Source organism: Haliotis rufescens, unplaced genomic scaffold (genome assembly GCF_023055435.1).
Source record: "Haliotis rufescens isolate VD_foot unplaced genomic scaffold, xgHalRufe1.0.p SCAF_3, whole genome shotgun sequence".
Classification (NCBI taxonomy): domain Eukaryota; kingdom Metazoa; phylum Mollusca; class Gastropoda; order Lepetellida; family Haliotidae; genus Haliotis; species Haliotis rufescens.
In genome coordinates this window covers 42,351,376-42,423,464 of record NW_025964001.1, presented here as the reverse complement: position 1 = coordinate 42,423,464, position 72,089 = coordinate 42,351,376, and the positions used below count along the sequence as shown (strand labels likewise).

At 42.6% G+C, this 72,089-nt stretch overlaps 2 protein-coding genes across 2 annotated transcripts; both read right to left on the bottom strand.

The window, feature by feature from the left end:
- Nucleotides 1-24,196: 24,196 nt before the first annotated feature.
- Nucleotides 24,197-46,644, bottom strand: LOC124123298 (peroxidase-like). The gene is made up of 13 exons (XM_046486592.2): nt 46,587-46,644; nt 44,284-44,412; nt 41,626-41,776; nt 36,707-36,849; nt 35,393-35,572; nt 34,748-34,829; nt 32,414-32,520; nt 30,374-30,475; nt 28,566-28,664; nt 27,094-27,808; nt 26,366-26,535; nt 25,268-25,370; nt 24,197-24,620 (listed from the first exon to the last, which is right to left on the bottom strand). The coding sequence occupies exons 1-13, from the start codon at nt 46,627-46,629 to the stop codon at nt 24,215-24,217; spliced, it is 2,430 nt and encodes an 809-aa protein (XP_046342548.2). The 5' UTR covers nt 46,630-46,644; the 3' UTR covers nt 24,197-24,214.
- Nucleotides 46,645-60,376: 13,732 nt separating this feature from the next.
- Nucleotides 60,377-70,928, bottom strand: LOC124124874 (peroxidase-like). Its single transcript, XM_048403428.1, has 13 exons — nt 70,802-70,928; nt 69,603-69,750; nt 68,651-68,793; nt 68,053-68,232; nt 67,616-67,697; nt 67,327-67,433; nt 65,969-66,070; nt 65,299-65,397; nt 63,006-63,720; nt 62,504-62,673; nt 62,295-62,397; nt 61,203-61,549; nt 60,377-60,513 (listed from the first exon to the last, which is right to left on the bottom strand). The coding sequence occupies exons 1-13, from the start codon at nt 70,926-70,928 to the stop codon at nt 60,377-60,379; spliced, it is 2,460 nt and encodes an 819-aa protein (XP_048259385.1).
- Nucleotides 70,929-72,089: the final 1,161 nt, after the last annotated feature.

Below are 72,089 nucleotides of genomic sequence, written 5' to 3'. Positions count from 1 at the left end.
GAACTGACTGATATAACGAACTTATTTTTTAGTCCCGGCCATTTGTTGTATATATGCTGTACATATGCCTATAACGAACTACGGTTATAACGAACTAAATAAGTGGTCCCTTTGAGTTCGTTATAACCGTAGTTTACTGTATGTGGAATCTTTTGGACATTACTTCTGGATTCGTTGACTTAATGAGACATTTGATTTATATCTATTTACATGATCAGGTAGGGTGAATGCTTATGGAATTTTAGAATGGACAATTGAACAACAAATGAAATTTATATTGGGCTCCTTGTGCACAAAGTATAGCCATCTTTCCCATTATATCCATGAACACCGCATCTCCCTTTGCGTTAAATATACACCACTGGTGTTGAAAAAAGAGGTACCTTTGGCAGTATAAAACAAACGTACCAATAGCCAGATGCAGGCTTAACTTGACAGCCTTCATTGAGAGAAGGATAATCCACAATTTCTATATACAAGTATATTTTTAAAGTCATAAAACACAAAATACACATGAGATTAAAATGGCATCATCGGCAAAAATGACTAGAAAAATAAAACTGTATTCACTTGTTAGATATAGTAAAATGTGAGGATCCAGCATAAAGCATTGGCGTAGACCCTTTGAACACTCTCCCCTATGAGAGTCTTTAGATGACGAATACACAGATATAACACGTCAAAGACAAAGAATAACCACTCTCGAGGAAGCGATTGGGCCTAACATACAAAATAGCGATGAAACTTATCAAATGGATCTCTGAAAATCAGTAATGACATTAATATTAATTATATGGATCAAATATTCCTAATAATAAGTTTATATGGAGCGGAACATCTTGCATGTTTTACACAAAGTCCATAAGCACATGTTCATGGATTCCTTGTATCTCCAATGTGCAAAACGATATTCTTTTAACTGTACCTGGCGTATTCAATTTCCCTTCAATCAACTGATAATTTGTCATATGTCAAAACCTTTGTCTAGTAAGGTACCCGTGACATATTTATTATGTGCGACAGACGATACTATAACATTATGAAATTGTGTTCATTGTTTATGATAAACGTGAATGAATACCATGAAATAGCAATGATTATTACATTTGTCGAGATTATCAATCACCACGTGAGCATATGGTATGTGGCGTTCAGAAAAAAGTATTCTCACCATCTGTTACATAATTACATTATTTTCTGCGGCGATGAACAATAAAATTAACATATTACAAGGTGTTTTCTTACTTGATGGTAAAGTATTGAGTGACACGATAGATTTGTTTACTCATCAGCCACATCGGTTATACACTTTGAAAAGAAAAGCCGACGTTGTGAGGCTTCCATCATTACATAGTTGGGGTACTTGGATGATCGCTGAATGTACATACACATATGTAGTCTGGAGATGATACTGATGTATTGCTGGGACTGGTATTGAACGCACACTCATTTTCTTCTCAGGGAACGTATGGCACAGGCATCGAACATCCCGTAATTTGCTTTGCAGAGTTGCGTCCCTGAGCGTACATAAAACTATAATCGTGGGTTCGAATCTCAGTTCACTATGATTATTTTGTAGTATTGTCGCGCCGTGCTGGTGAGTTTCTCTAAAGCGGTAAACGTCTGAGACTTGCATCACTGTGGGCTTTCCTCCCACATTAATCTGACACTGGAATACTGTTCAAAGTGGCCTTAAACCCAACTCACCCACTCATCCATTTTCCTAATCTAGACATAGTCGACCGAGGCCATACAAGACCTTTATATTTTACCCCTGTATGTAGTCTGAAACATGTCCCCAGGGTAACCGTATTTCGATCTGTCACCCCAATATGAATGCTGAAACACGTCCTCTGGGTACCCGTGTGTCGATCTGTCACCCCAGTATGTATTCTGAAACACGTCTCCTGGGTACCCGTATGTCGATCTGTCACCCCAGTATGTATTCTGAAACACGTCTCCTGGGTACCCGTATGTCGATCTGTCACCCCAATATGTATTCTGAAACACGTCCCCTGGGTACCCGTATGTCGATCTGTCACCCCAGTATGTATTCTGAAACACGTCTCCTGGGTACCCGTATTTCGATCTGTCACCCCAGTGTGTTTTCTGAAACACGTCCCCTGGGTACCCGTGTGTCGATCTGTCACCCCAGTATGTATTCTGAAACACGTCCTCTGGGTACCCGTATTTCCATCTGTCACCCCAGTATGTATTCTGAAACACGTCCTCTGGGTACCCGTATTTCGATCTGTCACCCCAGTATGTAGTCTGAAACACGTCCCCTGGGCACCCGTATGTCGATCTGTCACCCCAGTATGTATTCTGAAACACGTCCCCTGGGTACAGGTATGTCGATCTGTCACCCCAGTATGTATTCTGAAACACGTCCCCTGGGTACAGGTATGTCGATCTGTCACCCCAGTATGTATTCTGAAACATGTCCCCTAGGTACACGTGTGTCTCTGTGTCCACTCCAGTATGTAGTTTGAAACACGTCCCCTGGGTAACCGTCTGTCAACCAAGTATGTATTCTGAAACACGTCTACTGAGCAGTGGTGTGTGGCAGTCAACCCAGTATGTAGTCTGAAACACGTCCCCTGGGTAACCGTGTGTCTCAGTGTCACCCCAGTATGTAGTCTCAAACACGTACCCTCGGAAACAGTATGTCAACCCAGTATTTACTCTGAAACACGCCCACTGAGTAATGGTGCGTGACTGTTTCACTTCAGTATGTAGTCTGAAACACGTACCCTAGGAAACTGTGTGTCAACCGGGTATGTACTCTGAAACACGTCCCCTGAGTACTGGTGTGTGGCTGTGTCACCACAGTGTGTTTTCCGAAACACGTCCCCTGGGTACCCGTGTGTCGATCTGTCACCCCAGTATGTATTCTGAAACACGTCCTCTGGGTACCCGTATTTCCATCTGTCACCCCAGTATGTATTCTGAAACACGTCCTCTGGGTACCCGTATTTCGATCTGTCACCCCAGTATGTAGTCTGAAACACGTCCCCTGGGCACCCGTATGTCGATCTGTCACCCCAGTATGTATTCTGAAACACGTCCCCTGGGTACAGGTATGTCGATCTGTCACCCCAGTATGTATTCTGAAACACGTCCCCTGGGTACAGGTATGTCGATCTGTCACCCCAGTATGTATTCTGAAACATGTCCCCTAGGTACACGTGTGTCTCTGTGTCCACTCCAGTATGTAGTTTGAAACACGTCCCCTGGGTAACCGTCTGTCAACCAAGTATGTATTCTGAAACACGTCTACTGAGCAGTGGTGTGTGGCAGTCAACCCAGTATGTAGTCTGAAACACGTCCCCTGGGTAACCGTGTGTCTCAGTGTCACCCCAGTATGTAGTCTCAAACACGTACCCTCGGAAACAGTATGTCAACCCAGTATTTACTCTGAAACACGCCCACTGAGTAATGGTGCGTGACTGTTTCACTTCAGTATGTAGTCTGAAACACGTACCCTAGGAAACTGTGTGTCAACCGGGTATGTACTCTGAAACACGTCCCCTGAGTACTGGTGTGTGGCTGTGTCACCACAGTGTGTTGTCTGAAACACGTCCCATGGGTTACCGAGTGTCACAACAGTATGTAGTCTGAAACACGTCCCCTGGGTTACCGAGTGTCACCCCAGTATGTAGTCTGAAACACGTCCCCTGGGTAGCCATGTGTTACCACAGTGTGTAGTCTGAAACACGTCTACTGAGTACTGGTGTGTGGCTGTGTCACTTTAGTATGTAGTCTGAAACACGTCCTCTGGGTTACCGAGTGTCACCACAGTGTGTAGTCTGAAAAACGCCCCCTGGGTTACCGAGTGTCACCACAGTATGTAGTCTGAAACACGCCCCCTGGGTTACCGAGTGTCACCACAATATGTAGTCTGAAACACGTCCCCTGGGTTACCGAGTGTCACCACAGTGCGCAGTCTGAAACACGCCCCCTGGGTTACCGAGTGTCACCACAGTATGTAGTCTGAAACACGTCCCATGGGTTACCGAGTGTCACCACAGTGTGTAGTCTGAAACACGTCCCCTGGGTTACCGAGTGTCACCACAGTATGTAGTCTGAAACACGTCCCCTGGGTAGCCATGTGTTACCACAGTGTGTAGTCTGAAACACGTCTACTGAGTACTGGTGTGTGGCTGTGTCACTTTAGTATGTAGTCTGAAACACGTCCTCTGGGTTACCGAGTGTCACCACAGTGTGTAGTCTGAAAAACGCCCCCTGGGTTACCGAGTGTCACCACAGTATGTAGTCTGAAACACGTCCCCTGGGTTACCGAGTGTCACCACAATATGTAGTCTGAAACACGTCCCCTGGGTTACCGAGTGTCACCACAGTGCGCAGTCTGAAACATGCCCCCTGGGTTACCGAGTGTCACCACAGTATGTAGTCTGAAACACGTCCCCTGGGTTACCGAGTGTCACCACAGTATGTAGTCTGAAACACGTCCCATGGGTTACCGAGTGTCACCACAGTGTGTAGTCTGAAACACGTCCCCTGGGTTACCGAGTGTCACCACAGTATGTAGTCTGAAACACGTCCCCTGGGTTACCGAGTGTCACCACAATATGTAGTCTGAAACACGTCTACTGAGTACTGGTGTGTGGCTATGTCACTTCAGTATGTACTCTGAAACACGTCCCCTTAGTACTGCCTCGCCAATGTTATTTAATGCTCAAATCACTGGACCACTCTGGTCGCACCACATGGGCTACTCACATTAAGAATATTTTGTTTAAATTAGGTTTTGGATATGTATGGTTAACACAAGATGTTGGCAATGTGAAGATATTTATTCATCTTTTTAAGCAAAGATTATTTTAAAACCTTCAACAATCATGGTGTAGTTCTATCAATAGTATATCTGATACCTTTTATTATAAACATTTTAAATCCCTGTTAAATGTAGAAAAATATCTTACACTCCCCATACCAGTACATCTGAGAATATGTATGACTCTTTTCAGATGTAGCAAGTTAAACTTGCAATTGACTTGGGGAGATACAGAAATGTCCCATACACTGAACGATTATGTAAATATTGTATAGAAAATGGTATATCTTTTATTGAAGATGAATTTCATGTTTTACTTGTATGTGAGCGTTATTCAGCCCTAAGAAATATGTATCTTAAACAGTATATGAAGTTTCAAACTGTAACATCTTTTACTGAAATTATTTCATCAGAAAACTTTGATGTTGTATATAACACATGTTTATATCTATATAAAGTCCAACGGCTAAGAGAAACTTAAATCGACTACTTCCTTGGCATGCGTAGTTCATGCAATCAACCATTGTCTGTACTATGGGCCTATGGACTTCTTACTGAATAAAACTGTCTGTCTGTCTGTCTGTCTGTCTGGTGCGTGGTTGTGTTATCCCAGTATGTACTCTGAAACACGTCCCCTGGGTAACCGATTGTCACCCAAGTAAGTAGTCTGAAAAACGTCCCCTGGGTTACCGAGTGTCACCACAGTGTGAAGTCTGAAACACGTCCCCTGGGTTACCGATTGTCACCACAGTGTGTAGTCTGAAACACGTCCCATGGGTTACCGAGTGTCACCCCAGTATGTAGTCTGAAACATGTCCCCTGGGTTACCGAGTGTCACCACAGTGTGTAGTCTGAAACACGTCCCCTGGGTTACCGAGTGTCACCACAGTATGTAGTCTGAAACACGTCCCCTGGGTTACCGAGTGTCACCACAGTGTGTAGTCTGAAACACGTTTACTGAGTACTGGTGTGTTGCTGTGTCACTTCAGTATGTAGCCTGAAACATGTCCCCTGGGTTACCGAGTGTCACCACAGTGTGTAGTCTGAAACACGTTTACTGAGTACTGGTGTGTTGCTGTGTCACTTCAGTATGTAGTCTGAAACATGTCCCCTGAGTTACCGAGTGTCACCACAGTGTGTAGTCTGAAACACGTCCCATGGGTTACCGAGTGTCACCCCAGTATGTAGTCTGAAACACGTCCCCTGGGTTACCGAGTGTCACCACAATATGTAGTCTGAAAAACGTCCCCTGAGTTACCGAGTGTCACCACAGTGTGTAGTCTGAAACACGTCCCCTGGGTTACCGAGTGTCACCACAGTATGTAGTCTGAAACACGTCCCCTGGGTTACCGAGTGTCACCACAGTGTGAAGTCTGAAACACGTCCCATGGGTTACCGAGTTCCACCCCAGTATGTAGTCTGAAACACTTCTTCTGACTACTGGTGTGTGGCTATGTCACTTCAGTATGTACTCTGAAACACGTCCCCTGAATTACCGAGTGTCACCACAGTGTGAAGTCTGAAACACGTCTCCTGGGTTACCGAGTGTCACCCCAGTATGTAGTTTGAAACACGTCCCCTGGGTTACCGAGTGTCACCACAGTATGTAGTCTGAAACACGTCCCCTGGGTTACCGAGTGTCACCACAGTATGTAGTCTGAAACACGTTTACTGAGTACTGGTGTGTGGCTGTGTCACTTCAGTATGTAGTCTGAAAATTGTCCTCTGGGTACCCGAGTGTCACCCCAGTATGTAGTCTAAAACACGTCTACTGAGTACCCGTGTGTGGCTGTGTCACTTCAGTCTGTAGCAAGGGTACAAAGGAAAGACATATTTCAGAAGAAACAAAAAAAAATAAAACGCTTTCATAGTTTTATCAGATTTTATCACAAACAATTGAATCACTATCCACACAAAGATATAATTACATCAGTAAATAGAAGTAAAGATCTACTGTATTCCTGCCCATCTGCTGTGTCCGATCATCACAGAAAACCAGTCGATAATCTCAACACTGTGTCATATGAAGCGAAATCTCCTAAAGTTGCAAGTTGAAAGTGGTGTATTGGAGTTTCCGTATCCCCGCGCGACCGCCAATGTTTCGTGACAGCTGCCCATCAAGCACATTGGTCACTTTCCATGGTCAAGCACACAGTCTCCGTGAAAGACGGTCAGCACTGACGGTCACCGGCGTTTGGCAATGGCCGATGCCGACGTCGTTTGAGCATGATTGGAGTTTGTGTAGAAATGAATACTTCATGTAGCTCGCTGTAAATGCTGTGTGTCTAGAGTCCCCTGAGACTGGTTAACAATCGGGAGATACCAACACTGAACAGTTGGCCGGATAAACAACAATGCAGTCGCTCACGGCGGACGTCGCCAGCCCCCTTGACGTCACGTCACGGCTCATATACGGATATAAACAACAGAAAGCAGATATTAGATATAGATTAGAATATTTGAGAGACTTGATAGATCGTTCAACGTTAATGACAAACAATGTAAAACTAACTGAATAGACATTGCCCGAGGCAGCAGAAAACAAAGTGCGTGTGAGAGCTGGCAGCCATCTTGTCTTCGGTGCGGGCTGATACTCGCTTGAATTAGATTAGTAATCTTTTCATCGGTTGATCTGTTGTGTGTTTAACTTAATTATGCATTGGCAGCTCTTTTATGGGTATGCATATGCTTATTCTGGACGACTAGCTGAACATTTCACTGCACACAGACATAGAAATAGATATTTGTACGGGGAGTCAGATACACATAGACATATCAATACCAACTTCTGTCCACAGTCTATATTAGGATTACTGAATCGATGAAATGCCTATAGTTTTTCTATGTGTTAAAACTTTATATCTTTAAAACAATAAGTACACGAATGCATTGTTATCGACAATTGATGAGATCGAAACATTTGTAATTACAGTGATAAATGCATGTTTAAAGATAAATGGTTATTAAAAGGACATGAGAGCAAGACAATAGAAATAAATGTTTTAGCTACACATTTTTATATACTAGTATTTCTCTATCTCTATAAACGCTTGTATATCTCCCTATACCTGTATCAGGTGATGAACAATAAACGCTAGAATAAACGTGTTAGAATAAGAGTTATCTGCCCTTGCGGTGTGCGTGTACGGGATACGAATGTGGAACACGTGGCGAGACTAGTACTCTTCCTATGATGTCAATGTAGGACACGTGGAGAGAGTGGTACACTACATATGATAGCAATGTAGGACACGTGAAGGGAGAGAGAGAGAGAGGCAATCTTCACATATTGCCTCGTGGACACATAGGACACGTGGAGAGAGTGGTACTCTTCATTTGATATCAGTGTAGGACACGTTGAGAGAGGCACTCTTCATTTGATATCAGTGTAGGACACGTGGAGCGAGTGGTACTCTTCATTTGATATCAGTGTAGGACACGTTGAGAGAGGTACTCTTCATTTGATATCAGTGTAGGACACGTGGAGAGAGTGGTACTCTTCATTTGATATCAGTGTAGGACACGTGGAGAGAGTGGTACTCTTCATTTGATATCAGTGTAGGACACGTGGAGAGAGGTACTCTTCATTTGATATCAGTGTAGGACACGTGGAGAGAGTGGTACTCTTCATTTAATATCAATTAATGTAGGACACGTGGAGAGAGGTACTCATCATTTGATATCAATGTAGTACACGCGGAGAGAGAGAGGTACTCTTCATATGATTTCAATAAAGACCACATGTAGAGGGTGATACACTTCATATAATATCAACGTTGCACATATTGCAAGAAACCGCTACGCATTGTCATATCAATTTTAAGATTAGGTCTGTTATGGAAGTAAAGGAAGCGCGGTTGTTCTCAAGTCTTCTTAAAAAAATACTGAATTTGGTATCTTACCTGACTGGGATTGGGAGTGAGTGAGTGAGTATGGTTTTACGCCGCAATATTCCAGCAATATCACGTCGGGGGACACTAGAAAACGGCTTCACACATTGTACCCATATGGGGAATCGAACACGGGTCTTTGGCGTGACGAGCGAACGCTTTAACCACTAGGCTACACCGCCGCCCCTAATAGGGATTGGGAAATATACTAGGTTTGCCGTTCATCATGTAGCACTTAAAATGAGGATTGTGTGGTAACTTATAGTGGTTGGATACTGTACCGAAACAGAAGCGACCAAGGGTTACACATTTCCAAATGATATGCCATGGTTAACATTCTAATATAAGTGACGATATTTGTTTCTTTTTTAATTTTTTAAATTTGTTGTAAAGTGACGACATTTTCCCAACATCACTTTTTTCTAGTTTTACAAACTCACGCTAAATCATGCCAACTCACGCCACCTGGCCCACGTAAACACTCTCGTGCGTCGCCCACAGTCGCCGACAGCAGCCTACAACAGAGCTATCGCTACTTACAAAACACTTCTATCGGTTTATTGCTTTGTTCACAAGTCTTCCTAAACTGAAACTAAATAATGGTACTTTTTAAACGGTGTGTTTATGCGGTGACATATTCTAGTTGAAATTATGGCTTTATTGAATGTTTGAGCGGGTGGGCTCCACAAACGTCTGGCAAAAGCTGTAAACTCCAATAGACATCAGGTTTCGTTTCCCGACCCGAGCTTGATGGGCCTCTGACTATGCTATTATGATGGCTATAGTTGTCACTCTGTAAGAAAGTCTCTTCTCACGTTGAGATTTGTCGCCTGTTAGAGTATCAGGTGATGAACTGCAGGTTAAATGTGCGCAAAGTCCTTACATTAAGTCCGACTCATCAGCTCCAGTTTCAGCGGAACCGCCCATTACAGAGCGATCTTCAGTCCACAGTCAGTAAATCATGGAGAGCGGGACACTCACTGATTTACTGCTAGGGTGGGGATGCCGACCCGTGGGTAGTGTAGGTCGAGGGGTGGGGTGAGGGACACTCACTTGTTCCTGCGTGGGCGGGGTTATTAACCCGTGAGTAGTGTGGATCGTGTTTTGTTTTTTTTTGGGGGGGGGAGGAAAAATAGTTTCTTGCAAGTGCTGGGAAGCCAGTTTGTGGGTGGTGGAAGGCATTGGTTGGTGGGGTGGTGGGTTGGTGGGGTGGTGGGAGGGAGTAGAGGTGGTCGGGTTGGGTGAAGCGAGGTGTTGGGTATGTGAGTGGGTTGGGGGTGGGGGTGGGTGGGGGGGGGGGGGGGGTCCAGTCTGTAGGGGGAGTAGGGCACAAAATGGGACAGGTCCAGTCTGAGGATGGTGATGGGATGGATTTGGGTAACACTGACAAACGATCCCTTTTCAGCGTAGGAATGCTGACATCAGGGTTGTGAGGGACACGGGGTAGGGTGGCACCCCGTTTGCCTGACGGTAGGATGGGACATGGGATAACAGAGAAAACCCACGGGGAAATGAAATCATCTGATCTGTCTCTCCGTCCGTATTTCATTTCCGGAGCATAACTCGAAAACCGTGAAAGATTTTTCAGCCAATTTGGTACATGTATTAACCAGGGGCTGAAGTGGTGCCTTTGGCTATTGTCATGGCCGGGGGGACTTGTCATCTTCTGATGACTCTTGTTTAAAATTTCTACCATAAACTATTAACCAATAGCAATATTACACAAACGTGTCATATTACCATATAATCCTATAGGGTGCAGCCAAGAGAGCATGCGTTGCTGATGTGGGCACACCCCAGTGAGCGTTAGGGTTAGTGTGGCCGTCTAAGACAGCAAAACGCCCATATAAATTTGTTGGTATTCATCTGCTCAAGCAGTGCCCTGTGTGACCTTGACTCGGGACAATCCCGATGGCATCACGCCACGCTTCGCGAATCAAAGTCCGCACAGTTAATTCTCATGATAAACGCTATCAAATACGACTGATCGTGGCTACGATTAAAATTCAAGAGATTTTTTTCTTTTACCCGAAAATGCGTAAAACTCAAGAGTCGCGTCCGTCCTGTAATCTTATAATCAGAAGACCAGACACTTGTAATCCTGGATAAGGTCCGGGATGGCACTGGGGGGACGCGGGGATGCGGACACCCGGGGGAGGGACGCTAATAGTCCCCTCTCTTAATACATTACAACACCACCGGAAAAAGCTTGGACTGATCAAAGGCTGGTGGATACTCGTCAGGAATTCCGTGTAACCCTTATCCAGTGATAAAACCCCACGAGGGATCCACCCAGACCATCTTTGTCACCCGGGGAAGATGTAATCCAGTAGATGCTAGCAAGTAAAACCTGAATGTCATGTAAACCTAAGGCGAGATGGGAAACAGGATACTTTCAACCAAGACATACACACACCTACTGCGACAGCCAAGTTCATTGTTTAAGCCCCCTAGAGGCTCGCCTCGTCAATACCTGTGTGTGACGTTATAGCGATGTCGGTATTGATAGCAAAATCAGGAGCAAGTTACACAATTAATAAAAATGAATTTAAATATTTGTAAAAAAAAAATAAAAAATGTGAAATATAAAACTCTAGTAAATAGGAGAACACTGGGATACGTTATAAAATGAGGATCAATAGAAACTTTACCTCTCAGTTGATTTTATCATGTTTGATTTTCAAATGAAATTATATTACGTTAGCGATATTATATCCAACATGTTAGTCGATATCCAAAGAATTACTTCCACATGGTTTTATTTTTCCAAATCTCATTTGAATTAAAACTTTTAAAGATCAAAACGAAATTCGCACTATACATAACAGATGATAGGTATCTTTGACATGTTATATAAATTTGCTTTGTCTCGGTTCAAATTTGCAATATGTCAAACGTGGTAGGGGTCGTGTGGTTGCATATATATTTTATACAACATTGCCCAGCGACAAATTAAATTTTACAAACTGTTGCAGGAATCAGTGGTTAAATAGACTTAATTAAATTTACGATAGTTTTTTCAATTTTAAATTACATAAATACAACCTCGGGGTATTTACTTTTTACCTCGGTTAACATAATTTATTTTAATTTTGTGCTTTATTGTTGTGAAATATGAAATTGCTTCCACACAGTGGAATAAGTTATATGAAACATTATTGAACATGACATAGTTGGTATATACACACAAGGCCACGGCAGAGTCATGAAATATGAGTTTGTATAAATCTCTAGGTTAATAAATAATATGAATATATAAACATAAAACACTTACTGTAAGAAAAATCTGCAGAAAGTATACACTTGAAAATTGGATTTGACCCCAAAATTACAAACGTTATGAAAGTGTAACTTGACTGAAAACATTCGCCGAAACACCGCAAACTTAAGGTCCAAAACACAAAAATGATACCCGTGTCAGATTACGTTACCATTGAAAAAACATTTCTTGATTGTTTAATGTTTTACAACCATGAAATATGGGTGCATATTTTCTTTAGCTTGGCGATTTATACGTTTTAAATAAACCAGTGGTTGGTGGTATGAGCATCTATCCACATCTTTAGGCACTTATCATGAGTCATTTGCTGTATAGAATGTGTGAGTCGGTCTTTCCAACAAGGAAGCGATTAAGGCTACATGGAATCGTAGTACAAGCAATGAGTTGACGAGCTGTTCTCACGGATAGTATGGTTCAGTTGTTCACTCATCACAAAGTGTGTTTAAATCAACTACTACACGACACAGCCGGTACAAACCGAGATTTCAGAAACAGAGATACGAATAATCAAAACCTGAAGATACCTGTTTTGAAAAACCTATTCTTTAAAATATACTGGGAAAATACTTTTGCATCAGATTTTTAAAAAAACATAATAAAATGTTCTCTGGGCATACTGGATGTGCTATAAAAACTGGTTTGTGAATTGTATTTTGTTCGACTCCTCTTTTAAGAGAAAAAAATAAATGTTGAACTACTGACTGAAAAATCCCATCCTAAATCAGCTTATCCGACTGTCTAATGTTTAATTATCATACCCATAAACAACCCGTAAAAACGTATACAGTCAATGCATGATTTGCTAAAACAATTTATGTACGTGCAATCACTGCTAATACACGATGTGCTTCATCAATATTATACCGCCATCAACATCTGACACAAGCCGTGCTTAATCAACATACACACGGACATAAACGCCTAATACAAGATGTGCTTAATCAACATACACACGGGCATAAACGCCTAATACAAGATGTGCTTAATAACTATACACACGAGCATTAACACCCAGTACAAGACGTACTTTATCAGCTTATATAAAAGAAACATACAGATACTACAAAATGTTCGCAAAACACATTATGTATAAGCATTACAGGAAGTACAAGATGTTTATATGAGCTTATAAATGTTACGGTCAACGTGTGAAATATGTGTAAAATGACTGAAATCTTCGTAGGTAATTTACAAAACGACAAAACGTCATTTTATAAATTCGACTGAAAGATCTGTTCATTTATATTATTATGATTACGAATTTCAAAAAAAAAATATGTTTAATTTCACCACCCTGTGACTGAAAATGATAGGATAAAAAGAGAACGAAAGTCAATATATGTTGTTATATTTTTTGGCTTCTGATCCTAACATAACTAGTCTATTGTGATGTGTTTAAGCCTTTTTGAAACTTCTTAATTCATACTTTATAGCTGACAAGATGTGCTTAACCAGTTATTATACGAACATGTTTAACGGACACGATGTGCTTAACCAGTTATTATACGAACATTTTTAGCTGACAAGATGTTCTTAATCAGCTAATATACGAACATATATAGCTAATAAAAGATGTGCTTAATAAGTTATTACCTTACATGTACAAATGACACAAGATGTGCTTAATCAGCTTTTATACGAGCATTCGCTGTCGTATGTGAGCTGATCTACTTTTATGAATCTTATTTTTGATTAGGACTGTATTTTATGCAACGTGAAAGGAGACATATAGCAAGCCTATGTACACATATATACATAGCCAGCATGAGATACAGCGGGAAGTCGGGGGTGACATCCCCCCATGCTGAACTGATGAGGACGACTTCAAGATTTACCGTCTAAGCAAGTAGATTATAGATGAAATAAGGGGTTTACTTGATTTAATAAAGGCGCTCGTCACCTGGTGACGGACGTGGAAGGCGACACAATGGCTAGCAGCGTTCCGCTCCGCACATCAAAACGCAGGGAACAAGGGCGAGATCGCCCAACAGATTCCTCAATATTGCCATCCACTTTTTGCTATCCGTGGCGGAGATGGGAGAGATACGCCGCTCCAACTCGCATCAATCTCAACCAGCAGATTTAATAATTGTGGATGTGATATGCCATCATCAATTCTCCCCACGAAATGATGGGAAGTTGAGATAGTCGGCTCTGGCGTGTATCACCCCCTAAATCACATAATTCTGGTTTAATCTTTCCGCAGAACCCCAGTTGCTGCGATGGGTCGCCCCGATTGGCTGATTACAACCCTTGGTGGACTATCTCCTTTTGACACGTCACAGCTGGTTGGTGTGACGTCAGAATCTTTTCACTGCTCCGCGAGAACGGGAAGCATTAGAACCTCATCATTGCGTCGTTAGTCACAAAATTTATACATCATTTATCTTGAATGCAATGCTTTCTATAAAAGCTTTGATAACTGCGATGACGGTCAGGCGTACGACGGCCATCGCTAAGCATTTAACCCTACGTATCAGGTGACATATTGTGTAGATATTCGCGTATTTTTTTGTAATTAGAAAAAAACCGACTCCTATTTAACTAAAATCTCTTTCCAGGGTAACAACTCCATAGAATCAGCTTCAGTTTCGAAGTCCAATGCAACATCTGGGCGTAGTTACACCTGTTGTTTGAACTGGGAACAGTGAGGTCTTAGTATTGCCAAACAAGGCTGTTTAATATAACATGTCAACGCCAAAGAATAGTCTCATTATCGATTATATTTATTGATAATCGATTATTATAATTAAGACATTTTTCGTCAGTATAAGTTCTTAGAAGAAACGGTGCGGTCGGGCAGCCTATGGGTTAAAGCGCTCGCTCGTCACGCCGAAGACCCGGGTTCGATTCCCCACATGGGTACAATGTGTGAAGCCCATTTCTGGTGTCCTCTGCCGTGATGTTGCTAGCATATTGCTATAAGCATGGTAACATCACTCACTCACTCACTCACTAAATCACCAGTGATTGATATCATGAGCATCGATCCTCGCAACTGGGATACGATGATATGCATCAACCATGTCAGCGAGCCTGACAACTCGATCCCATGAGTCGCCTCCTACGACAAGCATAGTCGCTTTTTACGGGCAGGCATGGGTTGCTGAAGACCTATTCTGACCCAGACCTTCACGGGTGCATTAGGTCTGTAAAGACCCGCTTCATTCATTGCATACTGCGTCCTTATGACATTAGGCCTGTAGAAAGGCCTCCTTCATTCATTGCATACTGCGTCCTTATGACATTAGGCCTGTAGAAAGGCCTCCTTCGTTCACTGCATACTTCGTCCTTATGACATTAGGCCTGTGGAAAGGCCTCCTTCATTCATTGCATACTGCGTCCTTATGACATTAGGCCTGTAGAAAGGCCTCCTTCATTCATTGCATACTGCGTCCTTATGACATTAGGCCTGTAGAAAGGCCTCCTTCGTTCACTGCATACTTCGTCCTTATGACATTAGGCCTGTCGAAAGGCCTCCTTCATTCATTGCATACTGCGTCCTTATGACATTAGGCCTGTAGAAAGGCCTCCTTCATTCATTGCATACTGCGTCCTTATGACATTAGGCCTGTAGAAAGGCCTCCTTCGTTCACTGCATACTTCGTCCTTATGACATTAGGCCTGTCGAAAGGCCTCCTTCATTCATTGCATACTGCGTCCTTATGACATTAGGCCTGTAGAAAGGCCTCCTTCATTCATTGCATACTGCGTCCTTATGACATTAGGCCTGTAGAAAGGCCTCCTTCGTTCACTGCATACTTCGTCCTTATGACATTAGGCCTGTAGAAAGGCCTCCTTCATTCATTGCATACTGCGTCCTTATGACATTAGGCCTGTAGAAAGGCCTCCTTCATTCATTGCATACTGCGTCCTTATGACATTAGGCCTGTAGAAAGGCCTCCTTCATTCACTGCATACTTCGTCCTTATGACATTAGGCCTGTAGAAAGGCCTCCTTCATTCATTGCATACTGCGTCCTTATGACATTAGGCCTGTGGAAAGGCCTCCTTCATTCATTGCACATTGCGTCCTTATGACATTAGGCCTGTAGAAAGGCCTCCTTCATTCATTGCACATTGCGTCCTTATGACATCAGGCCTGTAGAAAGGCCTCCTTCATTCATTGCACATTGCGTCCTTATGACATCAGGCCTGTAGAAAGGCCTCCTTCATTCATTGCATACTGCGTCCTTATGACATTAGGCCTGTAGAAAGGCCTCCATTCATTTCACATTGCGTCCTTATGACATTACCTATATAGGGAGACCTAATTCATTTCTTGTTTACTGCGTGCTTAGATAATGAAGTTATCATATTTAAAGATATATATCTACAAAATATATTTTAGAATCCAAATAAAGTCAGGACAATTCATTAATTTCAGGTTCTAGACTTGAGTCGGACTCCTTTTTGAATTTATTTAGTCTGATAGACATACTACATTCCTTGCATACTGCGTTCTTACGCCACTAGCCCTGCATAGAGACCTGCGACAATGGATGAAGTGTCAAATAGATGAAGACTCTATCACTGATGGTGCGTGAGATGAAGGCAGTTTGTTTCAGAAGTAAGCACTAAATTTTGTGAGATGAAGACGTGAAGTCTTTACTGGTTATGTCAGACGGGTACATTTCGTGTGTAGAGTTAGGAGACATCGGTACATGGCAAAATAATGGCGTAACCATTTACCCATTGAGACAATGTCTTGCCCCGGAAGTCAGCCTTCCACTATGTTCACGATCCATGTGCTGTGGGCGACAGATGGCGACTTGTGGCCAGCGTAAGGAAGGGAGGTAACACATGATCCTTGGAACATAAGAACCCTGCATTACGGACGCGCGACTGCTGCGTCAGATTTCAGGATAGGTTACGATAAATTGACGATTTGATTACTTGTGTTGATCTAGAGCTTGTCCATTTAGCTGAGGACTGGCGTGAGTTGGTAGGCGTGTAAAGTATCACTTAGCCAGTGTGGATTAGTAACATTGAAACATACCGCCACACTAGCTAGTGCCCAGACGCACACCACCTGCCTGAATGGGAGATCAGGGGACTAAGATATTCTAAACACGTTCCAGAATCTGTCTTAGGCTGCGATTAATTTCGGTTTCCAAAGTAGTTATAGGCTTGTGGAGATGTGTGTGGCTACTTGTTCTAGTCCGAACTAATACCAATTTTATAGTGCTAGCTCATTGAGATACCCTGCTTCAGTTTGACATTAGTACCCAACTCAGACACAGTATACAGACACCGAGCCGACCAGGCCTTGTTTTATCCCCTTAAAGCCGAGCGCCAGGGAGGATAACAACCAGTACCATCTTTTAACGTCTTTTGGGATGACGCGGGTGGGGATCGAACCCCGCAGGTGATCTTGTTGAAAATGACTCCAAATAGGAATATGCTTATAGATGAAGATGCCGTTGTCTTGGTGCCTTGTGTGCTGTACTAGAATGTGCTTCACTCGAATTGAATCAACACGTTTGTCCTGTTGATAACGTTGTTCACGAAATGGTGAAAACACCAAGAGATCAACATCAACCATCAACCATCTGCAACTAAATATGGTGTCAGTCTTGTGTAATGTTACATCTTTCTTGGCTAGACATGTCTCATGGCACTTCATTTCCTGGCTAGATGTGTCGTGGAACTACCTTTCTTGGATAGACATGTGTCGTGACACTTCCTTTCCGGGCTAGACATATGTCATGCTACTTTATTTCCTGGTTAGACATGTGTCGTGGCACTTCCTTTCCTGGCTAGACATGTATCGTGGCACTTATATTCCTGGCTAGACATATATAATGGCGCTTCTTTTCCTGGCTAGACATATATAATGGCACTTCATTTCCTGGCCAGATATGTCGTGTCACTTCTTTTCCTGGCTAGATATGTGTCGTGGCACTTCTTTTCCTGGCTAGACATATATAATGGCACTTCATTTCCTGGCTAGACATGTGTCGTGGCACATCTTTTCCTAGCTAGACATGTATCGTGGCACTTATATTCCTGGCTAGACATATATAATGGCGCTTCATTTTCTGGCTAGACATGTGTCGTGGCACTTCTTTTCCTGGCTAGACATATATAATGGCACTTCATTTCCTGGCTAGACATGTGTCGTGGCACATCTTTTCCTAGCTAGACATGTATCGTGGCACTTCTTTTCCTGGCTAGACATATATAATGGCACTTCATTTTCTGGCTCGGCCTACGTAGCGGTACTTCCTTGTCTTGACACGTCATTTCCTGGGTATAAATATCGTGGCACATGCTGCATCAACGTAACCATGAGGTGACTTTTCATGTCCTGGCGAGAGGTATGTCAAGCATTTCATGTCCTGGCGAGATGTATGTCAAGCATTTCATGTCCTGGCGAGATGTATGTCAAGCATTTCATTTCCTGGCGAGATGTATGCCAAGCATTTCATTTCCTGTCGAGACGTATGTCTTGACACATTTCTTGACTTCAAACTCCTCGTCCATACTGATGGCAAGACACAACACTCATGATTCCTATACGCAGGCCCAGTAAGTCCATGACTGACTCAGCCGTTGATTGTATGGCCATTGGTTCAGTGATCACGGATAGCCGCCATTGAGATACACACTGTTCCTTCATCACCCCTTTTCACCCATTACGATTCGGCGTTACAGGTTACGAATGACGTTATGATGGCCAAAGGTAGTTCTAGCCCCTTTCGATGCCCGTCTACAATTCACAGAGCGAGTATATGTCTTCAACAACCCATGCTTGCCTTAAAAGGCAACTGTGCTTGTCTGAAGAGGCAACTAACAGGATCGGGTGGTAAATCTCGCTGACTTGGTTGATGCATGCCATCGTATCCCAATTGCGTGGATAGATGCTCATGATGTCAATCACTGGATTGTCTGGTCCAGACTCGATTATTTACAGACCGCCGTCATATAGCTGGAATATTGCTGAGTGCGGCGTTAAACAACAAACACAGAGCGATGATCTGACCACTGTTCACTACGGAATCCTAGAAGGTAGATATTCCGCTGGCGCCCGTACAAAATCAAACAATAAGTGACAAAATTAACCAAATGTCACAACTGGTCAAAATGTCTTCTAAGAATCCATAGTTGAACGTATTCGGTACCTAGCAACGGTCGTAGTGAGCGGTGGCAGGGGAATGACGTCGCGACAGTTGACTGTCTACCCCACTTCACAGTGACAGGTGCTGACCTCTGGTGGGTGTCCAGATTGAGATGAGGGTGGCAGGGGAGAGGCGTGCTTCATTTACCAGCGACGCCAAGTTACTGTAATTCAATAATACTTGCTCTAATAACACAATATCCTTATTTTTCTTGACCCCCAGTGGTCTAGTGCCGGAGGCCCGCGTGCCCGAATATAAGAGATACTTGACACAGAACAAAGGGGATCAGATGTCCCCCCTCTAAACAACGGCAACCTCAGGGAAGGATGTGTTAAAGGATTAATACAGTGGCCATTACCTTCGCCAATAACTCGATACCTTTTCCATTACCCTAATCAATGTGCTGGGGCGGAAGTAAACGCGCTATCCCTGCCTGAACTGTTGACACTCGGATGAGATCAAGTAAAGCTACTGGCAAGGATTATCCATTTATAATTAACTGATTTTGAACATAAATTATTTGTTATAAAATGATTTCATCATTACGTATTTATCATTAACTGATATCATAATTATTTATTTGTTACCAACTAATTTCATCATTATGTATTTGTTACCAACTGATTTTATCATTTTTTATTTTTTATTAACTGATTTCATCATTATTTATTTGTAACCAACTGACTTCTTAAAATTTTTTGTCATTAACTGATTTGATCATTATTTATATGTTATAAACTGATTTGATCATTAGTTATTTGGTATAAACTGATTTCATCAATATTTATTTGTTATAAACTGATTTCATCAATATTTATTTGTTAAAAATTATTTCAACTTCATCTATTTGTTATTAATTCAAACAGGTTCAAGAAGTAGATGTTGTTGACGGGTCATTGCGAGTTGTAAGAAAACATTATTAAAACAATTTCTAAAATAATATTTCCTGTTGGAACATTATTGTATTGTATAGCTTATACAGTATTGTATTATATATTTTACACGGGGTTGAATTAAATAGTTAATACAGAACAGTATTATACAGTTTCTGTACTATTGTATTCTGTACTTTGCACAGTATTGTGTTATATACATTAAACAGTATTGTATCATTTAGTTTACACAGTATTGTATTAAATAGTTTACACGGGTTTGAATTATATTGTTTACAGTACTGTATCATACAGCTTCCAAACTATTGTATTATAAAGTTTACACAATATTGTATTATATATATCAAACAATATGTATTATATAGTTAATACAGTATTGTATCATATATTTAATATGTATGGAATTAAATAGTTGCACAGTCGTGCATTTATGTTAACACGGTACTGAATTGAATTGTTTATACAATAAAGCATTATATAGTTTACACGGTATTGAATTAAAGTTTGTTGTATATTCATATCGAACAAATTTCTTTTAGATCTTAAGTGATTTATGAGTCTTTTGTGTCTAATTATTGTTTCAAGTGGGATGCTAACTTGTAGTATCTTCCTAAGCCACTTGATCATTGTTTTCCACTTCACATTTTTGCAAGATATCAAAGCAGACGTCTCTACAAAGTAATTCGTGGATCTCATGTATTCGACCGTTGTACAAGTAGGTGATGGCAGATATGTGTTAGATGTTCATTATTTGTGAAGATCCCAACCTGCTAAATACTTGGCTGTTAATTCTTGCAGTAAATCCAGTTTTATTAAATATGTTTCATATTTAAGGACGAAGCTTTTAATGAAGGATTTAGCACATTTACTAAGTTATCGGTGTTGTGAATGTTTGAATCGAGTTAACCACGACGTGTAACATTGTCACCATACAAGAGGATCAGAATACCTCGTGATGTGCACAGCGGTCATACAGTGATGATTGAATGGCGCTTCCATCAATATCGTTCGAGATGACGTTTGACAACAGTCAGGACAAATTATATCATAATTAAGTTTATATTTAAATGGAAGCTGGTTCCTTTCTAAAGATCGATCGAGTTGCTCCTTAATTTAACATACAACCCTACACCCGAACACCGCCACCACAAATGGGGATGCTATCGATCTCCCAAAGGAAGAGGAGACACTAAGGAGGTTAAAATATACTGACTTGATTATCGTTATCGCTGCGCGTCAGCTAGTAGGTGGTCAGTCGTGATAACAGAAATAAATGCAAGTTAGTTCATGTGTGTGTATGTATAAACTTCCAAATAGACTTCCAAGCTACACTGACAGGCAAACGTCCATCTGCATGTCATGGTCTCAACAGTTTAGTACTTCGGGTATTAAGGTAATATAACATAGGTAACAAAAACAATAGAAATTGAGTTGTTCACACACATTGAAAATATCCTCACTGCTTCATAAATAGTTTGCAAAACAAGATTCCCCAGAATAAGTTTGTTGTTTGTTTGATTGTTTGTTGTTTAACGACCCTATAACAAGTAAATTGAGCGCAAAATAAATATCGAATTTTGTTTTTAATTTCATGAGGTACAAGCGACATGCGGTACATTTAATGAGGCATATATCCACCATTCCCAACTAATGGGGTAAATTGGGAAACAAATTATTTGCTCGCCATTGTTGTTTTTTCTTCAAAATTCTGATTTTCATAAATTCAGAAATATTTTAACATAATAATTGATGTTACGTTCAATGTAATAATGTACAACAAAACATGAAATACGAAACGACAACGCAAGATAACAACCAATCCAGATTGCATTGTGCGTAAAGGGCAAACTAGCGTACACATTGTGGGAATGGATTAATGAAGGTCGGTGATGACACCAGGTGTTCGAAAAAAGGTTTAAGCCTGTACTAAGCAACCGGTAGCACCCGTCACTCACACAATTGTATAATGAAGTCAGTATTTTTGCAGCAGTTCTCCTACAGTGACATGTTACAAAACAGATAACCAAGGGGTCGATGAATCAAAAATACAGTCACACTTCAGCGCATTGCTTTTATTAAAACTTAAAATGATATGTTCATTTTGAATTTCATCTGCTGTTCGTTTTGCAACACATTTGGGGGAAGTGTCTCGCCCCAAACATTTCTTTTGTCTTGATAAACCATGTCTTTCCACGATAAATGAGTCGCCAATTCAGGTCGAAACTAGGTCAAGCCACATTCCGCCATCTTCCCAAGGCATGAGAGTTAACTGACTTTAAAAGTCCAGTTTCAACCCTTGTTTGTTCTGTTTGGTTTGTTTGTTGTTTAACGCCGCACTCAGCAATATTCCAGCTATATGACGGTGGTCTGTAAATAATCGAGTCTGGACCAGACAACCCATCGTTTGACATCATGAGCATCGATCCACGCAATTGGGATACGGTGATATGCATCAACCAAGTCAGCGAGCCTGACCACCCGTTCCCGTTAGTCGTCTGTTTACTCCGTTAGCCTTTCTAATAAATGTCATGCATTTCAGGGTTTAAATAAAACTTATACTGAACAACTTACAATATATCTAGAATCGTAAAGACTATAAGACAAAATGTGACATGCATGTACTTTCTATTCAGTTACCCATATGGCCAAATTTCAATCACCCATAAGTACCATAGGCTTTTCAGAAAAATATTACAAACAGAAAAAAAATGTTATTCAGAATGTTATATCAACACAGACGCATTTAGAAGAAAAATATAATACTCGTATGAATGCATATTCCGTTCACTAGTTCCACTTTTACATGTTTCACTATTATTTTGCCCCGTAATGAATTCTTAAACTCCGAGGCTCACTTTCATTTTTGTGACAAAGCTTTATGAATTTAGGGGTTTCGAAAAAAATAAAACAACTAACGCCATAACGGGAATGTGTAAAACACATATACCAAAAAGAAGAGAATAAGATTTAATGCTACTGAGCGTTAGCCCCTTAAAGCCGAGTCAGGCAGGGTAACAACAAGTACCATCTTTTAACGTCTTTTGGTATGACGCGTCTGGGGATCGAGCCCCAGGCCTCTCCGGGTGGACAGTAAGGTGTTTTTTTGTGTGTGTTTTTTAAATACTTTTACAAAGAATTGCAGAACGCTAGGTTCTGCCACTTGATATTATGTTTTGTGAGTTGACCCGACTTCAATTCAATGTAATTCTGCTCTTTACATTTCTGCTGTAATCACTGAATAAATTCGTGGAACCCGTGGAGGCTTTTTCTAATTCTACTGGTGAAGATAAAATATTTAACTAACAGGAATACATACGTTGTTATTTTGGAGGTGGTGTCACTAAAGATGAAATGCTTAATTGTAACTTCAACAGTTCTGGGCCCACTTGCACAAAGCGATCTTAGCGTTACGACTATCGTAAGCCTATGTTAAAGCATGAGAGTTACGATCACCTTAGCGATAAGATCGCTTTTTGCAAGTGGGCCCTGGCTAATTTACTATTTAGTCCTTTACTAACTTGATTCCATGATTTCTTTACAGCAATACAATCTATAAATAAATGATCACATTTTTCAGTAACGTGACCACAACAGGTACAATAACCATAATCAGTTACCTTAATTTTCGCTAAAAATGAATTAGTTGAAAAACTTGTCACTGTTTAATGAAAGAAGCCTACATAAAAGGAACGCAATTCAGTTTCAATAGTAGAATAATAGTTCGCTTCATGGCTTGTTTCAAAGTCGAAATCTGTAGGTAAAGACAAGTAACTGCTTCTAAATCCCTTGGTCTTTTTAGGTACTTCTATCAGATTTTCTAAAAGCTGGGAAGAAACGTAGTTAGTTATTCTTTTGATCGTCAGAACATCCCTCAGACATTACTTGAAAGACCTTTGTGCGAACGTTCCTCATACTATCACTCACAAGGGGACAGTTCCTACGTTTCTTAGTTTCATTGTATGTGAGTGAGTGAGTGAGTGAGTGAGTGAGTGAGTGAGTGAGTGAGTGAGTGAGTGAGTGAGTGAGTGAGTATGGTCTTACGCCGCTTTTAGCAACATTCTAGCAATAACGCGACGGTAAACACCAGAAATGGACTTCACAAATTGTACCCATTTGGGGAATGGAACCCCTTCGGCTTGACGAGCGAACGCTTTGACTACTAGGCTACCCCATTGCCCCACTGATGAAACTCGAGCCGGCAACACAAGAAAGGACTATCATGTCAAACAGTATTTATTTTGACACAGTTGTGTCGAAGTACCATGGTTTCACGTTCCCATACAATCGTCTACAAAAACGCTTGCTACGACTCTTCCCCTTTTTCTTGCATTTGTCAGTGTCGAAGTCGCTTGCGGGGCCGCACGATCTGCAGTCGCACCCCCGTCTCCTGTAACGGCAGCCCTTCACACAGTTGCCCCATGATCCCCACTGCTGAAACGCACAGTCTGAACCGCATGCCTCCTTCTCCTTCTTCGACCCTGTACATTTCAGACCTGTCTGCACACAAGTCCTGATCCGATTCCTCCGTCCGCGTTTACAGTCTGACCACGCTGACCAGGCCGACCACACACCCTTCTGAGTCTCACGCCAGGCACTCAGATTGACCTTGGGCAGTTGACTGCATGACGTGAGGTCGTTCCTGTAACATTCATCATCAACATCAAAACCATTTCCATAATGACTATTTATAGGTGAAAACATTCTGCGTTGTTGGGTAGCACAGTGGTTAAAGCGTTCGCTTGTCACCTCTAAATCTGGGTTCTATTCTCCACATGGGTACCATATGGGAATCCCGCGTGTGGGTAGCCTGGTGGTTAATGCGTTCGCTTGTCACGCCTAAATCTGGGTTCTATTCCCCACGCAGATACCATATGTGAATCCCGCCTGTGGATAGCCTAGTGGTTAATGCGGTCGCTTGTCACGACCAAATCTGAGTTGGGACCCTAGGGGCACCATAATAATCACGAGCGTGGGTAGCTTAGTAGTTAATGCGTTCGTCTGACACGCGGAAATCCGGGTTCGATTACCAACATGGTTACCCTAAGTGCTTCGCATTGGTCTGAGACATGATACTGCCTAACTATTGTTACAGCAGCGTAAACCCGTCTCTCACTTACCATTATCACACAGTCTTAACAAAGCCTGCATCATATACATGTATATGATTATATTTCTTATACCTTCATTAACTATGAAAGATACTCGTCATTTATGGTTTTTGCCAATGATTGTGCCTGAATGTTATATTTCATTGGTGAATGTCTCCGAATTTTGTAGAGAACTCACCCTGGTGCAGCGTTTCTGAAGGCATTAGGTTGGATATTCTTGGTCTTGATGTTGTCGCAGACCACGCGGGACAGAGACGTGTAGTGGAGTTCAGTCAGCTGATCTGATGGAGGAAATCATTTGCAACATGTCTTTGAAAGGCATTAAGAAGTGATACACATAAGGAAGAGAATATATGGAAGTCAACTTCTTTATTATGAGGAATACAACGTTTCGGAGTGATTCACCTGATGAAGGAGTAAGTATATACCCCGAAACGTTGTCACCCGATGAAGGAGTAAGCATATACCCCGAAACGTTGTCACCCGATGAAGGAGTAAGCATATACTCCGAAACGTTGTCACCTGATGAAGGAGTAAGCATATGCCCCGAAACGTTGTCACCCGATGAAGGAGTAAGCATATACCCCGAAACGTTGTCACCCGATGAAGGAGTAAGCATATACTCCGAAACGTTGTCACCTGATGAAGGAGTAAGCATATACCCCGAAACGTTGTCACCCGATGAAGGAGTAAGCATATACCCCGAAACGTTGTCACCCGATGAAGGAGTAAGCATATACTCCGAAACGTTGTCACCCGATGAAGGAGTAAGCATATACTCCGAAACGTTGTCACCTGATGAAGGAGTAAGCATATACCCCGAAACGTTGTCACCTGATGAAGGAGTAAGCATATACCCCGAAACGTTGTCACCCGATGAAGGAGTAAGCATATACCCCGAAACGTTGTCACCCGATGAAGGAGTAAGCATATACTCCGAAACGTTGTCACCTGATGAAGGAGTAAGCATATACCCCGAAACGTAGTCACCCGATGAAGGAGTAAGCATATACCCCGAAACGTTGTCACCCGATGAAGGAGTAAGCATATACTCCGAAACGTTGTCACCCGATGAAGGAGTAAGCATATACTCCGAAACGTTGTCGCCTGATGAAGGAGTAAGCAGATACTAAGAAACGTTGTGTTCCTCATAATAAAGAAGTTGACATCCGTGTATTCTCTTCCTCATTTGCAAGTCATCGTGAAGCAACACGGATTTACTGGTTAAGTTGCATCAGTAAGATATAATATTACCTGGAACAACAGATATGCATACCTTGCGTAAATCCGACATACTCGTCATTGGTCTCATACCAGAATCTGTCACCGATCTTTAACAGCTCGAATTGGCGGCCGACAATACAAGAGAAAGTGTTTCCCAACAGTCCGCCGGCAACAGGACGTTCTGATATGCCTCCAGAGAACAGATCAATGTCGTCGGGTGATCTGAAATACATAAACGTGTCCACTACACTTTACAACTTAAGTTGAAATATGACTTGAAAAGGGCATACAATTTCAAAACCTTGATTTTGCTGTACACTATCAATTGGTACCTGGACCGCCTCCGTGGTCTAGTGGTAGAACGTCCGACCGGAGAGCTGAAGGTCCGGGGTTCGATCCCCGGCCGCGTCACACCAAAAGAAATGATGGTACGTGTTGTTACCCTGCCTGGCGCTCGGCATTAAGGGGCTAAAACAAGGACTGGTCGGATTGGAATCAGTTTACTGTATCCGAGGGGGGTACTCATGTTTAACTGCGGCATGGTATCTCAGTGGGCAAGCACTATAAATCGGCATTATTCCGGACTAGCGCACACACGCACATGCGCACACACGCACACACACGGGCATGCACGTCGCTGTATTAGCGCAATAATTTCGTACGCGACGTTAAACCTCATTTCTTCTCACCTACTGGTCAATGTCATCGTCATGTCATGTCATCGGCTACAGTTCTGCAAATGTGACGTTAAAGCATAACTCTCTCACTAATGCTCAGTACCTGTACAGCAATTGCAGAGCAGCTGCAGCATCATCAGGATGATCCACAAGACCTCCAGGGCTGGTTGAGAAGTTTTCAGCTTCTGGGAGTCCACACCACCTCCGCCAAGCATTGTACCCTGGTAGGCCATGGTCGCGGCCACGTTGAATGTTTAAGGCCGTCAGATCGAGACTGTTACCTTCATCATCTGGGAAGAGGAAGTCTGTAAGCTCAGGGGAGATGTGTCTGTCAACAGAATTGGCCCTATCGACCAGGAGCCCTCTTGTTAGTTCGTTTACAGCATCGCCAGCAGTTGAAAGAATTATGGATGTATTTCCAAATGAGTCTCTAAGTTGAAGATTTTTTTTACCCCTAAATCTCTTGTTTGGGCGACTAAAGAAGGATCTTATCATGGAGTGGCCGAAGCGGTAGGCAGCTGTAGCAAAGGCATTGCGAACACTGGCATCAATACTGGCATTGTAAATATTAACAGGACCAGTCGATGGTCGGAGACCAAACTTGATGAGAAACTTGGGTGAGAGGACGAGGGGAAGGAATTCGGCGTAGGAGATGTGCTGTATCATGGCTCCCAGAATCCTCCTGGTTTCCTGGAAGAGCCGCTCATCATCCCAGTGTGGGTTGATACGTGCAAGCTTTCTGGCCACTCTGTTGTGTTCCCGCAGCCAGATGGTGTGCATACTTGCCAGAGACATGTGCTCGTCCACTCTCTCGTCACCTGACACAGACAGTAGAAGATTAATGCTTACAAATGTCCAAAATTAAGGATAATTTTGGTGGCCATCTTGGATTTGGCGGCCATATTGGAAACATTATAGAAAAGTATCTAAAAAGGATTTTCATGAAAGAGAAGTAACCTGGTACCAAAAATGAGAAAGCTATATGAACAACTAAAGCCTTTGTTTGGTCTTTCACAGTCTATTATTTTTCAATATGATCCACCAATGTAGACGGAGTCATTGAGACTCTCTATCAGGCAGGTCATACTGACATGTAGTATTGGCAGGACAACATCAATCGTCAACAATCAACATCAACACATCGTAAACATATCTCCAGAGAAAATAAAAGTGGTCACGTCTTCCAATGTGCCGTATTTCGCTGTGCAGAGTTGCGTCCCTTGGGCACGCCAGAAACCTATGATTGTGGGTTCGAATCCCGGTTCGCCCCGACTTTGTCACTAGGTTTGTCTGCACCATACCCGTGCTCGTGGTTTTCACCAAGGCGGTGTACATCTCAGACCTGCATCACTTCGGGCTTTCCTCTCACATTAAGCTGACACGCCGTGATATAAGTGGAATATTGTTAAAAGCGGTGTTGAACCAAATCATTCGATCATTCCACCGAAACAGTAATTGGTATAGTACAGGTTAGCCAGCTTACCACAGACAGCAGCTAAAGATGTTCAAGAGCCACAATGGCAATACCACTGTGTGATGCATGATAAGCAAAATGAAACAATGAGAGCTACGTACCGGCCCTGAAACAGAAGTTGGGTTTAGCGGAAGTGACACAGTCCGTCGCAGAGTTTCTTGGAAGCAGTTCTGGATTGTCAGATGATGTTCTCAGCAGTCCTGAAAGCATGAAAGTAGAATCAATGCCATGCACTTCACAGAGAGATAGACATGCACTTCAGCAGCATGTCCCTTATACATTAACATAGCATCCTAGATCGCGAACGCTGGTGTAAAGAATATAAAGATTTCATTCGTGACAAAAATAGGTATTTAGGTGTTTCTTATTTGTCTTTTGCCAAGAACACACCCATAGTATGAAGGACATGATAACCATCTGTGTGAATTTCATAAGAGGTGCCTAGAGGGGCATTCTTCTTAAAGTGGCATGTTATTCACATATAGACATAACACGGCATTCACTTTCAATACATTTACGGACCGCCTCCGTGGTCTAGTGGTAGAGCGTCCGCCCGGGGAGCGAAAAGTCCGGGGTTCGATCCCCGGCGGCGTCATATCAAAAGACGTTAAAAGATGACACTTGTTGTTACCCTGCCTTGCGCTCGGCAATAAGGGGCAGTATACTGTGTCTGAGTGGGGTGTTTATGTTAAACTGCGGCATGGTATCTTAGTGTGCTAGCATTATAACTCGGCATCAGTCCGGACTACCAAAAGCCACACAAACACACACACGTGCATGCACGTCGCTGTATAAGTGCAATAATCTTGGACGCGACGTTAAACCCGATTTCACCTCACCTCAGTACATTTACAGTTATTTTTTAAATCAGAAAACAGAAATCGCAGAATCGTTCATTTTGAGGAATATAACTATATCTTCGAAGCTCCACATTTAAACGGAAACTATTACATCTGATCTTTGAGATATAGTCTGAAGTATATATGTACCTTAATAATGAGTGATGTGCTTATTGAGTTTCTTGTAGACCGCACTGTCGGTTGCTACTTGAAATATGTTGTTAGATTAAACGTTTAAAGAGAATAATCTGGTAGAGTTGGTGTGTCGTGAATTTATTTTGCTTGTCTGTTTGTTGTTTAACGCCGCGTTTCAGCTATATGACGGCGGTCTGTAAATAATCGAGTCTGGACCAGAGAACCTAGTGATTGATATGGTGAACAACGATCAACCATTTGGAGTACGATGGCACGCTACCAACCAAGTCACTGAGACTGACCACCAGATCCGCTATGTCACCAAACAAATCTAAAACGTCGCCCCCCCCCCCCCCCCCCCCCCCCCCCAAAAAAAAAAAAAAGAGTCCAGTTTCCACCCTTGCCGAACTTGGCTGGACTTACTGGGCTCGATCGTAGCGCCACCAGTGGCTATTACCAGTTATGACCCTTCTAAGCCTCTCCTATGGACCAATCAGATTCCACCCCACGTATCACTTGCGTTTGCTTCACACAAAATGGCGGCGCCCAGTCAAGATGATCTGATCGATAATCAAGTTCTATTTTGTGATAAAACGGGTCTTACATCGCGAAATTCATCAAATCACGGGAGCACCTTGATTAAAAACATGAAAAGATTTGGAAAATATCTGCTGAGAACGAGTTGGTGGTGCACATGCTTTGCAAATCCTTCAATCGACCGAAATCTGCACGACAGTTTACGAACCGGATTTCGATTTCGGTGCGCGATTTTGATTGGACCAAGCATAGACTCGTTAGTCCAGCCAAAATGTAACTCCATAATACCAGCCTAGTTCGGCAAGGATGGAAACTGGACTTTTATAGTCAGTTAACTCTCTTGCCTCGGGAAGATGGGTCTTCGCGAAAACACAGCCAATGCCTGATGTATGACATACCTCCGGTGTCAGCTCGGAGTTCATGTTGTTCCTCTTCTGTGGAGCCATACACCTGCGATGCATCAATGTAAGCCGTCAGTTGGTTCATCTGCTCTGCTGGAACTACAAGAAGAAGACAAAGTTGAGTCTGATCAAGGGCATACACAGCCGCCTGGGTGATATCAAGAAAGTTCCAACTCCTACTGAACAACTAGATCATCTTGGTGGAACCCATATTAGAAGTAGAAATAGAAGCACAAATTTCACTAGTTCCCGTGGATTTCGTATCACACTTTAACCACCCATGTCACGCTGAACTTATTACACTCCTACCACCCATGTCAAGCTGACACATATTACATTCCAAACAACCATGTCACGCTGAACATATTACGCTGCCACCACCCATGTCACACTGAACATATTACTCTCGAACCACCAATGTCACGCTTAACATATTACGCTGCCACCATCCACGTCACACTGAACATATTACTTTCCCACCATCCATGTCACACTGAACATATTACACTCCCACCATCTATGTCACTCTGAACATATTACTCTCCCACCACCCATGTCACGCTGAACGGATTACACTCCCACCACCCATGTCACGCTGAACGCATTACACTCCCACCACCCATGTCACACTGAACGGATTACACTCCCGACACCCATGTCACGCTGAACGGATTACACTCCCACCACCCATGTCACACTGAACGGATTACACTCCCGACACCCATGTCACGCTGAACGGATTACACTCCCGACACCCATGTCACGCTGAGCGGATTACACTCCCACCACCCATGTCACACTGAACGGATTACACTCCCGACACGCTGAACGGATTACGCTCCCACCATCCATGTCACACTGAACATATTACACTCCAACCACCCATGTCACGCTGAACGGATTACACTCCCACCACCCATGTCACACTGAACATATGACGCTCTAACCACCCATGTCACGCTGGACGGATTACACTCCCACCACCTATGTCACGCTAAACGGATTACGCTTCCACCACCCATGTCACGCTGGACGCATTGCGCTCCCACCACCCATGTCACGCTAAACGGATTACGCTTCCACCACCCATGTCACGCTGAACGCATTGCGCTCCCACCACCCATGTCACACTGAACGGATTACACTCCCACCACCCATGTCACACTGAACGGATTATACTCCGACCATCCATGTCACGCTGAACGGATTACACTCCCACCACCCATGTCACGTTGGACGGATTACACTCCCACCACCCATGTAACGCTGAACGGATTACACTCCCACCACCCATGTCACGCTGAACGCATTGCGCTCCCACCACCCATGTCACACTGAACGGATAACACTCCCACCACCCATGTCACACTGAACGGATTATACTCCGACCATTCATGTCACGCTGAACGGATTACACTCCCACCACCCATGTCACGCTGAACGCTTGCACTCCCACCACCCATGTCAAATTGAACGGATTACGCTCCCACCATCCATGTCACACTGAACATATTACACTCTAACCACCCATGTCACGCTGAACATTTAACACTGCCACCACCCATCTCACGCTGAACATATTACGCTGCCACCGCCCATCTCACGCTGAACCTATTACACTACCACCCCCCACCCCCATATCACGCTGAACATATTACACTCCCACCCCCCAATGTCACGCTGGACCTATTACACTCCTACCCCCCATGTCACGCTGAACGCATTACACTCCCATCCCCATGTCACGCTGAACATATTACGCTGACACCACCCATGTCACGCTGAACCTATTACACTCCCACCCCCCATGTCACGCTGAACGCATTACACTCCCACCCCCATGTCACGCTGAACATATTACGCTGCCACCACCCATGTCACGCTGAACATATTACACACCCACCTGCCTATGACGCCGTGAACGTAACATCCACCACCCATGACACTCTGAACGTAGCGCCATGACACTCTGAACGTAGCACCATGACACTCTGAACGTAGCGCCCACCAACAATGAATCTCCGATTTTGTACTCACTAATGCCACAGTTTGTGTTGGCCACTTGCACTGATCGGACAAAGTTGAGACATGTGCGGTTGAACCTTCGATCCCCTGGTGGCACGGCAATGTTGAAGCACTGATGTCTGGCAGATAAAAAGGGGAATTGGATTATTGGGTTCACATTTCTCACATTTCTGCATGGTTGGACAAAGAACCGTGTGTGGATTCTCTGGACATACCTCCTATATCGTTGTACATCGTACTATAGCACGTCCCCAGAGACAAATATAACCTACTCCTGACATACGACGTGAGTAAGTCCTCGCCATAGCAGGAAAGCGCATAATAATCTGACAGCACTTCTTGGTTTGAAAATTGATTTGTCCATTTCTGAAAGGAAATATGCAATGTGGCACATATAATACCACCATGCAAATAGATCCTACATATTTAACTGTACAAGTGAACTGACTGTATTTGGCAAATGGTTTCCATTCTTACTTAAAATGTTTTTTAAGTGAAAGTTGAATCTTTTCTACGTGCAAATATCTCCTATTCAGATCCACGGAAACATTTTCTTGGAAGTAGTGTGTTCTGTCCTGCGTTATATTTTCCCTCTGGCTACAGGGACCTGTCAGTGAGATTCAAGGCTACGGCTACCCGTCAGTGAGATTCAAGGCTACGGCTACCCGTCAGTGAGATTCAAGGCTACGGCTACCTGTCAATGAGATTCAAGGCTACGGCTACCCGTCAGTGAGATTCAAGGCTACGGCTACCTGTCAGTAAGATTCAAGGCTACGGCTACCTGTCAGTGAGATTCAAGGCTACGGCTACCCGTCAGTGAGATTCAAGGCTACGGCTACCCGTCAGTGAGATTCAAGGCTACGGCTACCTGTCAGTAAGATTCAAGGCTACGGCTACCTGTCAGTGAGATTCAAGGCTACGGCTACCCGTCAGTGAGATTCAAGGCTACGGCTACCTGTCAGTAAGATACAAGGCTACGGCTACCTGTCAGTGAGATTCAAGGCTACGGCTACCCGTCAGTGAGATTCAAGGCTACGGCTACCTGTCAGTGAGATTCAAGGCTACGGCTACCTGTCAGTGAGATTCAAGGCTACGGCTACCCGTCAGTGAGATTCAAGGCTACGGCTACCTGTCAGTAAGATTCAAGGCTACGGCTACCTGTCAGTGAGATTCAAGGCTACGGCTACCCGTCAGTGAGATTCAAGGCTACGGCTACCTGTCAGTGAGATTCAAGGCTACGGCTACCTGTCAGTGAGATTCAAGGCTACAGGTACCTGTCAGTAAGATTCAAGGCTACGGCTACCTGTCATTGAGATTCAAGGCTACCCGTCAGTGAGATTCAAGGCTACAGCTACCCGTCAGTGAGATTCAAGGCTACGGCTACCTGTCAGTGAGATTCAAGGCTACGGCTACCTGTCAGTGAGATTCAAGGCTACGGCTACCTGTCAGTAAGATACAAGGCTACGGCTACCTGTCAGTGAGATTCAAAGCTACGGCTACCTGTCAGTGAGATTCAAGGCTACAGCTACCTGTCAGTGAGATTCAAGGCTACGGCTACCCGTCAGTGAGATTCAAGGCTACGGCTACCTGTCAGTGAGATTCAAGGCTACGGCTACCTGTCAGTGAGAGTCAAGGCTACAGGTACCTGTCTGTAAGATTCAAGGCTACCTGTCAGTGAGATTCAAGGCTACAGCTACCTGTCAGTGAGATTCAAGGCTACAGCTACCCGTCAGTGAGATTCAAGGCTACGGCTACCCGTCAGTGAGATTCAAGGCTACAGCTACCCGTCAGTGAGATTCAAGGCTACGGCTACCCGTCAGTGAGATTCAAGGCTACCTGTCAGTGAGATTCAAGGCTACGGCTACCCGTCAGTGAGATTCAAGGCTACAGCTACCTATCAGTAAGATTCAAGGCTACAGGTACCTGTCAGTAAGATTCAAGGCTACGGCTACCTGTCAGTGAGATTCAAGGCTACCTGTCAGTGAGATTCAAGGCTACAGCTACCCGTCAGTGAGATTCAAGGCTACGGCTACCTGTCAGTAAGATTCAAGGCTACGGCTACCTGTCAGTGAGATTCAAGGCTACAGCTACCCGTCAGTGAGATTCAAGGCTACGGCTACCTGTCAGTGAGATTCAAGGCTACAGCTACCAGTCAGCGAGAGTCAAGGCTACAGGTACCTGTCAGTGAGATTCAAGGCTACCTGTCAGTGAGATTCAAGGCTACAGCTACCTGTCAGTGAGATTCAAGGCTACAGCTACCTGTCAGTGAGATTCAAGGCTACAGCAACCTGTCAGTGAGATTCAAGGCTACAGAAACCTGTCAGTGAGATTCAAGGCTACAGCTACCTGGCAGTGAGATTCAAGGCGGCGGAGAGGGTCTCACGTTTGACGTCATCCTCACAACACGTTATGGCGGCTCCGTCCGTGCCTGCAGTATCACAAGAGCTCACTATTAGGTATTTGATTCATAAAATTATGAAGACAGCATGTACTCACATTCCAATTGTACGATATATTATAATTGAAACTCACACTTTTGCTTTAAATTGTAAATCTGCGTACTTTACACAAAGGCTGCACATCTGTTTTGACGTTTCCAATTCAATAAACTCAAAAGCAAATTGAAGTCATTTGGTAGAGAAATATGTGGGGTGCATGTAGCAAGTCCCCAAACCCTTGTAACTTTAGCGAGGCGGTAAAAAATGGTGGCTGGAAAAAAAATTAAAATTGATACTATGGAAGGAACTCTCGAGTACATTCCCTTACAATCCCTTACCGGAAGATATCCTGGCGAACGTTTCACTAACTAATACAGTAAACTACGGTTATAACGAACTCAAAGGGACCACTACTTTTAGTTTGTAATAACCGTGGTTCGTTATAAACATCATATATGCAACAAATGGCCAGGATTAAGGATAAGTTCGTTATATCGGTCAATAAGCGTGTTCGTTATAAACGTAGTTTACTGTAGTTACAATTTCAACTGACCTCGTTCAATAGGGGTATTGGTGATGTCATGATCCAGGAACTGACCCCACTGCATGACCATGTGTGTGACGTCACTCTGTGACGTGGCGTCGACGTCAGGTGTGTGCAAATTGGTGCTTACTAGACGAGGGCTTACAAGCGAGGTCCCATCACTTCCAGTGGTTCGCGGCGATGATATATCTGCAGTCACATGTGAGTGGGTGAGTTGGATATGACACCGCTTTGAACAGTATACAGTTATTTTACGACGTGTCAGCTTAATGTTAGAAGACATCCCAAAGAGATGCAGGTATCAAACGTTTACCACTTCCATGAAATCCACCTAGAAACATACTTGGGGCGAACCGGGATTCGAAACCACAATCATAGGTTCCTGGCGTGCCCAAGGGACGCAACTCTGCATAGGGAATTGCGGCTCCTTAGATGATTTGGCCACCCGTGTCCTTAGTCATATGTGAAGTTCATTTACAGATTTTCTGTTTTTATGTTTTGTTGTTGTTGTTGTTGTTTAACGCCGTACTCAACAATATTCAAGTGATACGACGGCGGTCTGAAAAAATCGAGTCTGGATCAGATAACCCAGTGATTGACATCATGAGCATCGATCCACGCAATTGGGATACGATGACAAGCATCATCCAAGTCAGCGAGCCTGACCACCCGATCCCGTTAGTCGCCTCTTACGACAAGCATTGTAGCTTTTTACGGCAAGCCTGGGTTGCTGAAGACCTATTCCCAGCAGTTCGTGAAGTGATGCCTGGGAGAGGTAGCGAACTCCCCCCGTGTAGTCTTTGACAGGCATTGACAAGTTGGAAGAACATGCATACGTGACACTTTTTGTGGATAGCGACTTCTTATATTCTTTGTCACCTGATGAAGGAGCAAGAAGTAGCTCTGAAACGTTGTGACACAGAATAAAAGAAACTGCTATCCATAAAAAGTGTCATGTATTTATCTGTTGACTTGTTGACTCCCGTACTTTAATATTCTGGCAACGAGGTGGGACTCTGTTTTTTATAGTCTTCCCCTGATCAACTCTACGGTTTAATATTAGCAAAAAATGGAGACACGTCTCCAGACGTTAAAAGAGAAGCTCTTTGAATGACAGTGCACGTCCATTATGTTCGAGAAGGTACTAGAATCGCCTTCCGATATCGTTATATCGATATAATATTGTAATGGTGAAAAGATACTTCTTGGTCCCTTCTTGGACGCTGAAATTGTACTTAAAAAGCCTCCATTAAAGGTTCTCACACATTACACACACACACAACACACAGATAACAAGCGAATTAAACCATGCATAGAACTCACTATCGTCATACTGTGGCAGAAGGAACCTCCTCATTGGGATGAAGCTCTTTCCCCAGTCAGGATGCTGGATGTTGTTGCAGTTGCCGTCCGCTGACCGGAATATGTCGGTCTTGTTACACACCATGGAGCTGCTGCAGCTGTCACTGACAACGTTGATTGACATTACTTACATATTAACAATCTTGCAACAGAAAAGAAACTAACAATACCCAGCTCACATGAATCTCTAAACACGTGTGGGGGCTGGGGTGGCCCAGTCGTCTGAGGCGCCGCCATTCGCTGTGCAGAGTTGCGTCCCTTGGGTACGCCAGAAACCTATGACTGTGGGTTTGAATCCCGGTTCGCCCCGATTATGTTTCTAGGTTTGCCAGTACCATATCCGTGCTGGTGGGTTTCACCGAAGTGATAAACGTCTGAGACCTGCATCACTTGGTTTTCCTCCCACATTAAGCTGACACGCCGCGATATAACTGGAACACTGGTAAAAGCGGCGTTTAACCCAACTCACCCACTCACTCACCCATTCTACACATTGTGTATATTTGCATATACGCGTTCAGTGATGTGTGTATATTTACAGCATAAGCAAATTTGCACCGTGTATGGAGCAGGTGTAAATGTATATTTTCACAATTTGCACTATATGTAAAGGTTTATGCCAACGCCAGAGGACGATCGAATTAATATCGCGGATGATTTGCCGTTACCATTCTGTATTCTGAAGTTGACGCTATTCAGTAAATATCAATACCAACTTCAATGTGGACACCCAGAGCAGGACGGACAGTGTTTTCTTTGGGTTTCAAGGCGTCAAAAAGTTAGAGATTAACTCCAACACATGCTGAAATCATGCGAAGGTAGCTCTCTTCTCATTCTTTGGTCGAAAAACAGCCTTTTCGGAATGATGAATATGTGGTCCTCACCCCATGTACGTACTCTGTTTACACACCACAGTTCATGTTCGTGTGAGCGTATACTAATACCCCGTTCACGTGCACAACATTTACTAGCGTAAGTAATTTTACATATGTGTAACTATACATACGTGCGTATATGTAAATTTACTATGCGTTTACATGAGTAGCATCTTAGGTGTGTAGGGGCGGTCGGGTAGCCTAGTGGTTAAAGCGTTCGCTCGTCACGCCGAAGACCCGGGTTCGATTCCCGACATGGGTACAATGTGTGAAGCCCATTTCTGGTGTCCCCCGCCGTGATATTGCTGGAATATTGCTAAAAGCGGCGTAAAACCATACTCACTCACTCACTCTTAGGTGTGTAAATAAAGTAATAACAAAAAACTATGTAAATTGTGTAAGGCACACATGTTCGTCAGTCGGTTCACGACTTTCAACACAAAACAGGGTGTTTTCCAGTCAAAGTTGATTGAGAAGAGAGTTACTTCACCGTGAAGCATCATGTGTTTGATTTAATTTGTACACAAAGTATGGACTCCTTGAAACCAAAGGAAAACACCGTCCGCTCAACTCTATATATGCGCATAAAAGTTGGCAACCGTTGACAATTTGTTTGATGTTGGCAAAGAACAGATATTAATTAGATCATCCTCTTACGTTGACATAAACGTTCACATTGAAACATATACACACAGTGCAAATTTACATTTACATTTGCACCTGCTCAAGACACGATGCAAATTTACTCCTTGTGTAAATATACACACATGAGTAAACGCGTTCACATGACAAGTATACTCACGTATGCATTTCTACGCACGTATGCACATATACACGAATATGTATAGAGGCGCACGATTCGTAGCATAAGACAATAACGGAACAGTGACCTGATCAAATTTGAGGAAAGTTAAATTCGGTGTTCAAGGGAATATGCCCTCAGGTTTCTTGAGAAGTGAGCATCACGCAATTGCAGTGGCGTTTAGCATCATCCATGATCGACAGACGTTCACAGAGGCGTGAGCTTTTAATGTTGTCAACATACGCGTACAGTTGCTGGTCACAGTTAAATTAATCATATTATTTTTGAAGAATACAATGCTAGGCCCTAATGAATGATGAAAGTGTATAATGATACCTGCACCGTAAATAAACTGACGTCCAAAAGAAACTTTACCAACTGAAAATATAAATTTCAGACAAAGTATAATTTGTTTTCGATGAAGTCTATCTAAAACACATAACCTAAATACAACATTAGTGTATGCAGAAAATGTTAATCGTCTGTTACATGTTTGCGAGATAACACGCGAAAAAGTGAAAAACACGTGCACCACGGACAACTGCAAATGCACGTGCGGATAAGGGTATAAAACGATTGCAACGGCAAGTCAGACATCCGAAGTGATAAAAAAAACACACAAAAGAAATGCCACGACTCACAGTCGAACAACGTGAACGAGCCTTGGGTATGGTACAGATGGGAGCCACCCACGCCCATATTGCACGAACCTTCGGTTGCTCCCGTGTTGCCGTTACCAACTTGATGCAACGTTACAGACAGACAGGGCGGACCTCTGACAGGCCAAGAACAGGCAGACCCAGGGTGACCACGCCCCATGATGACCGGTACTTGCGTACCTTGCACCTCCGAAATCGCTTCCTGACAGTGACGTCATCGGCGACAAATGCCTTAGGTCACAGGGTTAGTCGACAGACAGTGGCCAGGAGACTCAGGGCTCATGGAATCAGGGCTTTTAGACCATACAGAGGACAGCTATTGACAGCGCAACATCGTCGTCTTTGATTGAGATGGGCCCGGACTGTACGACGTTGGCAACCACGTGACTGGCAGAGGGTCGTCTTCACTGACGAAAGTCGATTCTGTATGTTGAGGGCTGATGGAAGACAACGTGTTTACCACCGGAGGGGTGAACGAACGGCGGCGTGTTGCGTGCAGGAGGTCGTACCATATGTTGGAGGGAGTGTCATGGTGTGGGGAGGTATCTGTGGGCAGGAGAGGACACCGCTGGTCATCGTTGACGGAAACTTGACAGCTCAGCGTTACATGGATAACATTCTTCGTCCAGTTGTCCTACCATTTCTCCAACAGCAGCCACGTGGTGTCATTTATCAGCATGACAACGCTAGAGCCCATACAGCCAGAATTGTCACAAACTTCCTCGCAGCCAACAACGTCAACGCCCTGCCGTGACCTGCACGCTCACCCGATTTGTCCCCCATAGAACACCTCTGGGACTTGATGGATCGTCGTGTTCGACAACGACCACACTCTCCAGCCAACCGGCAAGAACTGATCTTGGCCCTCCAAGAAGAATGGCGTCAAATCCCACGTGACCTCATCAGAGGACTGACTTTTTCTGTGCATCGAAGAGTTTTTGCGTGTATTAAGGCATTTGGTGGTCCCCCATCTACTAATTATATAAATGACTTGTTATTGAACGTGAGCGATTGTTTATGTACTCTGCCTATTGTCCGTGATTCTGAAAGCTCGAGTTTTGTACCACACACAACTTTGGGGGGCTCTGACGTCATTCTCGGTCGCGGTATGATTGTCATTTTCAGTGTTGATTATGTTGATATATTGATCTTCTTAATACACTTTACTTCATGCATGTATGTTTTGTTGTTTTTGAGCAAGAGTGATTTCAAACTCTGGTAAAGTTTCTTTTGGACGTCAGTTTATATGACGTCAACGCCAGAGAAAAAACATTCTCGATTATCCGACGAAACAGATTCCATTGGGCGTAAAAGGCGAAATAGCAGTGAAAATTATATGAATAACTGAAAACCATTGATGACACCAGATGTTCGCGGAAACATATCCTGCTCTACAGGTAGCACCCGTCACTCAAACAATTTGCATGAAAATGTGAGTGTGAGTTGCCTGACGCCGCACTGCAGTACTCCTGCCATGCGGCGGCGGTCCGTGAACAAACCAGACAATTAACTGGTGTACCAGGATATCTAGAGACGCGATAGCGCTTTTACTTGTTGTTCAAAATAAAAACGAGATGTTAATTACGACTGCTGTGTACGGTACAAAGAATTAAACAGTTTCCGAAGTTTCAATAGAGTAGATAGCCATTATATTTGCTCCAAGTCTATACGCTACACACAGGCTATACTGAGACAAACCCTCCTCTCCAGTTTATCATGCGATGCAACCCTTGAAGGATGTTTGAGGGTCATTAAGTCTGCAGCTATCTACGAAAGCGTAATTGTGGCATTTTGGTAGGATTAATTTATTTTTTCAAATCGAAATTCTTTGTTATTTAAATTTATTTCTCGAAATTTGGAGTTCTTCCTCGTTACGTCGAGTTAATTCTCGTTAAATTATTTTGTCATTTCAAGTTTAACTCAAAAACTCGAATTTTCGATTTTCTCCTGGTTATATCAATTATTTTCTCGAAATTTCGAGCTTTGAAATAAACTTGAAATAACGAGACAATAATCGAAATCATAAGCAAGTAATCGAAGTAACGGGAAAATAATTCATATAACGATTAAATCATTGAAGCAACGAGAAAAAAGTCGAAATTGCGAGTTTTGTAAATAAACATGAAATAACGAGAAAATAAAATTATCTTATTTACGAAACAAAAACTCGAAGTAACGAGAAAATAACTGAAATTACGAAAATATAATCGAAATAATAAGAAAAAAACTCGAAATTTCGAGAAAATAAACATATAATTGAAACACTAGGGGGCTTTCTTAGCTATCAAGTCACACAATAATAAAATGTACTTCTTTGAACCCTTTATACACAAATGACGTTTCGTCGCTCACTTCACAACAAGGGGCTTGTACTTTTACACAGGTCGGATGCAGCATGTTACAAAAGTGAGTAGATTTTCCCAGTCGAGCAAACCAGCTTTGAGAATGTACTTCCCGGTTGCAAAACGCTCCAGCAATTATGACTCATTCAAGTTTGAGTCCTTGTCTAAGTTAAGATGATTTATTATCGGTAAAAATACTTACTTTGCTGTGGCTGACGCAGGCCGTGCGTTCAGGGAAATTTTCGCGAGAAGTTTCTCCCTGTATATCTTACCAAGCGTTATTGCTTTTGGCTTTGTTGACGTGAACACCGCATGTTGTTCCGACGTGGACATCCCACCGAGCCGGTCAACACCTACAACGTGGACACTGCTTATGTTAAACGTCATACTCTTGCTTCCTCAAAGGAACCACCGACGGTGGTATATGAGTTATATTTTACACATAAATATATACAAACTACAACAAGATAGCATGTACATGTTTCAGAAATCGTGACAAGTTTTTCAGGACATGTATCGTATTATTCCCAATAAGCTTCTTATGTTTTGACATGTTAGGCCATTAATAATAATAAGCACTGAAAAATGAATAACGTTCATTCGCCAGTGCTTTACGTCTGTTTAAAGTAATGGAACTCGTCGCCAATAAGGAATTATAGAAACCTTTAGAAGAATATTTAATATCACTTCTCCAGGACTGCAGAAACCTATCCTTTAAAATTAGAACCACTTTTATCAGTAACATATATACGTGGGGAGAGTTGTATACATGCTTGGGTTGAACCTTGTTTTGTCATTACACGTGGGATGGTGGCTTTCAACATTGTGGTAAGGTCTACGACCTGTGTCATCTTGACATTTCATGACACATTAAGGTGAAACTCCCTTATATAACCGAATAACTAAAAATACCGAAAACTTCATCAAAGAGTACAATCGGTTTCACCACGCACCAGGTACACGTTGACTAAATGTACATTACATAAAGACTTGAAGTCGATCTACAAGATACAAGCTACAGGCTACAGGCTAACGAGGCATTTCAAATAATCTATACAATGTAGACTTTCCCTAAAAACATATCTGCACCCAAGCTCTCAAGAGTATTCTCCGGATGTACGCGATAATATTGTTCTTGAATATGAATAATTTTCCGAAGCTAGGATGTCTGCGAAAAAACAAGAAATATAGATTGCTATAAAATCAAATCCAAATAAAATGAACCATGTGAACCGTGTGTGTTAAGTGATTGACTGTTCACCATAAGGGATGATATCGCCAATAATACTCGTCTTGTAGGCATTGTTTTAGATGTCACAAATTTGATTGTTGATTTGGTTTTTTGTTTAACGCCGCACTCAGAAATATTCAAGCTATATATCAGCGGTCTGTAAATAATCGAATCTGGACCAGACAATCCTGTGATTGATATCATGAGCATCGATCCACTCAATTGGAATACGATAACATGCATCAACCTGACGAGCCTGACCAACCAATCTCGTTATTCGCCTCTTACGAGAAGCATTGGTTGCTGAAGACCAATTCTAACCCGAATCTTCACGGTTATATGGAAGTAAGTGCGCTGGTGCGAAGTCCTGGCGAAACATCTCAAACAAAGCACTTCCTGGTCGTTTTTGAAGTTTTTAAAGGGTTACATTCACATTTGCGTTCCCGCCAGCCAAGCGAATCGCGGAAAGATTATATGTGTGCTATAAAACACGTTGTACTATTGTATACTTATATACAGAACCTTCTACCGGGGTTATTATTTAAACATATCTTTCAGACAGCTTTATCCCGAAGGGGGGACCAAACAGATTCTGGGGATCCATGTGTGTGTGTGTGTGTGTGTGTGCGTGCGCGCGTGCGTGCGTGCGTGCGTGCGTGCGTGCGTGTGTGTGTGTGTGTGTGTTGCTTGTACTCGTCCGGACTAACGCCGAGTTTATAGTGCTAACCCACTACTGAGATAGGGCAAGATCTTTGCGCTTATAGCGACGTGCATGTGTGTGTGTACGTGTGTGGCTGCTCGTACCAGTCCTGACTAATGTCATTGCTAGCGCACTGAGATACCATTCCGCAGTTTTAACATTAATACTCCACTTAGACATAGTATACTGACTCCGAGCCGACCAGTCGCCAGGCAGGCATGGTAACAACAAGTACCATATTTTAACGTCTTTTGATATGACGCGGTGGGCGTTCGAAACCCCCGACCTACCGTTCTCCGGGCAGACGCTTTACCACTAGACCACGGAGACTAAGACTATTAAGACTACAGTAGGAAATTCTACCTGAAGATTTTATGAATATTGACTCTTTTGTAAGACATCAAAGATTATTGGTTTTGACAATGTTAATGTAAGGAAGAGAGTTGACGGATGTCAACTTCTTTATTATGAGGAACACAACGTTTCGAAGTACATGTATATGCTTACTCCTTCATCATTCGCCTGATAAAGGAGTAAGCATATACTCCGAAACGCTGTGTTCCTCCTGATAAAGGAGTAAGCATATACTCCGAAACGCTGTGTTCCTCCTGATAAAGGAGTAAGCATATACTCCGAAACGTTGTGTTCCTCATGATAAAGAAGTTGACATCAATAAATTCTCTTCCTTATGTGTATCACTTCTCAAAGCCTTTCAAAGACTTATATTAGTGTAGACCGTTAACAAATAAAATGCTTTAAACAGAGACATGCTCCTGTGAGAAATATGATTGAAAAATAGCATTGATTATTCGCCTGTATTCACATTGTATCTAATAATAATCTACTCGGGTTATTATCTGGTTGTTATGGTAACTATTATCCTTTAGGGTGGGCGTACATATACTGTATGGCGGTGTGTGTTAACTTACCAGACTCGAGATACTGCTGGTCTTTCTGTGTTTCAGCGATAGCCGTCTCCGCAGCAGTTGTTGTGGCTGCTGCTGTCTGTCCCATGGTCATGGCGACCACAACGAGGAGTAGGAACCTTGGCTGCATGTCTGGAGAGAAATACTTCGAGAATACATACCTGACAATGGCTTATAATCATATATATATATACATAGTGACTCGGGACTGGATGCAGCCATCCATAAGGTCTAGACACTCATCTTTTGTCGTGGAATCAGTCCTTGACAAACTGTATTACATAGAGTATGAGTTTAGTTTGGAGAATTCGGTGCATACACGAGGATCACAGCGGAACGGAATTGATAAAAATTATCAATAATAAACACACACGGTTCTTTAACGAAACAAACATATACCTCTAATTGAGAGCACAAGACATGTCGTGCGTTTCCTGATTGAAAAACAGTTACATCTTCCACGATGTAACATATATCTCTCGTTGTGAACACAATACACGTCATGTGTTTCGTGATTGAAAGCTAATTACGTGTTTCGATGCTCTACAATGTAACATATATCTCTCGTTGTAAAAACAATACACGTCATGTGTTTCGTGAATGGAAGCTAATTACGTGTTTCCATGCTCTACAATGTAATATATATCTCTCGTTGTGAACACAATACACGTCATGTGTTTCGTGATTGAAAGCTAATTACGTGTTTCGATGCTCTACAATGTCACATATATCTCTCGTTGTGAACGCAATACACGTCATGTGTTTCGTGATTGAAAGCTAATTACGTGTTTCGATGCTCTACAATGTAACATATATCTCTCGTTGTGAACGCAATACACGTCATGTGTTTCGTGAATGAAAGCTAATTACGTGTTTCGATGCTCTACAATGTAACATATATCTCTCGTTGTGAACGCAATACACGTCATGTGTTTCGTGAATGAAAGCTAATTACTTGTTTCGATGCTCTACAATGTAACATATATCTCTCGTTGTGAACGCAATACACGTCATGTGTTTCGTGAATGAAAGCTAATTACGTGTTTCGATGCTCTACAATGTAACATATATCTCTCGTTGTAAAAACAATACACGTCATGTGTTTCGTGATTGAAAGCTAATTACGTGTTTCGATGCTCTACAATGTAACATATATCTCTCGTTGTGAACACAATACACGTCATGTGTTTCGTGAATGAAAGCTAATTACGTGTTTCGATGCTCTACAATGTAATATATATCTCTCGTTGTGAACGCAATACACGTCATGTGTTTCGTGATTGAAAGCTAATTACGTGTTTCGATGCTCTACAATGTAACATATATCTCTCGTTGTGAACACAATACACGTCATGTGTTTCGTGATTGAAAGCTAATTACGTGTTTCGATGCTCTACAATGTCACATATGTCTCTCGTTCAGTATACAATGCAGTTTTTCTCTAAAAAGAACATATATATCTCACTTTGAGAACTTATTATATGCACACTGTTCAAGAAAGAACCATTTATAAATGTACGAAATTGACATTGATTAACCAAAACCAAACTCTTGACACACGTACCGTAAGTTTCGATTTGTTTCTTCGTCAAAGCAACTTCGTAGGACACACTACGTTATTATGTTTCATAATTCTGTTTCATTTGCAAGTGACCCGAGAAGATCCGGGGTAAAATAGGACTTCAGCAACTCATTCTTGCCGTAAAAGCCGACTATGCTTGTTATAAGAGGCAACTAACGGGATCGAGTGGTCAGGCTCGCTGACATGGTTAATTGCATGTCATCGGATCCCAACTGCGTGGATCGATGCTCATGATATCAATCAATCACTGGATTGTCTTGTCCAGCCCAGTGCGTGCCTTAGTTGCCAGGAGATATGGTCTTGGGTAAGAATAACCGATTTTCCAGACATATTTTCAATTTACTGGGTTTCACTCAAGTTGTTCATGTCTATGACTTTCGCTTGTTTTCGCGATGTGATAATCCATAGCATTGTTAAATGCGATGTTACATCCCAACTCACTACAATTAGTAAGTCTGTGAGTTGGAGGTTACGCCGCTTTTTGGCAATATTCCACCCATATCACGCGCAGGACACTAAAAATGGCTTCACACATGTGTAAATTCGAACCCGGGCATTCGGCGTGAAGAGCAAACGCTTTAACGACTAAGCTACCTCAGCGCCCCTCAACTCACTTTCAAACGAGAGCAAAATGATACTGTACCTTTCGTTATACCCTCTCCAAGTTACATGACTTACCACACAGCTTACACCTTTATAAACCAGGAAGCGGGGAATTATTTACCTACACGCGCTTGTCTCTGATAGGCTGAGCAGCCTCTCCGCATCTTATGATACTGCAAACACGTGAGCGGGATGGCCTTTCCTGATTCAGTGTATTCATTGACAGTCCCTTGTATCCATAGAGCACGAAGTCGGTTACATGTAATTGTGCACACGTATGTATGGAACACAGTTCCGGATATAATCAGTAAAATAATCAAACAATTATTTCACTTGTAAAATGATTAATGATTACATTTGGGAGCGGCGGGATGGAATATGACAGCGTAGTTATGCATTATGTATGGTCTGGAAAGTAATTTAAGGACCGACGTTTACTACAATATCTGAAAAACTATCGGACCTACTCCAGTCAAAGTTGGTATGAGATTATTAAACAGTCATACATAACTGGATATTACATTTAAAGACAATCGGTGAATGAATAAAAAATCTGTCTATTTAGCTATCACTATATTTCATCAACAACCAGACCTGATCGTCACGGGCGGAACGAGCATTCATTGAAACAGCCATCTGCATAATGCTACCCCTGCGTCACAGGGCCATATGACACAGTTGAACCAATCAACTCAACTCGAAAGGGTGCACGGGAATCACGCACGTTGAGCCGCCCAACGCTCACACCGTATTCTTGCGTGCGTGATTCCCGTCCGATGGAGTAGGTCCGATAATTTTTCAGATATTGTAGTAAACGTCGGTACCTTAAATTACCTTCCAGACTATACTCAGGGCTAGAAATATATTATCTCATTGTTTGTACTTTCTGTAATATTAACAGCTCGCCTTACCCTCACATGACATAGATATTTGGCGAAATAGAAAGAAATAGACCGACCTTAGAACACATTTTACATTTGCAACAAATATGTTCAACAAACTTATTCTGTTATTTAATCAGCTGCACAGTTTTCATGGTTGAAAAAGAACAAATTGATCATATATTTTCTGTGTTTGTTATTTACTAAAATTGGTTAAATTAATTGTGGTCATTATGTATGAAATAATTATTGAATATGCAGGATATACAAAATAACCTAATCGTAGATTTGCAAGAAGTTAGTCAAGTTGGTCATTTTTATACATTATAACGATCCAGTTTAACGGCAAAAATCGTCAGCTGATCCGAGTATTGAATGCAAAGTTGTGCTCATGTTAACCAGACCCAGAGCAGATCATAATGACAGGGGTTACTCCACATGGGGTCGGATCCGTGAAGATTCCGGGTTAGAATAGGTTTTCAGCAACCCATGCTTGCCGTTAAAGGCGACTATGCTTGTAGTAAGAGGCGACTAACTGGATCGGATGGTCAGGCTCAATGACTTGGTTGATACATGTCATCGTATCCCAATTGCGTGGATCGATGCACGTCATTTGAATCATTGGATTGTCTTGTCCAGACTCGATTATTTACAGACCGCCGTTATCTTGCTTGAATATTGCTGAGTGTGGCGTTAAACAACAAACAAACTAATGACATGGGATTAAAGAACGTTACTCTGCCTATGAATTACGGCGCTGACTATCATGATAGAATCACCCCTCTCCTGGTACAACACATCTTCCCGAGGCAAGAGAGTTAACTGACTTTAAAATTCCAGTCTCCACCCTTGCCGAACTTGGCTGGAATTCCTGGGCTTGATCGTAGCGCCACCACTGGCTATTACCAGTTATGTCCTTTCTATGCCTCTCCTATTGACCAATCAGATTCAACCTCTCGTATCACTTGCATTTGCTTCAAACAAAACAGTGGCGCCCAGTCAAGATGATCTGATCGATAATCAAGATCTATATTGTGATAAAATAAGTCTTACATCGCGAAGTGCATCAAATCACGTGAGCACCTTGATTAAAAACATGAAAAGATTTAGAAAATATCTGTTGACAACGAGTTAGCGGTGCACTTGCTTTGCAAATCCTGCAGTCGACCGAAATCTGCATGACACTTTACGAACCGGATTTCGATTCGGTGCGCGATTTTGATTGGACTATGCAGAGACTCGTTAGTCAAGCCAAAATGTAACTCCATAATACCAGCCTAGTTCGGCAAGGGTGGAAACTGGACTTTTATAGTCAGTTAACTCTCTTGCCTCGGGAAGATGGGTACAACAGGGACTGAGTGAATTTGGTTTAACGACGCTTTGAACAGTATTCCAGTTATATCACGGCGTGCTAGTACAATAACTTTGTCCGGTGCCATGACAGGAGAAAAGCCATATATAACAGTATTGCTACGGTGTCTGGAGTCTCTTATTCTTTAACGGTTTCAGTTTTCGATATACCACAGCTGGGGTTTCGGATCGACAGAAAGTGTGCGCTGCAGGGCTCCCAACGCAGTTCTACATCGCCGATTGTCTGAACATATTTTCAAAATCTGTAAACTGATTGCTTCCTGAATCACATACCTCCAAATACGTATGGAGCCACGGATGGTCTCGTCGTCTGAGGCGCCGCAATTCGCTGTGCAGAGTTGCGTCCCTTGGGCACGCCAGAAACCTACGATAGTGGGTTCGAATCCCGGTTCGTCCCATTTATGTTTCTAGGTTTGTCAGCAACATACCCGTCCTAGTGGGTTCACCAAAGTGGCAAACGTCTGAGACCTGCATTACTTGTGGCTTTCCTCCCACTTTAAGCTGACACACTGTGATATAACTGGAATACTGTTAAAATCAAACTCACTCCAAATACGTATACTGTATATCATCGAAATTAAAATGATTCCAGATCGTGGGCCCCACGGACCCCTTTTGTTTTGTAAGTAACTTCAAGAAACAAATAAATTGACTAAACTATTAAAAAAATAATTAAGTTGAACGGAATAGACGATATGGTACCGCAGCTGAAACTTTAAATCGATATTGTTACTGTTTACTTCCTTAATGATAAACATCTTTCTGATTTGTTGAGATTTATGTTTGTATTAGATGCATTTAAACATCTTACGAACATTTTCAAGCAGAGTGACAGTACTGGCGCGTACCTGCTCGAATGTTGTTTTTTTATTTACAATCGACGTCAGTAGACTATTCGGAGACGTTATGGTCACTATCACAACAAAGGGAAATACTTACGAATTATTATGCCCTTACATTCGTGTGAGGGTGTCAATACCCTGAATTTCTTGTTTCGTCCAATCAACAACATCAAAAGAATATGAAAGGGCGGATACAGCATAAATATTTGTTGCTTTGGTTTCATTACGAGCGTTCAGTTCTGAACTCTAGAAGTCTTTCCTTGATATGGGCATTCTGGAGTTTGTCCCTAACCTGCATTCCCAAGTACGTGTAGGCCTCATCTTCCACGAGATGGTCAATAACTCCAGCCCCAAGTAAACTGACTGATGCTCCCTCTTCTACCTTGCCACGTTTCAGATGAAGAATGTTTCCTTTGCCAAGTCCAAAAGACATGCAGATGTAATTAGAAATTAAACTCGACAAGCAGAATCTGGGTTTTTTTCAGTGTGGATCCTCATGTAAAGGTGGTGAGTAAGGGGTGTTGGGGATCTGTGCTGGGGAGGTCCCGGATTATTATGTACAAATTAAAATGCAGCAAAGAGGGTTTGGGTGATCCTAGCACAGTCATGCTGGTTATTATTATTATTATTATCATCATCATCATCATCATCATCATCATCATCATCATTATTATTATTATTATCATCATCATCATCATTATTATTACAGATATGACCTCTGTTGCGCTCGTGTAAGGTTTACAGATATGACCTCTGTTGCCCTCGTGTAAGGTTTATATATGTAAGAACCGGGTCTTTGTGTTTGACATGCGACCAGACTTAACAGAAAACACAATTTACATCTTCTTTTCATTTACATTAATGTTTAACGTAGAACCCCTTTTGAAGTTCAGAGGTATTGTTGGTGCAGATGCTCAAGGCGTTTACGTCTCAACAGCTTGGTATTCGTTATAATGAGTATTTGTACATATGTTTGTGGACCAGGAAGTGGATATGTCACATTTACCTGCTATGTCAGAACTACAAGCTGCCTCGATTCCACGTAACAATCAGTTCCAGGATGTGCACCTGTACAGGTAGTTATTGAAAAGACATTGTATCAACCCAGCCACATGCCCACATTGAAATAATTGTTCGCATGTATTCATTTTGGCTATTGAATGAAATCCGGGAGTAAACGCGACGGTGTTTAACGATCATTTCTGTATCACTGGCAGAGGTGAAATGATACACTGGTGCGTATTATCATGTCACGATACGATACACGATACATTTTTTTCTGTATCGATAAAAGAAGATACACTTGCTAAAATATAATTATTGTTCTTCCTGTCTTCACAACGAGGAGGAAGTGGTAGTCCAGTGATGCATTAGGCTTCTCGGAGACATCATAGAGTAGGATAGAACTTTTTTGGTACGCCTTTCTTTTCAGCAATTATAAACTATACTTCTTTTAAAGGTACTTTTGGAACGGATTTATACCTTAAACATATAACAATTGCAAAATTCCTTGTGGCCATGGCACAATTTCGCTGCAGTTCTCATGGTCTCAAAATAGAAACCGGCAGGTATTTTAATATTTCTAAAGATGAAAGGACGTGCACTCTTTGTAATGAAGGTTACGTTGAAGATGAATAGTATTACCATTTTTGGATGGTTTGCGTCCGGTATAAAACACTGTGTGAGAAGTATTCCTACTAAATATTTAAATACTATTTATTTATCAATATCTGTTCGTAATCATTCCATTCATATCCTATGAACTAGTGCCCTGTATATAAACAAGAGCGTAGTAGACTAGATACCAGCGCTGAGGCAGCAAACGGCGAGTTCCAGTTTGGCTTAAGACATTCCGTTGAGAGGTAACTGCCTACATTAGTTGAACAGTCAAAGCTGTTGAAGAAGAGGGACTGGGAGCAATGTCCGTGAAATTGATGGGATATTGCTGAAGGCGGCGTAAAACCATACTTATTCACTCCCTCAAACTCGAGCCTTAGCATCACGACCAACCGATCAATGTACTGTCGGGCATTCTGTTTCTAGAATGGAAAATGGGGGCGGTCGGGTAGCCTAGTGGTTAAAGCGTTAGCTCGTCACGCCGAAGACCCGGGTTCGAATCCCGACATGGGTACATTGTGTGAAGCCCATTTCTGGTATCCCCCGCCGTGATATTGCTAGAATATTGCTAAAAGCGGCGTAAAAGCGTACTCACTCACTCACCCAATGGACAATTATGGTTCGTTTCTTCGCCTCTGTTTTAAGGTTCAAATGATGAGGCAGATCAAATGTCTAACGGCGCATACCTCTCTGTCTTTCCCGCAGTTTTCCCAGCGATGATGTTGGCTAAACACCACGAAAGGCAATGTAGTTTATAGTAGGAGCGGAAGGGTAGCTGGGTGGTTAAAGTGTTCGCTCGTCATGCCGAAGACCCAGGTTCGATTCCCCACATGGGCACAATGTGTAAAGCCCAATTCTGGTGTGGCCCGCCGTGATATTGCTTGGAAACGTAAAACAATACTCACTCAATTTATAGAAGATGTTTAGGCACACACTTTATGTGTTTAAATAAAATTTGACTTCAATTTTGCTTTGCGTTTATGGAGGAATAAAAGTAAAACTAGGTGTGCACACTGAGTAAATACCTGTAAATATAGGACTAATAAAGTAAAATAAAAATTTATAAATATGTCAACACTTATAACTTCACAGACTTCTCATATATTGATTAACACAACATTAACTGTAGACAACAATACGAAACCAGTGACATCGTTCACCGCAATAACCAAACACAAGCCCCTGCCCATTTTCATCAACCAATCAGCTAACAGCAGTCCGTTGGCAGGCGTGGCCTATATAGTTTTCGGTTTATGGAAACATTAACGCAAAGAAATTGCTTGATAAGCAAATTAAGCCACGGAAGCATGTGCAATCCATTTTTTCTTATTGAAAAAGAATCAGTCGCAGATGATTCACATAGATGCGAACGTTTACATCATTTTTAAAAATCCAGTAGTGTCAGCTGAAATCATTGGTTTGATGCTTTTTAGAACATTTTATGGACGAATTTGGTTTCCGACCAAATTTTGTTATTTGAACTTTGTGTTAGTTAAAGGGTAATAGGCTTCGTGTCATGCGTCATCCCAAAGTTGCTAAACTGGCAAACGTTCATTCCAGGACGGGCGGCCTTGTGGTTAAAGCGTTTGCTCGTCACGCCGAAGACCCGGGTTCGATTTCCGACATGGGTACAATGTGTGAAGCCCATTGCTGGTGTCCCCCGCCGTGATATTGCTGGAATATTGCTAAAAGCGGCGTAAAAGTAAACTCACTCACTCACTCATTCCAGGAAGTAGAGTATAGGCTGCATTGGGGGGTGATAAATAGATATCAACATAAATATAGTATTGTTTTCAGTACAAGTATATGAACATGTGTTGTAAGGTATGTTGATATACAGCCGTTATTCCACCATGACACTAGCACAGGTGTATGAACATCTGTTATAGTATATATTGATATACAGCCGTTATTCCACCATGACACTAGCACAGGTGTATGAACATCTGTTATAGTATAAATTGATATACAGCCGTTATTCCACCATGACACTAGCACAGGTGTATGAACATCTGTTATAGTATATATTGATATATAGACGTTATTCCACCATGACACTAGCACAGGTGTATGAACATCTGTTATAGTATATATTGATATACAGCCGTTATTCCACCAGGATTACAGTACAAGTATATGAACATGTGTTATACTGCCTGTTGATATACAGCCGTTATTCCACCAGGAGTACAGTACATGTATATGAACATGTGTTATAGTGTATGTTGATATACAGCCCGTTATTCACCAGGAGTACAGTACAAGTATATGAACTTGTGTTATAGGGTATGTTGATATACAACCATTATTCCACCATGACACTAGCACAGGTGTATGAACATCTGTTATAGTATATATTGATATACAGCCGTTATTCCACCAGGATTACAGTACAAGTATATGAACATGTGTTATACTGCCTGTTGATATACAGCCGTTATTCAACCAGGAGTACAGTGCAAGTATATGAACATGTGTTATAGTGTATGTTGATATACAGCCGTTATTCACCAGGAGTACAGTACAAGTATATGAACTTGTGTTATAGGGTATGTTGATATACAACCGTTATTCACCAGGAGTACAGTACAAGTATATGAACTTGTGTTATAGGTTATGTTGATATACAGCCATTATTCCACCATGACACTAGCACAGGTGTATGAACATCTGTTATAGTATATATTGATATACAGCCGTTATTCCACCAGGATTACAGTACAAGTATATGAACATGTGTTATACTGCCTGTTGATATACAGCCGTTATTCAACCAGGAGTACAGTGCAAGTATATGAACATGTGTTATAGTGTATGTTGATATACAGCCGTTATTCCACCAGGAGTACAGTACAAGTATATGAACTTGTGTTATCGGGTGTGTTGATATACAACCGTTATTCCACCATGAGAACAGTACAAGCATATGAACTTGTGTTATAGGGTGTGTTGATATACAGCCGTTATTCCACCATGAGAACAGTACAAGTATATGAACTTGTGTTATCAGGTGTGTTGATATACAACCGTTATTCCACCAGGAGTACAGTACAAGTATATGAACTTGTGTTATCGGGTGTGTTGATATACAACCGTTATTCCACCAGGAGTACAGTACAAGTATATGAACTTGTGTTATAGTGTATGTTGATATACAGCCGTTATTCCACCAGGAGAACATCACAAGTATATGAACATGTGTTATAGTGTATGTTGATATACAGCCGTCATACACCAGGAGTACAGTACAAGTATATGAACATGTGTTATAGTGTATGTTGATATACAGCCGTCATACACCAGGAAACAAAAACGAAAAAAATGTAGCGAATGTAGTCCCGTTAAGCTCAAGGTTCACAATGACCAAATAAAATGCCCCGAATGCCTGAAATATATAATGTGCACACTGTGCTGATATCTAACGTGTGCATCGACATGTTTACCCCCTGGGATAATAACAGTGTCTATGCTTTATTTGAATACAGCACTTTCACAAAAATTACGTTAGAACTTGAATTTATGCACGAGAACAGAAGAGAACTTTATTTCTCTCAGGACGAGAACCCCGGCATATATGAGGTACTAAATACAGACCCCGTCTCGATTCTGGATTGGAATAGGTCCCAAGCTACTTGTGGTGGTCATAAGGGGCTACTTGTTGGATCGGGTGGTCAGGCTCTGTGACTGGGTTGACTGGGTTGATGGTGTGTCGACGTACGTGGTCGGCGTGGGTCCTTGCTCACATTATCAATCACAGGGTTGCCTGATTGACTTGATTATATGCAGGCCGCCGTCATATAGCTGGTATATTACCAAGAGAGAACACACACACAGCGAGGGAGAGAGAGAGAGAGAGGGAGGGAGACAAAGAGAGAGGGAGCGGGAGGGAGAGACGGAGGGGAGAGAGAGAGGGAGAGAGGCGTAGAGAGAGAGACAGAGGGAGGAGAGATAGAGGGAGCTGGAGACAGAGGGAGACGGAGGGAGAGAGGGAGGAAGAGAGGGAGCGGTAGGGAGAGACGGAGAGAGAGACGGAGGGGAGAGAGAGAGGGAGAGAGGCGTAGAGAAAGAGACAGAGAGGTGAGATAGAGGGAGCTGGAGACAGAGGGAGACGGAGGGAGCGGTAGGGAGAGACGGAGGGGAGAGAGAGAGGGAAAGAGGCGTAGAGAGAGAGACAGAGAGAGGAGAGATAGAGGGAGCTGGAGACAGAGGGAGACGGAGGGAGAGAGGGAGGGAGAGAGGGAGCGGGATGGAGGGAGAGACGGAGAGAGAGACGGAGGGGAGAGAGAGAGGGAGAGAGGCGTAGAGAAAGAAACAGAGAGAGGAGAGATAGAGGGAGCTGGAGACAGAGGGAGACGGAGGGAGAGAGGGAGCGGTAGGGAGAGACGGAGAGAGAGACGGAGGGGAGAGAGAGAGGCGTTAGAGAAAGAGACAGAGAGAGGAGAGGTAGATGGAGCTGGAGACGGAGGGAGAGGGAGACAGAGGGAGAGAGACGGAGAGACACAAACACACACACGTAAGCACGCACACAAGCACACACCCGCACGCACGCAAACACACAGAAGCACACGCGTACACACACGCGCACACACACACACCTTCTTGACAGTAGGTTTGTGCCTGCTCTTCTCCCACGGCTTCATTCGGGTCTACAAATCGATCTTTTCACGTTTAGATCACAAGATAATGTAATGTGGAACAGTTTAACATTCAGCTGGTTACAAGTCAGTATATCGACTGATCTTTTCAAGCATTTTGCAAGCACTGCTAGAAATGACAGGAATTCCATGATTTCCATGACATCCCGAAACTAGTCACAAGATCTGCATAACCAAATCAGCATGGTTGGACCTTTCCCCGAGATATCTTCACCTGGGGATGTCATCAACAATCTACAGTAGAATAGATAATGTTAGGAACATCCAAGGTATACAGTAAATTACGGTTATAACGAACTCAAAGGGACCACTAAATTTAGTTCGTTATAACCGTAGTTCGTTACAAGCATATATCCAGCATATTTTTTAACAAATGTCCGGGACTAAAAAATAAGTTCGTTATATCGGTCAGTTCGTTATAAGCGTGTTCGTTGTAAACGTAGATTACTGTATTTTGATGTCGTGTGAATGATTGAAATTAATGAAATGGTTCATTACATCGGGGCACGATGACGCGCATTCAGCCAAGTCCCAGTCGCGTCCTATGACAAGCGAAAACATGCTGGATACCCAGTCTCCCTCGGTGAGGTGAGGTTAAATGGTGTTTAACGTCCAACATTATTGCACTTATATAGCGACGTGTATGCACGTGTGTGTGTGTGTGTGTGTGTGTGTGTGTGTGTGTGTGTGTGTGTGTGTGTGTCTGCTTGTACTAGTCCGGGCTGATGCCGATTTAAAGTGCTAGCTCACTGAGACACCATGCCGCAGTTTAACATGAATACCCCACCCAGACACAGTATACTGACTCCGAGCCGACCAGTCCTTGTTTTAGCCCCTTAATGCCGAGCGCTAGACAGGGTAACAACAAGTACCATCTTGTCGGTATGACGCGACCGGGGGTCGAATCCCGGTCCTTCCGCTCTCCGGGCGGACGCTCTACCACTAGACCACGGAGGCGGTCCAGTCTCCCTCGGGTTTCCATAGGGACATCTCCATGAACATATAAACTACAGGCAGCCTGTTTGTTTTAGAGATTGAGTACGTGAATGCAGGTTAGATATTAGAATAAAATATTCTGTGTACTCTTCCTAGACGTACGTTTTAACATTATCAATACAAAGTGGAAAAAACATTTCCATAATCATATAATAAAACGACAAAACTCTTTGAACGATTAAGACCACGTCTTGAGCATCTGTTTATGAATCATTCTCAAATAATGACGTGCGTGTACCTATTGAAAACCTTTACATTACTATCCACGTCAGTAGCGTATTCGGAGATGTTATGTCAGTCCGTCAGTATCACAACAAAGCGAAGGTCAAAGAAATACTTACGAATGATTTGTAATAGCTAGGACGCTCTGTTGCGCCCGTGTGAGGTTTTCATATGTAACCACCCGGTCTTTGTGTTTGACAGGCGACCGGACCTAACGTGTACCATCTTCTGCCTCTCTTCATTTACATTAAAGTTTGACGAACACGTATTAATAAAACTCCCATTGAAGTTAAGAGGTAGGGTTGGTGCATATGCTCAAGGCGTTAACTTCTCAGCAACGTGTTATTCGTTATAATGAGTACTTCTACATATGATTTGTTTTTTGTGGGTTTTTTGCTTGTTGTTTAATGCCACACTCGGCAATATTACAGCTATATTGCGGTGGTCTGTAAATAATCGAGTCTGGACCAGACAATCCAGTGATTAATATCATGAGCATCGATCGACGCAATTGGGATACGATGACCTGCATCAACCAATCCAGTGAACCTGACCACTCGATCCCGTTAGTCCGTTCTTACTAGCTTGGGTTCATGAAGACCTATTCTCTACCCGGGTCTAACTTCACGAGTTTTGGAAAATAGAATTTTACAATTTATACAAAGCAGGATACTTGAAAACGAAATCGTTTCTAAATTAATTTCTTATATGAACATAAAACGGACAAACAAGTAAAACGTGATAATTATCTTCGATTTTACAAAAGAGAATGCCCACTCATCTCGTGGACTTTGACACTTGAAAATGTCACATCGATGTCTAAACCGTTGGTGAACATAGAATATCAAAGGCAAAACAAAATAGCAGAATTATAAGTATATACATGTAAATCTTTTATCTACATGTAAAGATTTGTACATATAGCCCCCAAAATGATTTCTTTTCAGCGAAGTTATGATATATAATAAGCCTGTTCCAGTTTATCCAGTGTCTTCTCACAGAGGTTACAGATCCTGAATGCGTGCAACAGATCCTGAATGCGTGCAACAGAACCTGAATGCGTGCAACAGATCCCGAATGCGTGCAACAGATCCTGAATGCGTGCAACAGATCCGGAATGCGTGCAACAGATCCGGAATGCGTGCAACAGATCCTGAATGCGTGCAACAGATCCTGAATGCGCACAACAGATCCTGAATGCGTGCAACAGATCCTGAATGTGTGCAACAGATCCTGAATGCGTGCAACAGATCCTGAATGCGTGCAACAGATCCCGAATGCGTGCAACATATCCTGAATGCGTGCAACAGATCCTGAATGCGTGCACCAGAACCTGAATGCGTGCAACAGATCCTGAATGCGTGCAACAGAACCTGAATGCGTGCACCAGATCCTGAATGCGTGCACCAGAACCTGAATGCGTGCAACAGATCCTGAATGCGTGCAACAAAACCTGAATGCGTGCAACAGATCCTGAATGCGTGCAACAGCTCCTGAATGCGTGCAACAGATCCTGAATGCGTGCAACAGAACCTGAATGCGTGCAACAGATCCTGAATGCGTGCAACAGAACCTAAATGCGTGCAACAGATCCTGAATGCGTGCAACAGAACCTGAATGCGTGCAACAGATCCTGAATGCGTGCAGCAGAACCTGAATGCGTGCAGCAGAACCTTATCAATTGACTATTATGTTATTAAATTGTGCTTCTTTATTTTACATTCTCTTTACAATAAATCAACCAGTGACGCGGTGTTTATTGAACAGAAGATATCGCTGCAACATCACGTGCACATATGACGCAAACTGGGGGTAACCAGCTTGTGTAAACGTTTGTCATGCTGATGAGGATACTGACAAGCAGGTACCAACAGTTAAACTGTTCATATTGCTGTGACGACACTTGCGGAAAAATATTTACAGAGCAACAACTGCAAGGGTTAAAGCTAATATTAATGAAGGACTATGTGCGATTTCGCCGGTTTCATCATCTCATGACGTCATAACATCCAGCCGCTGTTTGTTGATGGTAAATATTAAATCGTACGCTGAGTTGAAGTGACAAGTCCGTTTATGTTTTTACCCATATTACATTTTAGCAATATCTCTATGTTAACGCATGTCTAACAAACAGCATAACTTGGACTACCTCCATTGGTTAGTTGACCAGGAAGTTAATGCATCCAGTGTTTTCACTGCATCCTTGACTGGCAACATAGGTTGTGATTGTGCAACATGTGGTTTCCCCACATCTATAGGTAGGGTTCCACAACCTTCTGAAACTTGGACCGTCTCCGTGGCATAGTGGTAGAGGGTCCCGTAGAGCAGAAAGTCGGGGGTTCGATCCTCGTTCGCGCCATACCAAAAGACGTTAAAACATATTACATGTCGTTACCCTAACTGGGGCTCCGTATTAAGGGTCCAAAACAAGGACTGTCTGAGTGGGGTATTCATGTTAACCTGCGGCATGGTATATCTGTGGACTAGCACTATTAACTCGGCATGAGTCCACACCAGTACAAGCAGCCACATTTGTAGCCACCATCCCATAACGGTGTATACTTTGTTTGACAGGCAGTTTAGTTGTGTGTTCACATGTCCGTATATAGAGGTTATCACGCGAGTGTGTTTGGGGATGGTAAATATCCTGCATTAGGAATAAACATTGTATTTAGCGAACCAAAGTTGCCAAAACTTATAAAATGCCTTAGCTACGTCACAGTTAGACACTGATTTTCAGTATATTAGACTGTTCTTTTGATAATGATAGCAATTATCCCTGTAGTTTATCCAGATTCCCGATGGTTAATTCTGACTCGATCGCCGAATGACGAGGACGACGTCATGTTTGTTTATAAACAGTGAAAGTAGTCCCTACTTGACCTTTGATATTTGCATCTCTATCCGCATATGACCCCAACGAATATCGTTTTTATCCGTTGGCATTATCCTGCCGAGAAACCTACCCATTATATGATAAATCACATTATGTCCAAAGTATCTTGAAACGTTACAGCTGTTGTCCTTGCAGCTCGTTTGGAGAGGGATAACATGTTCCTTCAGATCATACTCGAAATAATCAGATTGGATTTTATGCATGGATATAGCTTCACTATACCGACGAGTTAACATAAACATGTAGATGGATGCCAATCATCGGTGTGTGGACAACCATCTGGTGGACTCGCAGATCCAGTACCCTATCTCACGCGACATGGATCCCAGATCTATATTATGGATCCAGCAACACTCTGGAGGACGACCTGGAACTAGCAACACTCTGGAGGACGACCTGGAACTAGCAACACTCTGGAGGACGACCTGGAACTAGCAACACTCTGGAGGACGACCTGGAACTAGCAACACTCTGGAGGACGACCTGGAACTAGCAACACTCTGGAGGACGACCTGGAACAGCAACACTCTGGAGGACGACCTGGAACAGCAACACTCTGGAGGACGACCTGGAACAGCAACCTCTCTGAGGACGTGATCGATACAGCAACTTTCCTGACGGCGTCAATGATCCTGCAACCTATCTGAAAACATCATCCATCTACCTACAAATACTGTAATACAGGGTACAGCCTTACACTTACTTCCACGCCACCCTCTCTCCTTCCTCTCTCTTCTCTCGACCCCTCTTTTCTATCTTCTTTCTCTCTTCTCTCTCGTTCTTCTCTCTGGTTTCTCTCCTGTCTCTCTCTTCAGCTTCTCTTTCATTTCTCTTTGTTCTTTCTCCTCTCTTTTAACTTTGTTCTCTCTTCTCTCCTCTCTTTCTTTTCTCTCTTTGTTCTCTCTCCTCTCGTTCTTTTATCTCTCTCTTCTCTCGACCCCTCTTTTCTCTCTTCTTTCTCTCCTCTCTCGTTCTTGTTTCTTGTTTCTCTCTTCCGCTTCTCTTCCCTTTCTCTTTGTTCTTTCTCCTCTCTTTTCACTTTGTTCTCTCTTCTCTCTCTTCTCTCCTCTCTTTCGTTTCTCTCTTTGTTCTCTCTCCTCTCGCTCTTTTCTCTCTCTCTTCTTTCTCGCCTCTCTTTCTCTCTCTGTGTTTCGTGTTCATTTAAAAATTAAATGCAAAGACACGGATTCAGATACTTAGTTTATATCAATAAATACATGTCAACTCAGAGTCTCACATAACGACTATGTCAGTTACATTTCCGATTGTACTCGAAGCTGGCAAAGCTGCCACACTTGCCTGCCTGGACCAGGTTCCCACTGCCGCACGTACTGCAGTCGCACACCCGTCTCCGCTGACGGCATCCCAGCACACAGCTGCCCCAGGCCCCCCACTGGTGAAACTCACAACTCGAGCCACACACCTTCTCCTCCCCCCACCCCCCAGGGCACCCTCCACCTACTCGCAGACACGCCCTCTTGCGGGTCATCTGTCCGTGGGTACACGCTGACCACGCTGACCAGGCCGACCACACATCTGACTCTCGGTCCCGCCACAAATACAGATTAACTTTGGGCAGGAAACTGCAGGGAGTAATTTTATTCCTGTAACACAAAACGTTAAGGGTTTGCCAGTCACCTTTTTATAATAATCCCTCTATGGTACGACCCAGAATATGTAGAGGGAGTCACTGAAAATGACAAATACAAAATTCTTTGGAATAAGCCCGTATACAGCCTCAGACGTATCCAGGCCAATAAACCTGATCTTGTCCTTTTTGATAAATCCAATGAAATCATTTATATCATTGAATTTTCTGTCCCTTTTGACACTAATGTGATTGACAGGATTTAGGAAAAACATGGCAAGAATGCAGACTTCGCTTTCGAAGTGTCACGCTTACATCCCAAGTACCAAGTTGGCCGACTCCCCATTGTTATCGGTGCCTTAGGTTCGGTACCTCCAAATCTGTTGACTGACATTGGGAGAGTACCCGGGTTTTCTACCAGGAATACAGAACTTCTAACAATCTGGGTAATGCAGAAGGCTTCAGTGTTGGAAAAGTTCTGGGTGGGTTTGAATAGGCAGCGATTCCCGGGAGAAGTCCCATTCGCTGTCTGGGCTGCGTGTAGAGGGGCCAAGGGCCCTGAGCTGATGATGAGCCTAACCATCCTGACTGTGCCAGGGTCACCCAAACCCTTTTTGCTGCATTTTTTATTTTCATCTCTAAATCATCATCATCATCATCATCATCATCATCATCACCATCATCATAATAATAATAAGGCATCAGATGCATTTTGGGGAACCCTTTGTATGATGACGAGGAACTGAATCATCTTCACTCACCCTGGTCCTGTGTTCCTGAAGGCGTTAGGCTGAATCCTGTTGATGTTGGTGTTGTCGCAGACCACGCGGGAGAGAGACGCGTGGCGGAGCTCAGTCAGCTGATCTGAAAGGAAGTAAAGAAATACCTAATACACGTTACTACATTTCAGGAGAAGTCAGGATTAGTTTAGTTGACAGAATCATCTGATGTTCACAATGGGTTTACATACCTGGAGTAAACCTGACGACATCATCATTCGTCTCATACCAGAATCTGTCGCCCATTTTCAGCAGTTCAAACTGACGGCCAACAATACAGGAGAATGTGTTCCCTAAGAGACCTCCACCAACTGGGCGTTCAGACACGCCCCCGGAGAACAGGTCGATGTCTTCAGGAGAACTATAACACGTAAACAGAGTTTACAACAACCAGTGTCACAAGGGAAAAAAATAATATAAATATACATGTGTGCATGATTTTCAACAATTGATTACGCTAAGTACAACTTTAAGATGTGTTATCACTGTCTCTGCTCTTCTCCAGCAGGTGAATCTATGTGCCTTCCCTTGGCCCCAGATATCCCTTCCATAACTCCATGCAACACCTCCCCTGATCCCGTAACCTTACCATATACTATTATTCCCATCGCGACAAAGGAGCACCTTTCCCTTCTTTAGATTATCACGGGATCTCAGCATCAGACCCTTTTTATCTTCACTTCTCACATATACCTGTACAGCATTTGTAGAGCAGCTGCAGCATCATCAGGATGATCCACAAGGCCTTCAGGGCTGGTTTTAAAATCTTCAGCTTCTGGGAGTCCACACCATCTCCGCCAAGCATTGTACCCTGGTAGGCCATGGTCGCGGCCACGTTGAATGTTTAAAGACATCAGATCGAGACTGTTACCTTCATCATCTGGGAAGAGGAAGTCTGTAAGCTCAGGGGTGATGTGTCTGTCAACAGAATTGGCCCTATCAACCAGCAGCCCTCTTGTTAGCTCATTTACAGCATCACCAGCGGATGAAAGAATTATGGATGTGTTTCCAAATGAGTCCCTGAGCTTGAGGTCGCGTCCTCTCTTATAACCCCTGTTTGGGCGACTAAAGAAGGATCTTATCATAGAGTGGCCGAAGCGGTAGGCAGCTGTAGCAAAGGCATTGCGAACACTGGCATCAATACTGGCATTGTAAATATTAACAGGACCAGTCGATGGTCGGAGCCCAAACTTGGTGAGAAACTTGGGTGAGAGGACGAGGGGAAGGAAGTCGGCGTAGGAGATGTGCTGTATCATGGCTCCCAGAATCCTCCTGGTTTCCTGGAAGAGCCGCTCATCATCCCATTGAGGGTTGATACGTGCAAGCCTCCTGGCCACTCTGTTGTGTTCCCGCAGCCAGATGGTGTGCATACTTGCCAGAGACATGTGCTCGTCCACTCTCTCGTCACCTGTACACAGACAGTAGAAGACTCTGACCTCTCAATACAATTGGAGTCGGAATGAAAAGTGTCTTTTTGTAAGGTTTATTTAAGTGAGAATCGTTCATCAAATTATGCCTGGTTGATGGCTGATATTTCTTATGTCCAATCAGTTTTCTTGGATACCTCTTAAAGTTTATCTCTAGATTTATATACAAGTAAAGAAATCGTGTGACAGAATTACTTTGTTGAGAATAAGTGAATCTCTCAACATATTGGCGATGAAAATCTCTTTTTGCTAAAAATAAAAAAAAAGGCTGAGTGATATGTATTCTCAAGAGTGGCATGACTCTATTTCTTCATCAAAATATCTGGCACATTATGCAAATTTGAAATCACTTTTACAGACAGAATTTTACATCAGTAATCTCACGAATAAGTCACTCAGGAGAGCATATTGTAAATTCAGAATATCGCTACACGGTTTTAAGATTAACATGCTACGAAAGTCAAAACATACAAATGAAGACTTGAGTCTATATCTATGTACCCACTGTAAAGGGAGGCAATTAGAGGATGAATTTCATGTGTTGTTTATATGTTCAAAATATTCTTCTGTCAGAAACCACTATTTGCCCTGGTTATCCAATGTCCATCATGATAATCACAGTTTATGTAATCTACTCAACTCCAAAAATATCAACATTGTAAAGGCTTTGACCTTATACTTAAATCATGTATTTAATGTGAAATACGACTACTTGTATTTATTTTCCTGACATCACGTGACGCAGCAATTACTGTAATTGTAATTGTACTCTAGGCCACATGGGGGGCGGTCGGGTAGCCTAGTGGTTTAAGCGTTCGCTCGTCACGCCGAAGACCCGGGTTCGATTCCCGACATGGGTACAATGTGTGAAGCCCATTTCTGGTGTCCCCCGCCGTGATATTGCTGGAATATTGCTAAAAGCGGCGTAAAACCATACTCACTCACTCACTCTAGGCCACATGGCCCAAAATACTGAATAAAGAATCTTGAATCTTGAATCTTGAATGGTCAAAACATAACAGATGATGTATCTCGAACATAACTTAGAACATAATGTTACAATCATATCAGATGAACTAATATATTTTCATCTTGTATTTCTCTCGTCACCTCTGCACCTCTGCAGGGATTCGCTGTGCAGAGTTGCGTCCCTTGGGCACGCCAGAAACCTATGATTGTGGGTTCTAATCCCGGTTCGCCCCGATTATGTTTGTAGGTTTGTCAGCACCATACCCGTGCTCGTGGGTTTCACCGAAGTGGTAAACGTCTGAGACCTGCATTACTTAGGGCTTTCCTCCCACATTAAACTGACATGCCGTGATATATCTGGAATACTGTTAAAAGCGGCGTTAAACCCAACTCACTCACTCACTCACTCACTCACTCACTCGTCACCTCTGCACAGACACTGACAATGTCACGAAAGTGTAGGTGTAGGAGTGATTGAGACATCTGCTTCAGTCTCACTCATTAGCAAATGTAACCAGTGATGATATAAGTTTATGATATGCACAGTACGAGATACTTATGGTGTGGTAAAACTGAAAGTCTACACATACCAGCCCGAAAACAAAAGTTTGGTGCCGTGAACGTGATGCAGTCTGTCACAGAATTTCTGGGCAGCAGTTCTGGATTGTCAGATGATGTTCTAAGCAATCCTGTAAAAATGTGTAATTACAAACAATGTATGATATAAGAATGCCTTTGACAATCTTCAAATGAAATATATATGACATAGACGCATTAATATATCTGTTATTAATCCTTGATATGTCACATATGGTCTCAATGAATTCGAGTCCACTATTTACCTGTGTAGACATTGCCACCCACACAGCCATTGCAACGTCTTATCATTTAATATGTACGATAATTCTTCAACAAAGAAAGTGTACAAACTGCACCACCCGACCACCCGACCACCCGACCATCCGAGAGTCGTCTAAGGCGCCGCAATTCGCTGTAACAAATTGCGTCCCTTAGGCACGCCAGAAACCTATGATTGTGGTTTCGAATCCCGGATCGTCCCGATTATGTTTCTAGGTTTGTCTGCACCATACCCTGATCGTGGCTTTCACCGAAGTCGTACATTTCCGAGACCTGCTTAAATTCGTGCTTTCCACCGAATTAAGCTGACACGCCGTGATATGACTGGAATAGAGTTCAAAGCGGCGTTAAACCCACTCACTCACTCACTCACTCTCATTGTATGCTTGTCGTGTGCCATACCTCCCTTGGTATCGCGGAGTTCATGCTGCTCCTCTTCTGTGGAGCCATACACCTGCGACGCATCAATGTAAGCCGTCAGTTGGTTCAGCTGCTCTGCTGGAACTACAAGAAGAAGGAGTACATTGTCGAATTAAGCACCATGTAACAAAAATCAGCATATATAAGCTAGCTACGCGAAAAATCGCAAAGAACGAAGCATGTTTATTTCACGATAAGAGATTGTTTTATCGTTACTTCATTTCTGGGGATTTGAATATGCTCGCAACTCGTGTATACTGAACGACGTTATTTTGGGGTGGGAAGTGAGAGGTAAAAAAACCACCAGGGCCCAACGATCGCTTCCAAAAGTGGAAGAAATTTAACAATCGGTAAGGGGAAAAGGTACAGATAATCAACGTGAAATTTGTAAGAATGTGCGGGAAATACTAAACTTAACCCCCCTGTCCCGATCCTATTCAGGGAATCATTATTATTCAAATACGGGTAAACAGTTTTAAAGGTTGTACATTTTCTTATCATCCTTAAAGGGTCTGTACAAAATGTTGATATCTAATATCTGAATGCGCCCCTCATGGTTTATCCTCCCTGCAGTGATTTATTTTACGATTTTACATTTATTTGCAGACAACATAATTGCACTGATATAAATCAAACTGTCCCTTTGTATTTGGGGGTCTTCTCAACAACTTACTCCAACCACAGTGACCGCAACATTAACACCGTCTCCCATGTACTTTATTTATTATTTACTTCGTATGTACTTGCTGTTATCCTTACATAATTTATCATCAATATCATCACCCCACTTACGATAATATGTGTCCCCATATCACGACGACGTATAATAAATAATAAATGTATAAGTGTGTGTGTGTGCGTGCGTGCGTGCGTGCGTGCGTGTGTGTGTGTGTGTGTGTTTAAGAAATAATGTTTGATCTACCCTCACGTGTAGTGTAATAAAGTATAGTTTTGCCCTTATTTCTGCAGTTGTATAAGCATTGAATATATAATAACAGACCAGATTTTCGTGCTGGTCAAAACGCCTTAATACACACAAGATCTTCGCCGCTCAACGACACTTCGGGTGTAATGAAAACGTAGTCATAGGTGACAGGCAACATCAGTATGTGTGTGTCTGAGTGGGGTATCCATGCTAACTGCAGCATGGTATCTCTGTGGGCTACCTGTATAAGACCAGCATTAGTCCGGGCAAGTGCAAGCACAAACAAAAGTACAACTACACGCACGCACGCACGCACGCACGCACGCACGCACGCACGCACACACATATGCATGGACGTCGCGCACATATCATGTATGATGAGACTCCCCAAACAAATATGTAACGTTATACTTACCTATACCACAGTTTTCATTAGCGACTTGCAGTGAACGGACAAAGTTGAGACATGTGCGTCTGAACCTGCGATCTCCTGGTGGAACTTCAATAGGGAAGCATTCATGCCTGGCAGAATGGAGAGGTAAGTGGAGGATTGTGTTTCTGAATGTCTTCGTGAAGCTCTACTGCTTTCATTCTAAATGTTTTCATTCTTGTTAACAACCATAAACTTAAATTGATTTTCTGTGTGACAATATATTTATCAAGTTTGTGAAATATCATCTGTTTTACCCTCTGCCTTCGTTTACCTGTTGGTGAGGTTCATGGCAGCAGTTGGAATACCCCTTTTGACATCCTCCTCACAACATACTATGGCGGCTCCATCTGTGCCTGAAACACCAACATACATTTTAAGTTAATGTTTGCAACATATCACATCACGATCGCCTAACAAGATTCGCATCCCGTGAAGATTCGGGTAGAGAATAGGTCTTCAGCAACCCTGGCATGCCGTAGGAGGCGAGTATGCTTGTTGTAAGAGGCGACCGGGATCGGGTGGTCAGGGTCGCTAAGTTGGTTGATGCATGTCATCGCTTCCCTATTGCGTGATGCTCATGATGTCAATCACTAGATTATCTGGTCCAGACTCGGGTACTTACAGACCGCCGTCATACAGCTGGAATATTGCTGGAGGCGGCGTAAAACAACAAACAAACAAACACCAAGAAATATAATCTCTACTAACCTCGTTCAATGGCAGTGTTTGCGAAGTCGTGATCCAGAAACTGAGCCCACTGCATGACCATGTGTGTGACGTCACTCCGTGACGTGGCGTCGACGTCAGCAGTATGCAGTGTAGTGCTCACGAGTCGTGGGCTTACCAGAGGACTGACCTCACTTCCCTTAGTTCGCGGTAAAGATACGCCTGCAGCAAGACACAAACCCTTAATATGACCTGACAATCATATTGCCGAATGATGCCCCATTGTCTCAAATAATATCCCTATGATGCAAATGATCCGTGGCTAAAGTTATTTGTGTATACACTAGTTTTAGCAGATTTTTTCTATATTATGAAATGGGGTGGGGTATCCTTGTGGTTAAAAGCGTTCGGTCGTCACGCCGAAGACCTGGGTTCGATTCCCCACATGGGTACAATGTGTGAAGCCCTTTTCCGGTGTCCCTCGCCTTGATATTGATGGAATATTGCTAAAAGCGGCGTAAAACCCCACTCACTCACTGTCAATATCATTAAATGTTTTGAGTGTGTTTCGATTAGGTTTACTGGCTATCCAATGTAATCTTCACATCGACAGTGTTACAAAATCATGTATAGAACTCACCATCGCCATACTGAGGCAGAAGGAACCTCCTCATTGGGATGAAGCTCTTTCCCCAGTCAGGATGTCGGATGTTGTTACAGCTGCCGTCCGCTGACCGGAACATGTCGGTCTTGTTACACACCACGGAGCTTTTACAGTTGTCACTAACAACGTTGATTGACAGTACTTTCATATTAACGCTCGAGCATCACAAGTGTTTTGATAAGATATAAAACAATCCTTTAAAGTAAATTAATAATTTGTCGAAGTTTGAAAATAGAAAATGCTTTGAGATTTCTGTTTGATTCATCTGCATGGACGCGAGAATATCGCGTCTTGCCTACACTGTCGTTGACAATACGCGCTGTCATTGACAACGTGGATGAAGATTGATAGTACGTGTAGGTGTGAAGGTAACGAATCAAAGCTGTTTATATGATCATGAGATGTCATATATTTATTTTCTTAAAAGCGTGCAATAAATCATAAGTGCAGATTACTTTTTTGTAACTTAAATTTAGATATTTGTAAAAATCTAAAAAGTTGGAACGTCAGTAACCTGAAAACCCAATCAATCATGCCATGCACACCACACGTCCTTACTCTTTCAGCTGCTTATATCCAGGATACTATCAATAGTTTTAAATTACAATTTTCACCTATATCGGATAGTCCTCAGTGCATCAAAGATTGGTTTTAATATCTTTATCACTGGAGAATACGGACAATTGTATCAAGTTAAAAGTTAATGCCTTAGGGTATCACGAGAATGAATCCACTTTTGACGTTGATCTTTGTATTCAACACGTTACAATTAAGAGCTACGATTAATCACATTAACAGACTCCAGATTCCAGACTTTCACACGTTCCAGTATTTCATTGGTATTTCAAGGGTTTGTTGCAGCAGCATGTTAATATTTTGTTACTGCATTATGCCAAATTAATCATTTCCTCAAAGAAAAACAACTTACACCAGTGTGGATTCGGCTGACTTGTCCAGTGACATCACTGAGAGCAGCTTCTCTCTGTATGTTTGGCCAAGTTGGATCGCCTTCGGCTTTGTTGGAGTGAAGGATGCATGTTGTTCTGTTGTTGAGGTCCCTCCGAGTCGGTCAATACCTGCAGTATGGCACTACTAAGTTAGTTCCAGTGCCTCTGTGGGTGCAGGTAGGACGTCACATACTCACATGCATCGCCCCGTGGCGAGTTAACAGAGGTAACTGCCTATACAAGTCCAGTTCCAACCCTTGCCGAACTAGGCTGGTATTCTAGAGTTACATTATGGCGGGACTAACGAGTTTGTGCATAGCCCAAGTAAAGTCGCGTAATCAACTACATGAATTTCAACGTGCAGATTTCGGTCGATTTGCAAAGCCTAAGTACCGCCAACTCGTTTTATTACAATAAAGATCTTGATTATCGATCAGATCGTTTTGACTGGGCGCTGCCATTTTGATTAAAGCAAAATTTATGCAAGTGATATGGGTGATGGAATCTGACTGGTCAGTAGGAGGGACTGTCACATAGAAAGGACATAACTGTAATGACCACTGGTGGCCCTACGTTCGAGCCCGAGAATTCCAGCCTAGTTCAGCATAGGTTTAAACTGGACATTTGTAGTCAGTTAACGCCCTTGCCTCGGGAAGATGACTCACATGTTCCGCGACCATTTGGTATCATAATGTTCAGTTTACAATTGCCAATACTCCTCCATATGTGCCTAAATTGAATTATCGAGGTAAATGGGAAATCGTTCGATACTTACTTCCTTTTGCAGTTATTTGAAAGTTGCGATAATCGTCCCCGTCATTCGATTGTTGTACCATAATATTAAATAAACTGCTGGACAAAAAAATATACACTTGAAAACTGGATTTGACCATAAAACTACTGTATCAAAACGTTACTAGGCTGAAAACAGTCACCTAAACACTACAGACTTAAAGCCCAAAACATAACTATGATACTCGTGTCAAATACATCGACATTGAATAACCATTTCTTGTTTGTTTCATTCCTAGCTACCATCAAACCTGTGTGTATACTTTCTTTTAGCCGGTAGTTTATTTGACCAAGAAATAAACATTCACTTGCATTCATGTTAACTCCTTGTCCTAATATGGCTTCTTGATGACGAGGGCTAAATTTGAGAACATATGTGTATACTCACCTAATTGTAGGTAGTGCAGGTTTTGTTGTCGTTCAGCCAAGGCCGCCTCAGCGGCAGTGGATTGGACTGCAGCAGTCTTTTTTATTGCCAATAGAACAATGACCAGGAGAAGGAACCTTTCCCCCATGTCTGGCGACACAATACTTAGAGTACAAGCGGACAGTATCTGAAGGACTTATACATACATGGTCTCTGGAAAACATGGCACCGTTCTATAATGTGAAACCTCATCTGAACCATAACAAATAATGTTTGCAGGTCTGCCGGTGGTCCGGAGCATCGACAGACACAATTTGACATATTCTGCTTCTTTAAAGCAGCAACAGACAACGGGTGTTGTATATTAGATTGTTGACGGATGATGTATATGTGTTTAAATCTTGCATATAAGGTGTATTGAAATGTTGTATATGGTGGGTGAGTGAGTTTGATTTTACGCCGCCTTTAGCAATATTCCAGCAATATCACGACAGGGGACACCAGAAATGTGCTTCACACATTGTATAGGTTGATAGATGAATAGATGGATAGATCATGCGTTGAAATTTATAAAGGATGTGTTGACATGTATATAGGATGCGTTGGCGGATGTTGTATATAGGACGTGTTGACATGTATATAGGATGTTGGCGGATGTTGTATATAGGATGTGTTGATATGTATATAGGATGTGTTGGCGGATGTTGTATATAGGATGTGTTGACATGTATGTAGGATGTGTTGGCGGGTGTTGTATATAGGATGTGTTGGCGGATGTTGTATATAGGATGTGTTGACATGTATATAGGATGTGTTGGCGGGTGTTGTATATAGGATGTGTTGGCGGATGTTGTATATAGGATGTGTTGACATGTATATAGGATGTGTTGGCGGATGTTGTATATAGGATGTGTTGACATGTATGTAGGATGTGTTGGCGGATGTTGTATATAGGATGTGTTGACATGTATGTAGGATGTGTTGGCGGATGTTGTATATAGGATGTGTTGACATGTATATAGGATGTGTTGGCGGATGTTGTATATAGGATGTGATGACATGTTGTATATAGGATGTGTTGGCGGATGTTGTATATAGGATGTGTTGACATGTATATAGGATGTGTTTGCGGATGTTGTATATAGGATGTGATGACATGTTGTATATAGGATGTGTTGGCGGATGTTGTATATAGGATGTGTTGACATGTATATAGGATGTTGGCGGATGTTGTATATAGGATGTGTTGATATGTATATAGGATGTGTTGGCGGATGTTGCATATAGGATGTGTTGATATGTATGTAGG

Bases quoted from the DNA above. Each gene is read 5' to 3' on its own strand.
- LOC124124874 (XM_048403428.1), bottom strand. From the start codon at position 70,928: ATGGGGGAAAGGTTCCTTCTCCTGGTCATTGTTCTATTGGCAATAAAA. The intron at 68,233-68,650 runs GTGAGTTCTATA...GTCTTGCTGCAG, and splicing joins TCTGCCTCAGTATGGCGATG to GCGTATCTTTACCGCGAACT. The intron at 61,550-62,294 runs GTGAGTGAAGAT...TTTGTGTTACAG, and splicing joins TTCAGGAACACAGGACCAGG to GAATAAAATTACTCCCTGCA.
- LOC124123298 (XM_046486592.2), bottom strand. From the start codon at position 46,629: ATGCGGAGAGGCTGCTCAGCCTATCAGAGACAAGCGCGTGTAG. The intron at 41,777-44,283 runs GTAAGTTAACAC...TCCACGTTGTAG, and splicing joins CCAGCAGTATCTCGAGTCTG to GTGTTGACCGGCTCGGTGGG. The intron at 35,573-36,706 runs GTGAGTTCTATG...ATGTGACTGCAG, and splicing joins TCTGCCACAGTATGACGATA to ATATATCATCGCCGCGAACC.